Source organism: Ochotona curzoniae, unplaced genomic scaffold (assembly GCF_017591425.1).
Source record: "Ochotona curzoniae isolate NIBS_2020 unplaced genomic scaffold, NIBS_Ocur_1.0 contig_3643, whole genome shotgun sequence".
NCBI classification, from domain to species: Eukaryota; Metazoa; Chordata; class Mammalia; order Lagomorpha; family Ochotonidae; genus Ochotona; species Ochotona curzoniae.
In genome coordinates, this window is record NW_024465933.1 from 6,344,026 (window position 1) to 6,404,973 (window position 60,948).

General features: G+C 50.5%; 2 protein-coding genes across 3 annotated transcripts; one reads left to right on the plus strand and one right to left on the minus strand.

Moving 5' to 3' along the window:
• Window positions 1–27,100: 27,100 nt before the first annotated feature.
• On the plus strand, window positions 27,101–34,871 carry LOC121158175. Of its 2 annotated transcripts, none has more exons than XM_040982799.1 (2): window positions 27,101–27,210; window positions 33,712–34,871. In XM_040982799.1, the coding sequence occupies exon 2, from the start codon at window positions 33,735–33,737 to the stop codon at window positions 34,644–34,646; it is 912 nt and encodes a 303-aa protein (XP_040838733.1). In that variant the 5' UTR covers window positions 27,101–27,210; window positions 33,712–33,734; the 3' UTR covers window positions 34,647–34,871. The 2 variants fall into 2 exon arrangements, with proteins under 2 accessions (XP_040838733.1, XP_040838732.1); XM_040982798.1 differs by lacking the exon at window positions 27,101–27,210 and adding an exon at window positions 32,734–32,791.
• A 5,695-nt stretch (window positions 34,872–40,566) lies between these two features.
• On the minus strand, window positions 40,567–59,300 carry LOC121158199 (sp110 nuclear body protein-like). Its single transcript, XM_040982860.1, has 14 exons — window positions 59,242–59,300; window positions 58,050–58,084; window positions 55,851–56,012; window positions 54,098–54,266; window positions 52,734–52,967; window positions 52,354–52,437; window positions 50,420–50,494; window positions 49,527–49,595; window positions 47,799–47,861; window positions 46,216–46,356; window positions 44,381–44,446; window positions 42,191–42,289; window positions 41,611–41,750; window positions 40,567–40,794 (listed from the first exon to the last, which is right to left on the minus strand). The coding sequence occupies exons 2-14, from the start codon at window positions 58,050–58,052 to the stop codon at window positions 40,678–40,680; spliced, it is 1,422 nt and encodes a 473-aa protein (XP_040838794.1). The 5' UTR covers window positions 58,053–58,084; window positions 59,242–59,300; the 3' UTR covers window positions 40,567–40,677.
• Between the last annotated feature and the right edge of the window lie 1,648 nt (window positions 59,301–60,948).

The following is a 60,948-nucleotide window of genomic DNA, read 5'->3' on the forward strand; positions in this document are numbered from 1 at the left end:
AGACTAAGGCTTGGAGTATGTATCAGTGCCATGCTGGCTTTGACCCAGGTGCCCATCTTGGGGTCAGTCAGCAGCCTGGGATCTGCACATTCTTGCTCATGTGGCCTTTTCATGGCGGACGCCTTAGGCCATCAGACTCCATCTTCCTGGTTCTGCTGATTCCTTCTCTCATGCCTTGCAACAGCTGTCAACACATGCAAATGGTGTACATTTGGACGTTTGTTTTAACCCTGAACTGTTCACATGCACCTGTTTCACTTCCCCCAGCTCTGAAATCTATCTGGTTGGCAGTAACAACCTGTCCCTTTTCAACCCCACTCTCTGCCCCAGCGCCTCCTGTCGTGACTGCCAGTTAGATTTTCTGTAGGGAGCTATTATCTGACACTCTGACAGATGTGGGCATGCACACACACACACACTTCTGTAACACGTGACACATGATGATCTCTCTTGGTTTTGTGGGCTCAATAAAAAATAAGTTCCTGTTGACAGGGGCCTGGCATGGTAGCATAGTAGGCTAAGCTACACACATGGAGCTCTCTTTGAGTCTTGACTGCTCTGCCTCTGATCCAGCCCTCTGCTTATGGCCCAGAAAAGCATTAGAGGGTAGTCCCATGTGTGGCACCCAGAAGACACTCCTTGCTTCCTGCTTCAGGCTGGCTCACTTCACCATCAAAGCTTTTTTGGGGGAATGATCCAGCTGATAAAAGCTCTGTCTCTTTATCTGTAACTTCCAAGTAAAATACTAAATCTCCAAGAAATTAATGACAATCTGAACAAATCAGATGACACAAGCATAATAAAGATTATCTGTCAATATCGTGTCAGATGGGGACAAGTTCAAGGCTTCTCTCTACCATCTGTAACAAGACAGAAGTGTCATGCAAGCATCATCAGGCCTGCTGTGCACCGTGGGGGAATTGGCTGCAATGAGGAAACCAGCCCATTCCAAACATTGTCAAAAATGCCTAACAAGAAAGTTAACCAACAGTCTCAAGATCTGTCCAAAAGAGAATGTAAAATTGAATGCGCAAACTTTAAAGGAATGAATTAAATTTTACCCACAGGTCAGAGGTGGAAAGAGTCAACATTGATAAAATGTCCACACACCTCCTAGCAATGTGCAGACTCTAATTCCTTTCAAAACAGCAATGATGTGTTACACAGAAGTAGAAAAACTGCCACTGAAGTTGTGATAAACTGAAATGACCACACAGCAGTCCATGGGGTCCCTTGGGGAAGACTTGGCCCTGAAGCACCCTCCTCTCCTAACTCAAAGTGGCATCTCCTATCACTGGTGCTGGCCCTGTACAGGTGCTGACTCTGTGTTCCCGGATGAGGACTGTGGCCCAGTGGGAGTGACCTTCAGAGGCCCTTCCTCTGACCAGGAGCACAAAGGGAGCTCCACTGAGGTCCCTGCCCCACACCCAGCACTGCCCCCAACTACAAAGGAGTTTTGCTATGGTGGGCCATTTCACAGAGGAGAGACTGAGGCAGTTGCCTGAGTTATGTCTTCCAGTGCCTGTGGTTGTGGACCCATAGCCTGAGTGGGCAGCACCACCTTGAGGCCCAAGTTCCTCCCCTGCTGACCTGCCAAGCAGGAACAGCTTAGCCTCTCAGCCTTCTTCCTGCGACCAGGTTGTTTAAGATTTATTAATTTTTGAAAAGCAGCTTTATAAAGAGAAGGAGAGACAGAGAGAGAAAGCTTTTCCATCTTCTGGTTCACCCCCACAAATGGCTGGCCAGAGCTGAGCCAACCTGAAACCAGGAGCCAGGAGGTTCTTCCAAGTACACCATATGGGTGCAGGCGCCCAGCCACTTGGACCATCTTCCACTGCTTTCCCAGACCATATGCAGAGATGGATTGAAAGTGAAGCTGGGACACAAAATGGTGCCCATATGGGATGCCAGTGCTTGCAAGCATGGGATCTATTGTACCAGCAGGCTGGATCTCAGCAGTCATTTCCTACAAATGCCTTGGGAGAAATGCATTAGAATGCCAGATAACTGACAGTGGACAGCCAAGGAAACCCATGAAGAAAGGCGGCGGTGGAGCTGCTTCTTACTGCCTGAGTTTTCTCAAGGCCCTGGGTGCTGAGTGGCCATGGAAGTCTCCTACCCTAGCGTGCCATTTCCCAGCACAACTCTTGGCATGCTAGGTGCCCTCTCCCTGGCTCTGGGTTGCAGAAGGTGCAGAAAGGATGGGAGAGGCGGAGGGGTAAGCAAGGGCCCTGGAGTCATGGCAGCCCAGCACAGAGTGCAGACATAACCTGTGTCCTACTCTGTTGTGGTTGCTCCTCTCCCAGCCCTGTCCCTGGCCCTGCAGGGTGCAGGGGACTCTCAGCTATGGACTATAGCATCCTGAGCAGGGCTTGGCTTGGCTTGGGGCTAGGGACTTGGAGCCTCCACGCTCACAAGGAACCAGGGGAAACTCGGTTGTAGCTGGGTATGGGGACATAAAACAGGAGCACACACATTCAAGACAAGCAATTTAATATAGGGTCAGATCAGGGGAAAGGTCTGAGGGGTAAGGGTGAAGGGCTTGCCGGCCAGTGGGGCCTGGTGCAATGCCCTTATGTTGTCTTTGTGTAGGGTGCAACATCCGAATGGCATCAGCACAAGAGTTGGCCCAGGGTGACACCCCTCAAAGAGAGGGGACAGAAACCCCTGAAGGGAGCCCTGTGCAGCATAGAGGCCTTAGGGAAAAACCAGGCAGGCTGTGAGCCCACTCTTCCAGCAGCCTGGAGAGCTGCAGCTGCCCCAGGGAGCAGGTGGCAAAGTGACCACTGGCAGGTAAGGGCACTCAAGCCTGTAGTGCTGGCATGGCAGGTCCCAGGCAGGGAGTGTCCCCATGGTTCAGTGGGTTTTCAGGGACATTCTGCAGGTGTGATGCTTTGAGCTCTACAGCTGGGACTGCCAGTGAATTGAGGGAGAGCAGGTACCAGCTAAGCCAGGGCAGGTGGGGAAGAGGCCCTGAGGCTCTACTGGTTGCCGAGCTCTGGGGACAGGCTCTCTGCACCTCTAACAAGCAGCCTGAAATGGAAGTTTCTGGCTCAGGGGGCAGGCTTCTCCATTTCCCTGCACTCTGGGGTCAGGAAAGTGCTAGGGACACCCACACAATCAGAGGCCCCTCACACAGGAGCCGGGCCCAGCTCTCAGTGTTTCCTTCTGCAAAGCTCCCGGCCTCCTGCTCGGGGATGCTCTTCAAGACCACGTGGAGGGAGAAACTTTCTGGAAGACGAGTCCCCTCTGGGTCCCCTCTCCCTGGGCTGCTCTTGCAAGCTCCCTGGAACCATGCTGGAGTGCTTTGGGAGAAGAACTCACTCCGGAGAAAGATGTGGCAGCCCCAGGCACCAGCTGCAGGATTCATTGGGCTTTGCTGAAAGGAAAAGACAGAGGTTTGTCTCTCCACAGATACCACGTGGCCTGAGGAGGGGTCCCTGAGGACCCTGTCACCTGGTGCGATGCTGATGACATCTTTAGTTTGCTGACCCCAGAGGGAAAAGTGTGTGCAGCCTGGACCAGGGCAGTGTGGGGACGCCGCTGGCTCCTCCTGGACAGCCCCACAGGGGTGCATGGGTCCTGAGCACTCAGCTTCACACTTTATCTACTCATGACCCAAAGTTGCTCCTGGAACCAGACCCCTGTGCCCTAACATGGGAATAGCTTCGCATGAGCATTTGTTTCCCCCTAAATGGCCATGCTAGAACTGAACCCTCAGGTGCTGGTGCTAACAGCTTGGACTGTGGGCCAGAGAGCAGGTCACAAGCAGGGCCCTTGGGGACAAGGGATGTACTTCACAACAGGTGGCAGGGCTGCCCTGAGTGCTCTCCTCTCGAGTCTCTGTCCCCTGATGTCAGAGCACTGGCCCTTAGCTGGGAGGCTCACCATCACTGCCTCTGTGCCCCAAGGAGACAGTGTAGGCACCTACCTGGAAATACAGCTGGGCCTCCCCAGGATCTGCACAGGCCTACCCCTGGGCCTGCCTCTGCCGCCTCTGCAGCTGGGATAACCCATGTACGTTCTGCATAGGTGACCTAGGCTCCGAGAACATTCGTGGCAGCTGCTGCCCTGGACAAGCCAGAGGCCCTCCCCTCTCACTGCACACAGGAGGGTGATGCTCCGGGTCGTGTTGGCCTCTCTGCCCTCAGAGACATGGCTACCAGGCTGGGCCTACAGCCCCACAGTCAGCTGCACTCAGGGTTCTGCCCCAGGGCCCACAGTCCCAGCATCTGCGATGGTGGGAAAATATGATACCCACACATGGAGTCAGGGAACCTGGGCCCACCACGGGATTTCTGGTGGCTGCAGGAATCCAACACCTGCACGCCTTGGCCCTCACTATACAGGGTCAGTCACAACCCTATCTGCTTCCATCCCCGCCCACACCTCTGCCCCATGCCAGCTGCCAGGCCTGGGCTCTCCCACTGCTGCACCCCCAAGGGAGAATCAGGCTGGAGCTCTGTGTAGAGCTCACCTTGGGGAGGCAGGAGACAGAAGAGCTTCCCCAGTTCATGCTTGGAGGTCTGCAGCTGTTTGATGACAATGTCACTGTCCAGGGCCCAGGCTTGCTTCAGGGTCCCCTGAAGGAACTCCTGCAGGTGGTCCTGGGGCATCTTCAGCAGACACCCTAGGCATCAGTGTGGGTGTCAGGCTGGGAGGGGCCCAGAAGCAATGGCTGCTCCAACCCCTATGCAGCTAACTAACTCCAGCCCTTATACAGGGGCTGGATGCCATCTTGGACTCCCATGGGCGTCAAGCCAAGTAGGGAGGGGACTGACCAGGGACCACATTCCTAGGGAACAACACAGCCAAGCCTCCCTGTGGACTCTGCTAGGCTGGAGCTAGGGCAGCTTGGGGGATTCTCAGAGATTACCCCAAGGTGCCTGAGAATCAAGAGACCTTGTCTTCCCTGCTTCATTCCTGCTCATTGTGGACAGGCATGAGGAGTGCGTTCTCATCCCCCAGCACCCTGGCATCTTGGGGCCCTAAGGACTTCTATGAACCTTCAGCGTTGTATAGGCCATGGTGGTGAGCACATGTTCCCCTTCATGGATAAAGATGTCCCAGATCCTCAGTGCCAGGGGGAGTGGTGCCTGGAAAGAGAACAGGTGCAGGAGGACCAGACCATCCCGGCCTGAGCAGGACACACAGCGGGGAGGGGTGATCCTATGAGGCCCCAAATTCTGTTTCAGGGACTCATTTCACTTATGGGTGGGACCGTGGCTACTGGCCACATCCCAGCTCACTGAGGGTCTGCAGTCCAGGGAGAGGAGGGATGAGACCTCAAAAGTACGACAGGACCCAGGGGTCCAGCAAGACCATTCTGTGCCCTTGAAGGCCACTTGGGAGATGCCAGAGGCCCCCGTCACCTGGGTGAGTCAGTGCTCAGAGTCAAGCCCATGCTACCTTCCAGGAGGGAGGCAGCAACCCAGCTGCACCCTGGGGAGGGGAACTGTCCTCGGCCTTGGGGATCTCCTACTTCTTTCTGTAGGATCTGTGTGCTCCTGGGACCTGTCCCTTCCCTGCTGACCCTGTACCTTAGCCTCAGTTTGGGCAACCCCTGCAGGGCAGAGCCAACCTAGGGGGCACAGCTATGTTCCTATTAGTATCTGTTGGTGCTGGGGATGCTCAGCCTTGCTGTGGGCAAATGAACACCAGGGCAGGAGAACCAGGCACTGGGGCAGAAGCTTCCCTGGGTAAGGCATCCCTGGGGGGCACTAACCCCATCTAGAAAACCCTGGGTAAACCAGTGTGCAGTGCAGTCACTGATGCTTACAACCTGCTCCTCCTGAGGAAGAGGCAGAGGGCACAGAGGTCCAAGAGCAGGCTTGGCGCTCCTCCTGGTCGGAGCCCTTGGCAAGGCCCCCAGGAAGCCCATCAACAGGTGCATCTGTACCTCACAGCCACACAGGTTCCTCAAGGGACCTGCCCCTCCATTCCCTCTCCTTTGGGACAGTCTCAGTCTATGCCAGCTCAGGGGACCACATGCCAGAAAGCTAACCAAACGTCCACACTGCCACAGACCTAGGTAACTTGAAAGCCTTGGGAGGAAGTGACCTTCCCATCAAAACATGGGCTCAAGACCCATTTCTTCCCTACCTTCCATGAGAATAGAACCCCTGGGAAGAGCCAAAGAGATGCTTTAGTCACCAGGTATTGCTCAAGAGAGAGGAGTGCACAGTGCGTGATTGCCCCAGATGGTCCTTGAGTATTTTCAGCTTCAGTAGTCCTGGTTTGTAGAGTCCTGAGAAGGATCAGCCCTCACCGTTGAGCTCAGAACCTCTTCCCAGGAAGCCACATGCACAGTGGCAGGTCTGCCTAGGTGCCCAGGGCCAGGGAGGCTCTAAAGGGGCAGCAGGTGTGGACGGATGGCCATGGCAGGGAAACCTCACAATGTGGGTGCATATGGGACTGTGTGGAATCCATTCCAGGCTGCCCTCATGTGACTGCTGGGAACACTACAGTCAGACCATTTGCATGATACCATTGCAATATACCGGGAATGCTGCCTGCTGGGATCCCTGCTGTGCCTCAGTGAGGTGTGTGTGTGTGTGTGTGTATGGGGGGGGGGGCTGGGTAGATCCACGTGAGGCACAGAGAACAGAGGGGACGTGAGTCTCTTGAACACAGATAGGACCCTCTGACCTGTAGGTTCCCACACGTGACAGTTGGGCAATGTTGCAGGCCCTTGGATGATGGAGAGGAGGTGTGTATGGCTCAGTATGGGAGGTCTCTGCCAGCCCTGGCTTCTAAGGAACCTTCCAAAGGAAGATTTCCTCCAAACCCAGGAGCTAGAGAGGAACAAATATCCAGTCACAGGGCTTCATGACAGTGAGTGGACTTGCATGCCATGCTCCCACCATTCCAGTCCACCTACCATAATCTAGTGTTTCCTGTTTTCCATGAGCTGGATCAGAGCCCAAAGCGCAGCCTCTTCACTGAACCACATGAGTAACACTACGAGCCACTATGTGGCTCAGGCCTTGGCCATGGCCTAGGACACCACTGAGTGACCTCTCTGGTTAGGATGATCTCAGGTGGGGTTGGTGACCTCCCTGGGAGGGCTTGGCCACCTGCTAAAGGGAGTAGCAAGATGGAAGAGGGGGTCTCTGAGCCTCTCATGCCCTTGGGGTGCCATGACTTTAAGCACTGGAGTGTGTATCAGGTGTCAGAGTCACTGGAGAGAACTGTGCAGGGCCTGAGGTCAGGCAGTGCCTGGGGAAGACCAGAGATAATGACATGTGTGCCCCAAGATGTCAGGGCAAGGCAGGCTGCTGTGGGAATCCAGACTCTACCCCTGCCATCTCCCCTGGAGCTCTGTGCTCTATGGGTGCCTAGATGGGTACCATTTCAACAGGAGAATGAAGCACCAGGATTAGGTCTGCAAGGAGCAGGACAGAGGTCTGAAAAACCCATGGGTGCTGAACCAGGATACTACTTCTACAGGCACCAGGCTCGGGCTCCTGTTTTTCTCCCCCATCACCTTCTCTCCACTGTTTTTTTTTTTTTTTTAAGTGTTTAATGTGTTAAAAATCAAGACCCTTGGACCCTTTCTTTCTTCTGACAAGAATGAACAGTTTTTAGGATTGTATCCCAGGCTCTCCTAGGAACTCCATCTCCCCTGGGACCTTGCTCCTCCCCATCCTCTGGGACCCCTTGCGTCCTGAGAATTCTCGTCATTCCAAATCATTTTCAGAACATCAGGTGGCTTCAGAATGCCTCTTGCACAGCCCAGGTAATCTGGTGGAATTGCAATGGATATAGACTGGACTGTTCTTCATTGCCTTCAGGGTAGGGCCAAGGGACAGGAACCAGCATCAAGAGCAGGAAAATGCCATCTGCCACACAAGTATCCCACATCCACAGCACAGTTCAGGCTGGCGTGGAGGGTTCCATGCAGGAAGCTCATTTCCCTGTGAATCCTGAGCCTAGGGAGATGCATGGGCTCCCCACCTTGCCTTAGCACCAGCATCACCTCCAGTGCCCAGCAGCCCTGCAGAGAGGAACCTCCAGGGCTCCCTGTGCCAGCATCAGGCCAGGGACTCTGCAGGGTCTCTTTGTGCTCCTCCCTGCTGCCCATAGCATGTCCTAGGAACACCCTTCACCTCAGCGGCCATCAGCCTCAGTTTTTCTTCATGGTGGTTCAGGTCCTGACTGTCCTGTCATGAGTCTCTTGAGCAGCCCTCAGTGCCACCCCTTCAAGTGGAGCTTATCCCCATCACGTCATTGCAAGCCGCCCTTGGCGCTGAGCTCTCCCTAGGAAATGATTAGTCTTCAGGTTCAGTTTCAAGGGGCAACATGAGCATTAAGACTCAGGGGAAGGGCAGGGTTGGCAAAACCACTTGGGCCTTGTTTCCAGGGCAAGGGCAAACATAGACAGTGGTGATGGTGAGATGGATAAGAGCAGGGTCATGTCAGCACAGAGCCTGTTGAGACTTTCCACCACACATGACTGTGATTTGATGCTGAGGAACCCTGGCATCAGCTACTTCTCTGTACCTGCCCCACATCAAGCTGCCCAGGTGTGCCCAACAAGGAGAATGGCAGGGCCCTGGCAAGAAGCACAGAGGTCCATAGCTAATTGCCTCTGAGAATACATGGAGGAGTCCTAGAAGTGGGATCCAGGGAGATGCAGGCAGGATGAGGAGGAGGGTCGGACCACCAAACAGGACTGCTCACCATGGGGGACCCAGCCTCCTGATTAGGCCTGAGCAGGGCAGGTGGCTTGTATGCACAAGGTGGCTTGCTGGGCCTTGTTTGTGTCTACATCCAGTGTCAGCATCCAACTTCCCCGCACCTGGCTGGGGATTCCCCTGAAGCATCTTTGATGGAACTGTAGGATTGAGGAGGCTCAGGTGAGTGGGGCCATGGGCTCTGTGTTGTGTTGGCAGTGGGACATCTGCCTAGGCCTGGCAACCCATGGTGAGAGGAGGGGTGGGGCTGAGGGCCCAAGCTGGCCATGCACTGCCTATTCCCTATGAAGCACAGGGAACCATGTGGGATCTGCATCTGGGGTTTTCCCAGTGGGAACACTGAACTGTACCATGCTAGTCACTTGTGTGTAAGGAGAAGGGGCACAGATGACCCATGTCCTTTAGGGCAGGACAGCTAGCCCTGGGCATCTGAGAGGCAGGTGTACAACCCAACCAAGGGCACTGCCCATTCCGACTCTGCTCAATGTGTTTCCCATGCACCCTCCTTCCATGGTACCTTCTCACTGTCGCAATATTTGTTGCAATTCTTCAACATTTTGACCCACTTTTGGAGTCTCCAAGTTTCCATATGTTTTTGCTGGAAAAGGAGAGAGGATGGCATGAGGGCAGCTGCCAATACCTGAAAATGGCCCCTGGGTACCACTCTGGAGCCCTGTGAAGACCCATAGGAGGAGAAAGGTGTAGGCCCTGAGCCCTGGACCTGCTGCCTGGGGGAGCCCCCATGGCCTGGGCTCTGTCCACAGCGCAGCCTGTCCTCAAGGCTGAGTTCCCCCAGCTACAGTCAAGGGTGTCTCTGTCACACCATTGGGTCAGGGTAGCCACAACTCAGGGACCTCAGAGCTGCAGTTCTGGGACAAGTGAGTGAGTTAGTATCCCCACTCGGGCCTGTCATTTCTGCATGGGGAGAACCTCATGGCGTTCCAAATAACTGCTGTCCACAGCCACAGTCTCCTGTTCTACCCCCAGAAGACAGGCCCATGGTCAAGGACTGGTTCTCACCTGGGGCCTAGGACACCGTCCCGGGGCAGCATCTTCTCACTGGAAGGGAAGAGAGGCAGATGTGAAGGAAGGTCCAAGGCAGACGTTTCTACATCCACATCAGGCCAGGGAAGAACAAGCCTGACCATCTCAGCCCAGGGGACAGAGAAGGGAAGGGAGAAGGCAGCCATCCTGATAGTGCATAACCACGAGGGGCCTTGACCATGAGTACAGGGCATCTCTGCTCAGGCACAGGCCCTCATTGTCAGCAGGGACTCCAAGCCCCACATCAGACTCACACCTGGGAGTGTGGCAGCCCCCTCGGCTGCAGCTGGGATACTGCTCCCCTGCAGAGGGACACCCTGCCCTGGGCTGAGGGGTGCCCACACCTGCCATTTCTAAAAAGTGACCTGAAGACTCAACAAATGTTGCATCTGTCCTGCAGTACTCAGTGAGTGCGCACCTGGCCCAGGGACCTGGCCATCACACCATACCCAGGGTCCCTGTCCCCCTTGTTCACGTTCCTCCCCTGTGCACTGGTCACCCAAATGCCAGCTCCCCTCTATGTCCCTCCCCTTTGGCCACCCACTCTGGACTTTTTCTCCAGATTCTGATATATGGAGGAGCTTAACCTGCCTGCCGAATCCTGGTCTTAAGGTGAGCTGTGGGGACACACTGTAAAACAGCTCAAGGCTCTGCCCCTCCTCGTCACCTGAACCCGTCACTCCAGCTGTGGAGCCTCTGTTGCCCTGGAAATTGGCTAAATAGCCTCAAACTAGGTTCTTCCCCAGACACCACTCTTCCCAGTGGAGCCAGGGCTAGGCCCCCTCATCTGCAAGCCCTCCTACCCTGGTCTGTACTGCTGGATCCTGTGGTGCATCTCTCTGCAGGACCTCAGCCAGACCAGAAAGACTCAGATGAGTATTTACCTACCAGGCTCATACGCTGACCCTGTGTATGCAGCCCTGGAATGCAGATGACCAGGCTATGGTTCCTGAAAAGAGGACTAGACCCTCAGGCTGCCCACTGTCCTCAACACAAACAGCCTCACAGTGTACAGCTCCTGCCCCACATCCAGCTCGGTCCTTGCCTGTGTCCTGAGTCACTCGCTGGGCCACTCTTCTCTGCTCAAATGCTGACCGGCATCTGCATTGTGGGTCCAGGCTGGGACTTGGGGACAGCATGTGTGGCCTCAAGGTAGAGCATGCTGAAATGGCTCCCTGCCCTGGAGGAGCAAGGGTGCGAACCACTCACTGTAGAAATCCAAGCCTGTTTGGGAAGAGGCAGCCATTGTCTTCATCCTCTTCTTCAGGCTTAGATAGTGCCACAGCTTGGCAGCCCTGCAGCCAAGAGGGGACCAGGATGAGAAACCAGGGCACTCAGTGCCCGTGAGAGCCAAACTGCCCTCTTCTGTGTCCCCAGGGGCATTGGGTCCTATAGTCTCAGGCATAACACTTCAAGCAGGAACCCATCTGCACTGCCTAGCACCCTGGCCTGTACCTGCTCATATCTGGTCATCATCGCTGCTCGCTCATGGTCCCATCGGGCCCTCACAGTGAGCATGTCCAGCCTGGAAGACAAACATGCGAACATGACGCTGCACAGAAGAGCACATGGGGGCTGTTGCCTCAGATCTGTCCCCATGATCACACAGAGGGCTGCCCCACAGTCAGGTCCATGGTGGCCAGGACTCAGGACAATGACTTGTTCAGGGCACAAGACAGAGGGAAGATGGGGCAGGGACAACCACCCTCTAGCCTCCTCTGTCCAAAGGAGAAACACTCCTCTTCCATTTAGCCTCCAATTGTCCTCCAGGAAGCGCTGCAACCGGGATCAGGGGTCTCCCTGCCCACTCCCACATCTCTAGGGCTCTCAGAGCAGTGTCCTCACTGCTGACCAGAAGGTTGACTCTTGAGTCCATGTTCCGCACAGACCCACGCCAACACACAGCTCAGCCAAGAGAAGTGACGATTGTAAACACGGCTATTCACAGGGGCTCCACTGAAGGCTCAGGGGTGTCCCCCATGGAGACAGGCAGATGAGACCAGTGCAACCCTCCCTCTCACCTCCCCATCCTGGACAGTCCCAATACCACTCACATCTACTTACCTCTGGTATGAACCCATCTCCATTCTTCAACTGCATCCTCCAGCCCTCACTACCAACAGTTCAGTGGGGGCAGTCAACGCACTACTGGCCACTGACTGCCTCCCAATCCAGTGTGGAATTCTCAGCGACTGTGATGTCATGGAATTCTGACAGCCAAATCACAGGGGGCGTCCTAGGTGGCAAGAGGGTCAGGGTTCTAGGCCTTGGCTTCACTAACCGCAAGTAGAGATGGTGTAAGGAATTATTCGAATATCCCACCCTGGACCCGGTGCCATTTCCTCTTCCTCACAGCTCACGAAATTCGCACCAGTCCGGTTGTCCACCAATCAGACCCCAATCTCCCAACCCCGCCCATTCACCAATCATCCCTAGGCATTCATCTGCAGGCACCAATCCCCTGGGGCCTCGCCCTCAATCCCTCCCAATCCCCGCCCCTACACCTTGCAGGCTCACCTGAGTGACAAAAAGGCCCCCAGGTGCGGCTCTCTCACTCTCTGTCTCTCTCTCTCTCTTTTCCTTCCAGCTTCTCCCCGCCTCCCACTTTCTCCCCTTTTTACCACTGCTCTCCCACCACCCCCATCCTGTTCCTGCCCCGCTGGAATAAACCTCCTAATATATCTCGTTGCGTCTACTGTTTTCGGTTCACGGTAAAGAACCAGGCTGTGGGAATTAGCTGTGTGTAATAATATCATAACAACTAGAACTCTAATTTTTAAAAATAACTAACAGATGGAGCACGTGGCTTCCACAAGGCCAGATGATGAGAGAAGGTTGTGGCTGGGATGCCGTGGACCCTTGGGTGACAGTGCCCGGTGCCACCTGCCTGAAAGATCACACATCCCAGGAAAACCTGCACCTCCTGCTCTTCTTCCTCTGCCATTATGTTACAGAGTAAGTGTGAAGGCATCTTCATTTACATAGTTTTAAAAATGCGTCTATTTGAAAGAAGAGTTCTAGACAGAGACACACAGTAAAGATATTTTCCATCTGTTAGTTACCTCCCCAGATGACTGCCACAGGCATAGTCAGGGCCTGGCTGAGGTCAGCAGCCAGGAACCAGGGGCTTCATCCAAGTTTCCCACAAGGGGTGTAGATTCAAGGCACCTGGGCCGTCTTTCCCAGGCACATTAGCGGGGAGCTGAATCAGAAGTGTGGCAGCTGGGGCTCCAGCCACTGCCCATATGGGATGCAGACTTTTATTTTAATGCCAGTTCAGGCCTGTCCATCTGTGCCTGTCACTGACTGTAGTGTCCTGACCATGGACTCCCAGGGGTTCAATGGGTTGCTCTAGAACAAGTCCCACCATAGCACCTCCAACACCAGCCAGCCCCTTCTGCTTTCTTTGTTCCTGACCCTCCTTCCTGGTGCTTTAGGTGTTGGGCACCAGGGGGTCACCCATGGATGGAGGGGCCCACATAGGACCCCAAGCTGGCCTGGCCCAGACTGTCCACAGTGAGAAGCAGGCTCCTGACCTGGTCCCTGACACGGCTTCAGGGACAAAGCACTGTGAACTGCCAAGCAGCAGCTCCTGATGCAGCCACATCCTGGTGACAACAGGCCGCTGCTGACAAGGGACAGTCCATGGGGTCAGGAGCAGCCACAGGCTCACGCCTGCCCACAGTGCCGACCGCCAGACTGCTCAGCCCTGTGGGATGCAGGTGTCACTGTCAGCAACCGTTCAACCCTCCCAGCAGGTGGACTGGTTGTGCTCACCCTTTGCCCCTCAGAGCCCCGAGACCCCAGGCTTCCTGGTGCTTCCTCAATGCCCCACGCTTCCTGGGAAGGGGAGTGGTCTTCTACCCCGAGGGGCTCCTGTGTTCCTCTATTTGTCATGAGCATCCGCATGTGCCTAGGGTGTGCACACTCCTGGGCTCTCCCCGGCCTGACAGTGCCACGTGTGAGGCACACATGTTCCTCTCTGTGTCCTTGACACCTCATGTACCATCAAGTGGAACCAGGGGTCCATTTGTCCCATCTGCTTTGCTGCACCATTTTGGTGCACTAGATAGGTGTGTAAAGACAGCACAGCCCATGGGGTGGCTCACCCACAGTTGGGGGAGCAAGGTGCTGGAGGTGCAGGTGGGCCCGGCAGGACAGGAATCCACTCACCTTCATGAGTCCCGTCATCCGAGAGCAAGGCTCACCACTGAGCCTGGAATGGTGACTCCGTGCTGAGGGGTTCAAGAGGCCCCAGTACTACCCCTGCTTTGGGTTGCAGGCAGCCAGCTGCACAGCTTCTGCAGGATTGGCTCAGGATTGACGCAGCTCAGGACGGAGGGATAAACTCACTCCTGTGACAGCTGTGCCCCAGTGTCAGGCAGTGGTCCCACCTGTCGGTCTTCTCCACTCCTGCACTCTGCTCTGGCTGTGGAAGTGAATAAGGACTTAGGACATACCTGGCCGAGCCCCTCCATACCCTCCCAAGGCCCCTGCACGGTTGGAGAAAAGCCGGAGCTGAGCAGAGTTGGAGAAGATCACGGCCACTGCCCCCACGTCCCTTCATTCTGTACTTCATTCTCCCCACCCTGCCCTGCCACCCCAATCTCAGGCCCGGACCCTGAAATTCAGAGTCACACTGTTCCAGTCTCTGGACTCCCCAGTCACTTGCTCAGAGAGCATAAGCCCCTTACCGTGGGTGGTGGAAGGTGTGGTCAGAGAGCTGCCCCTCATCCTGGGCTGACTCAATCCCTCAGAGCCGTGAGAATGTGTTCCCAGCGACAGAGCCAACTCTGCATGTTAGGTGGCTGCATTGTCCTAAAGAGTCACCCTGATGGCCTTTGGGAGCTTGTCTTCTGGGGGCATTGACAACCATTTTTGTTAACTTAATGCTCTCAGGGGAGATTCTCTTTCAACTGTAAGTACCTGAATGCAGAGTGATCCTTAGCAGACAGCAAGGCATGGTGACTCCCTAAGGAATAAGTGTGCCAAGAACACAAGATGCTTTTCAGGGTTGGTCCAATGGCTCAATTGGCTAATCCTCCGTCTGTAAGTGCTGGGATCCATTGGGCACTAGTTCATGTCCCAGCTGCTCCATTTCCCTTCTAGCTCCCTGCTTGTGGCCTGGGAAAGCAGTCGAGGACGGCCCAAAGCCTTGGGTACCGTGCAGCCACATGGGAGACCCAGAAGCTCCTGGCTTCAGATTAGTTTATCTTGTGCCATTGCAGCTATTTGGGTGAGTCAGCAAATCTAAGATCTTTTTCTCTGTCTCTCCTTCTCTCTGTAAAGCTGCTTTTCAAATAATAATAATAATAATAAATTATTTTTTAAAAAAACCCTTTCCATGCAAAGAGACATCTGATGTGGGTGGCAACGTGCTGGAACGAAGAGCCCCGGGTTGAAGAAGGTCAAGGCCAGGAGAAGGTGAGTGTGCAGGGAGGGGCATAAGTATAGTGTGGCCCAGACAAGCTAAGCCTGTGTCCTGTCTGCCCGAGGCTGCCATGCTCAGGGTGCCTGACCCTCCCGTGCTCGGGGTGCTTGAGGCTGCCGTGCTCAGGGTGCCCGACCTTCCTGTGCTCAGGGTGCTTGAGGCTGCCATGCTCAGGGTGCCTGAGCTTCCGTGCCCTGCCAGACAGCACTGAGATTTAAAACAACTTTGTGCCCTTGCCTTCTGCAGCTGGTTTCTCTACCTTAGGCAAACAACAATTACCACATATCTCGGTGTCACATGATGCATCCCAAGCTGTCTTCTGGTCCAGTGTCAGTGACAAGGCCAGGTATCCTCTCTCCCCGTGGCTCTGTAGGGTACTAAGATATTGACACATGTCAGTCATGCCACAATATCTCACCTTCTGCCAAGGCTGTGTCTATTCTCATTGGTGTGTGATCTCACCTCACCAGATATAAAGTATTTGGACTATCATTCCTGAAATGTCCAATACTGCTGCATGAAACAGCTGTCATTTTGTGTCATACAATTTAGACATTTAAATGTACTGGATCAATTATCTGCTGCAAACTTAGAGCTTTTGAGGGCTACATTGTGTAAACCTTCTGAAGGGTTGATGGCAGGACCTGACAATCCACAAGAGGGTCGTGTGTTCCCCACAAACACGCTTTATCCCCATGAAAACCTGCACGCCTGCTTGCCTCTGCCTCCCTTTTCCTGTATCAAAGAGAAACAGGATGTGGGAAGGCAGAAAGGCGAATATCACATGGTAGCTGTGCCCAGGCAGACTTGTCCTTTCCCTCTTGGCACAGAGCACCAAGGGACAGCCTGGTCCTCTATAACCAGCCACACAGCAGGGGGCTCTGGGTAGGTGCTAGGGGCTTCTACGGTCGATATCCAGAGCTGCTGAGTGAGGGTGTGAGGCCTCGTTCCCAGTTTGAGAAACATTCCAGGAATGAGAAACAACATAGGACAAACTCGCCTGAGAGGCCACTGGGCTTGATTTCTTGGGGTCTGGCAGTTGACTGAAGGCTACAGATGTCAGGGTTTGCATGGCAGGGCCCGGGCAACGTGTGGCACTGTCTGTAGGGGGTGGCACTTGACCTGACCAGCATGACTTGGAAGAACCTCCTGAGTTAGGGGCAGGATTCCCTCTCAAGTAACTTAGTAGTTAAGGCTCTCTTCTGCCTCAGTTCCTTTACTTTGCTGCAGAGGCACAAATTACTGAATTGTCCATGAACGTTCCTCAGTTAGGTGAAGGTAGTAGATGCAAAGAGTTAAACACCAACAGTCAAACTTCTTCCTTGTTGCCTTGTTCCTTGTTGCCTCTTCTACCTTGGAGAGCCTGTGGGAGTCCGGGACCTGTCTCAGTGGCTCTCAGAGAGCAGGCTGGCCTTATTGGGTAGACAACCCAGGAAATCACAGACTCCAGGGACCAACAGGCTTGGGCTTGTAGCTTGTTCACCGCCGGGATGAGGAAGTCTGCCTTCTGTTTAGGTTTGGCTCTCAGGGGTCTCTGTGACTCAGTTTGGTGAGAAGGATGGTTGAGGCAAGGCACACTCTCCTTACGTTGACTGCTTCTGGAGTGGGGGGAGCCAGTGTGGGAGTAGACGGGTTTGGGCAGGAACAGGGTACCAGGGACTGGCTCTGCCTCCAGCTCACTCGCGTGGATCAGTTTTCAGCTCTCTGTCTGTTCTCTGCACACTGACTTCTTTCCTCACCATGTGCTGGGTCCTGGATCTCAAACTAATACAGGTGATTCCATCAAAACTGCTAAGGGATCCCTGTGGACATCTGTGGTTTTAGCTTGCCGGAGACTCTGAGAATTGGATCCCAGCACATCAGGGGCCGTTAAATTGGGCTGAATCTAGCTTGATGCCTATATTGGGAAGTAAAGTTTTATTGGAATACAATGGTCATTAATTTACAGGCTGAGTGGTCGGAGGAGGAGGCACAGCTGGAAGTAGCTATTATTTATTCCTTTTCCAAGTTCACCAATACCTGATCCAACCTCATTCTGCTGACTTCCCTGCAAGTAATTAATTCTTCTTCTTTTTAAAAAGATCTCTTTATTTATTATTGGAAAGTCACATTTTCAGAGAGAATGACAGACATAAAGATCTTCCATCCGCTGGTTCACTTTCCAGCTGGCAGACAGAGCTGAGTTGATCTGAAACCAGGAGCCAGGAGCTTCTTCTGAATCTCTCACGTGAATACAGGGTCCCAAGGCTTTGGGCCGTCCTCTTCTGCTTTCCCAGGCCCGAGCAGGGAGCTGGAAGGGAAGTGGAGCAGCTGGGATATGAACTGGCACCCATATGGGACATGGGTGTGTACAAGGTGAGGACTTTAGCCACTAGGCTACCACACCGGGCCATTTTTGTCCAATTCTTGAATAGTTTGTGTGACAATCCATTCACTTCCTAATACATATCAGCTCTTTATTGTTGTTGTTCTTTTTCTGGCTTGAGTATCAGCTTCTCTGCTTCTTTTTTTTTTTTCCTTTCAAAAGATTTGTTTATTTAAAGTCAAAGTTACAGAGAGGGAGGAGCCATGCACTGGTTCACTATCCAGACGGCTGAAGCGTCCAGGACTGGGATTGGTTGAAGCCAGGAATTAGGAGTTTACCTAGGTATCTCACACAGGTCACAGCAGCCTAAATATGTGACAGGTGAATTTCAGATTTGCCTCTTAGAAAAAGAGAAATAATTACCCAAGGGGAGAAAAGAGTTTATAATTTCAGGACTTCATTTATGTACTTTTCCTTTTACAAGTGCTGTGTGATAAATCACTTCAAAACACAGCCACTTAAAATAACCATTTATTTTTTCTTACAACTCTGTGGGTCAAAAACTCAGGAAGGGCTCTGCTGGTCAGTCCTGGTTGGGGATTTTCCCATGCACACAGTCAGATGTTATACCCTGCACCTGCAGGATGGCCCACTCCTGAGGCTGGCAACTGGGTGGGGTGAGAACTGGGAAACCTGCCCCAGTCTGTTCAGCATGGAATGTTCTAGAACACAGAGCAAGCATTCATCACAGTCTGATGTAGTGGAGGAGAAATGGACCCCATCTATCTTTGACAGAAATGGCGAGATCACATTGTAGTCCGAGTGGGATGGAAGATATTGTAGGAAAACACAATCTAATACATGCATTGTCACAAAATTGTATTTCCTACTTCTTTAGCAGCTGTGCTCATGACCAAAGTATGTCCCAGGTTGGAGACACTTGGAAGTTTTTCCACTTTGCATTCCTTAGAGCTTCTCATCTCAATGGTTTCCCCTCTCCCCGGTGTAATGGTTGTAATGGTACAAGTGACCTTCTGGCACATCCTGGTTTGATTGGAATATTGATCTAGCATTGGACACCAACGGCAGTGCCATTTGGTGACACTGTACTTTGATACTCAATTTATGACTTTGCACAATCATGTTCTCTAATGCACGTTGGCCTGAGACTTTGTTTTTCTGAGGTTTCCCTCAGAGTTGAATGACAATGCAGGGCAATTCAGCATTTTTGGAAAGTCTTTTGGAAAATTCCCAGGAAGATGAGAAGATTCATTGTTCATCCTCTAAAGAAAATTGTCCCTCTGTCCAGAGAAGGTCATGTGACACTGGGTCTCTGGATGGCATGGCCGTGCCCTGACTCATTACAGTGCTGTGACCCAAGCACCTTCCCCACTTGTCCTCTCTATATTTACACAAATATATGAATCACATTTAAGTATTTTTAGCACGTATCAGTTTCAGTGTTTGGCAAGTATTGTAGGTAAACAGGTAAAAACCTGTGTGTGTGTGTGTGTGTAGGGGGATTATTTACAGATATAGTCAGTATTTACATAAGACTAAACTATTTTGCAATCTAATGCAATTCATATCTATATCTAACGTGAATTGGTGCCCTGACATCCACATTGAAAGATGTGTAATCTTCCAAGCTCCAAGCACCTGGCTTTGGCCTGTCCCATCCCTGGCTTTTGTGGCCATTGGGGAATTGAACTAGTAGGTGGGAGAGACCTCTGTTCCTCTTTGTCTCACTTTCAAATATGACAAAGATGAGTAAACAAGTGTTTTAATAAGAAAAGCTTATTTTGTTGCAAAACTTGAAATCCCCAGTTTTTCATAGCATACCTTTCCTGAGCTCCTGAAGCACCTGGCATGTATTTCCGTAGTTTCTGTGCTCCGCCCCCTGAACAGTCCACATAACTGGTGAGTAATTCCCACCTTCTCACTGAGGATGGCATTGGTGTTGGTGTGCACGCCTGTGCTGCCAGCTGGGCCAACTCTGCATGGTTTTTATCCAATAGTTCATCTTCCCTGGCAGGTGGATGCTAGTCCTTGCCAGTGTTCATGCTATCTAGGCAGTGGGGAGAAGCTGCTGTTTGGGAGCCTGGAATAACCAGTACCTAATATTTCCATGCTAAAGAGTCATTTTCTGATGCTATAAATGCATATTGGGCCCTGCGTTTAGCTTAGACTAGGTCCCAACTCAGAGTGCCTGGATTTGATACCCACCTTAGGTATCTGATTCCAGCTTTTAGGAGGCAGTGGCTCAAGGAATCACATTCCTGCCACCCATGTTGGCGGTCTAGATTGAGTTCTATACTCCCAGCCTCACCCCAGCCCAGTCCTGGTCACTGAAGCCCTACTTTCGCCTCACCCCAGCCCAGTTCCAGTCACTGAAGCCCCACTTTCAGCCTCAGCCCAGCCTAGTCCCGGTCATTGTAGGCAGCTGGGGGAGTGAACCAATGCATGGAGCCTTGTCTGCACCTCTATAACTTTCATCACCATCTTCATCTCTGTCATCTCTACAACTGTTACATCTCTACCTGTCCCTGTCTCTGCTTCTTAAGTAAATGCATATATACATATATAAACATTTTTAAAGACATCTAAACTATTTGAATCCAAATCACTGCACATGTTTGTTAAAACACAGCTTTCTGTGCTCTAAAGATTCTTATTTAGCAGTCTTGGAGTAGGAAAAGGAAAAAACTCATGTTGCTATCATTTTTAATATTTATTTTTCTTAGAAAGACATATTCACAGAAAGAAGGAGAGACAAAGATCTTCCATTTGCTGGTTCACTTCCCAATTGGTCACAATGACCAGAGTTGAATCAGCATGAAGCCAGGAGCCTGGTGCTTCTGGTCTCTTATGTGCATATAGGGTCCCAAGGCTTTGCATCAATCTTCCACTGTTATCCCAGGCCATAAGCAGGGAACTGGGTGGGAAATAGAGCAGTTGGGACACGAACCAGCACCCATATAGGATCCTGGGGTGTGCAAAGTGAGGATTTAACCACTAGATTATGGCGTTGGGTCCATAAGCAGCCATTTATTTTGAATATTTCCCCTCCTCTTCCTAAGTAGTTGTTGTGGCACCTGTAGAGGGATTTGGCAACAAGAACAGCCATTTCAGGGGCTCACCTGGGGAGGTGAGATGAGGTGGAATTCTCCCTCAGGTCTGAGCAGTGAGAAGCTTCATCCATCTTTCATCCAGGGTCAGTAGCATCATCCTCCTGCAGAGCCCAGTGGCCCAGAGCTGTGCTGCTCAGGTGCTCATGTGCCATAAATCAGCTGCAAGCTTGCTAAAAATGCCGAGTCAGATTCAGTTGCTGGTGGGGGTGGGGGCTGGGGGAATCTACATTTCTAATAAGCTCCAGATGGTTGCCAAGCTGCTGGTTCTTGGGCAAGTACTGGCGGGCAGTGGTGAGCAGATGAGGGAGTGACTGAAGACAAGCATCTTATTGGAGGAGAGCGCCATGTGTGCCAGAGAAACCAAGTCCTACCTACTTAGACTGTCTAGCAACAGAGGGCAAGCAGAGTTACACAAGTTGTGCTGTGTGGTTTCCCAGATAGCAGGTAAATGAGGTGGTCACAGACATCATGGTGGGAGAAGCAGAGTGAAGAGGGCTAACGGCAGTCTGGGGGTAAGAGGGCCTACCAGCTTCCTTTGCAGGGCTGATGATGGCCTGAGGGTACTCCTCACCTGGGGACACTTCTCCCAGGTGTGTCTAGTTGTGAGACATGGCAAATAAGACACAGAAGAGCCAGTTCCATTTGCATTTCAGGTGAAACAAATATATTTTAGTGTGAGTATGCCTCAAGTGTGCATGAAGCAATTGTTCTTTGGAACTCAAGCTTAAAGATTCTGCTTTTTAATGGATGCAACCTGGCAACCCTATCCCTGACCCCATATTCTCTCTCCTACTCCTACTGGATTGAGGGCCCATCACTGGAGGAATGTGTATTTGTACCTGTTCTGGCACCCAGGGTACTGCATTGGCAAAGTCCCTGCTTCATTGCATCCCCTAACTCCTTCCTGGGATGCTCGAAGGTGGGGAGAGTGGAATCTCCTTACTGGAGGCTATGGCCAGGTCACCATTGGATTCCCCAGTGCATTAGGCACAGTCAGTGATGTGGCAGGCTTTAATGCCTGATTCTGGTTTCTTCCATTGCCCCACCTTTAACCATGTAGAAAACCATCCTTTAGACCTGGTGGAAAGGCCATTATCACTGACCCAAACCCCCAGTCAGAAAGACTGGAAAGTGGAAGCCTGCACTGGGTTCCAAGGGCAGCCCTGAGGTCAATCTGGACTTGGAGCCAGAGTAGTTTTCAGTGGCTGGGAGGAAAAGCCAGGGATGGTGAGAGGAAGGAGTGGAGGTGGGGGTGAATAGATGGAGCAGGACGGGATCTGTGTGAGATCTGCAGAGAGCTAGCCACAGTCCCGGTGATGCTTCTGTTCCTTCTGTGTAGTGGGTGGAGCTATTTGAGGGAGCTAGCACCAGACAGGCAGCCAAACTCTGTCTGTGGGCTGGAGGAAGCAGAAATAGCCCTTTGAGACTCTGGGCCCCGCAGGCTCTGTGGATCTGCCAGAACACGTGTACTCTTGTGGAAGAAAGGGGTGGGAAGGGGGCCAGATTTCTTAGTGAGGGAGAACTGGGGACACAGGAAGATCCTCTGAAAGCTGCAGGTCTTGATGTTTACCTTCCTCTGCTTGGCTGCTTCACTTCCGACTAGATCCCTGCTGTGCACCTGGGAGAGCAATTGAAGATGGCTAAAGGACTTGAGGCCCTGATACCCATGTGGGAGACCTGAAAGAAGCACCTAGCTTTAGCCTGGCCCAACACTGGTTGTTGAGACCTTTGGGGAAATGAGCTAGTGGGTGCAAGATCTCTCTCTCTCTGTAACTCTTTTCGATAAATCATTTTTTAGAAGGCTCTGATGCTGGCAGTCTCAAGATCAATGTGCAAGTTCAAGACACTAGGACACCCAGTGTCTGGTGAAGGCGTTTTCCTCACTGACAGCTGACTTCTTGCTCTAACCTCTCATGATGGAAGGGACAGTGGAGCTCTCTTGGGCCTCTTTCATGAGAGTACCTGCCCCTTTCCTGAGGGCTCCACTCTTGTGACTAATTACCTCCCAAACTGCCTCCTACACCGTCATCTCAGGGGTTAGAACTTAAGTGTGAGGGGGACGCAGGATTCCTGGAAACAGGAGTCCTGAGGTAGCCTGCCTACTAAACCACATCTTGCCCCTACTCTTCTTGGGTCATTTACTCCTGGTTTGGGAGACAAGGAGGTGGAGGAATCTGTTGTCTTGGGCTGGATCCTGCAGGCGCTCTGGGAGGAAAACTGACTCCTAACTCTTCAAAGTGGGATTGCCAGATGGGCAGCATGGGCTTCACCTGGCAGCTCATTAGGGTCAGAGACCCTCAGACCTGATGCATCAGAATGCATTTGAATTTGACCCCAGCCAGTCCATTGGAGCATTGATGGGTGAGAAGCCTCAGAATAAGCTACACTTAGGAACTGTTGTCAATAGGAGCCAAGGTGCTTACAGGCCTGTATTGCCAAGCATTGGCTAAAGGCTTCCCCAGCATGGAGTGCATTCTTGACAGAGCAGCTGGTTTACCAGGTGCAGCAGGGAATGGACTACATCGCCTGTATCCCTGTTCCAGAGATGAGCAGATGCTGATCGCGGTGAGGGACAGTGCATGATTAGGGGAGTGGAAAGGGCTCTGGGGGAGTTGGGACAGGCACAAAGCCTGCCGCTCGCACTTCTGGGAGCAGCAGATTGGATCCATTTTTATCTCCTCTGCTTCAATCACAACTTCCCACAGCCACTACTGAAGACAGGAGGTGCAAGCACCAAGGGGGAGACTTCTTTCCCCCCGCTGTGGGGCTGCCAGCTTTAGGAACTACATGACTACAGCAGGGGAGACCCTCTCAGTGAGGCTCATGTCTTGGGGAGACCCTCTCAGACAGGCTCCCAGAAAGGCAAGCAGCCAACATGTTGATGTTGGCAAAGCTGTGCTGTGTGGGTGTCTGTCTGAGCTTCACTGTGTTTGGGGAAAGTGAAAGAAGTTCAGTTTCTGAAGAAGTAAGTATACCTGGATTTCCTTCCCTTTTATGGAATTATTCCCAATTTCTGTTAATAATTTTTGGTGGTTTTTTTAAAAAGATTTATTTATCTGCTTGAAAGGCAGATTGAGAGAGATAGAGGGAGAGAGGAAGAAAGAGAGAGATTTTTTTTTCATCCACTGGTTCACTCCCCAAACAGTTGCCTGGGTTAAGCTGAAAACAGGAGCCTGGAGTTACATTCTGCTCTCACACACGGATGATAGAGACCCAAGAACCTGGGCTCTCTTCTGGGCCTTCTCAGGTACTTCAGAGGAGCTGGATCAGAAGTGGAAAAGCCAGGACCTGAAATAGTACTGTATGGAATGCTTGCGTCATAGGCAGTGGCTCAATCAGTTGCACCATAATTCAGGTCCCTACTCTGTGTGTGTTAAAAGGGAATAGATGAATAATCTTGTTCATGTCTTTAAAATTGTATTTATTGAGGTCTGATTTACATGCTGTTAAAAACGCAACCCTTCAGTCGTGGTTGGCTCAAAGCTTTGGGTCCCTGCAGCCAGAAGAGCTGCTGGCTCTTGGCTTCTGATTGGCTCAGTTCCAGCTGTTGTGGTCACTTGGGGTGTGAACCATCAGATGGAAGATCTTCTCTCTGTCTCTCCTTCTCTCTGTATATCCGCCTTTCCTATAAAAATAAATAAATCTGAAAAAACCCCCAAAAACAAAACCACAACCCTTCAGCACATGCAGTTTTCTGCATTTTGACAGATTGTGGCTGGTGGTGTGGTCACCTCCACCACTGCCAGAACCACGGCAGATCCAGAAGGTGCCTGATGGCCCATCCCCAAACCCTAGTCCTGCCAACCATTGTTTTCATGTTTGTTTCTGGAGTTTCAGTTTTTCAGGCTGTTATGACAGTAAAATTACACTGGGATAAAGAGAGTTATTGAGCCATAAGTTTTTTTTTTTAACTTACCATCAACAACTTTTAAAATAAATTACTATTAAACATTCTTCATTATTCATGGGCCTGGCATGATGGCTCAGTGGCTAAACCCTCACCTTGCATGTGCCAGGATCCCATATGGGCACTGGTTCATGTCCTAGCTGCTCCATGTCCCTTCCAGCTTCCTGCTTGTGGGCTGGGAAAGCAGTCAAGGATGGCTCAAAGCCTTGAGACCCTGTATTCACATGGAAGACCCAGAAGAAACTCCTGACTCCTGGCTTCAGATTGGCTTTTGTCCAGCTGTTGTGGCCACTTGGGGAGTGAGCCAGTAGATGGAAGATCTTTCTCTCTGTCTCTCGTTTTGTCTGTAAAAATGGCTTTCTAATAAAAATAAAAACAAATCTTAAAAAATGTTCACTTGCCCCTTGCTGTATCATCTCAATTCCCAGGTTAGTGAGCATAAACACATTTCTATGTGCTTCACCTTTTCTTAGGCTGAGGACTGTTTGTTGGGGGACGGTGACAGGAAGAGAAAGTTGCAGTGGGGCCACCACTTTATAACAGTAACTTAGGATGTACTGAGGTTTAATGCTAACAGGTTCAATTTAAATTTGCATCAACAAATAACTCAGTCTATACAACTAGAAACTCCAGAAGTAAGACAGGTCTTGATGTTAGGTTAAATTAATAGCTTATAAAACCCAATATAGACTTCTTTTCTTCTTAAAGGTCTTTAATCCTTCAATGTCTTTCTATCTTTTTTGCCTTTTGAAGTGCATGTGTTTACAGGAACCAGCTGGGTTAGGTACTTGGCTCACATAGCCTATAAGATAAACCCCACATCTACCCTCCCTTCCTCTGATTGGCCCATCCTGGTCATGTACTTTCCTGGAGAAAACCATGGCTTGATTGGCTTAGGTCTGGCTGAGGGCTGGTCCCTAAAACCACAACAGTTTCAAGAGCAGGTTATGAATGGGATTTGACTTAGAGAAATCAGAACCCAGGCACTAAAGTTGGGAGTTAGGAGTTTCCTCGAGGTCTCCCACATGGGTTCAGAAACCCAAGGACTTGGGCCATCCTCTGCTGTCCTCCTAGGCCACAAGCAGGGAGCTGGATGGAAAGTGAAGCACCTGGGACATAAGCCAGTGCCCATATGAGATCCTGGTGCTTGAAGGTGGAGGATTAGCCTGTTGAGTCAGGCACTGGCCCCTGTACTTTGTGATCTGAATGACAAACATATAGTAGAGGCTTTCAGAGATTTCATGGAAAATGTGTATAAAGGAATTGTGCATGGATTTGTAACTTTTTTCCACCAAATTTAATTTACCTTGGGGATGATCTACTGGTTAAGATGCCCATGTCCCATATGAGTCCTGGGTGTAGGCCTGGCATGTTGACTCAGCAGCTAGCTACTCTACTTCCCATCCAGCTCCCTGTCTGTGGCCTAGGAAGGCAATAGAGGATAGCCCGAAGCCTTGGAACCCTGCATCCACATGGGAGACCCGGAAGAAGCTCCTGGCTTCAGATCAGCTCAGCTCTGGCCATCGCAGCCACTTGGGGAGTGGACCAGCAGATGGCTAACTTTCTTTATCTTTTCTTCTCTATGTAAAACTTTCCAACAACAATAAATAAATAAATTTAATAAAATAAAGAGTTTTGGGTTTGCTGTTGAGCGCCAGCTCCTGGTTCCAACTTCCTGCTCATTCCTGGTTCCAACTTCCTGCTCGTGCAGATCCTGTTAGGCCACAGTGACAGCTCAGAGTTGGGTTCCCACCACTCATGAGAGAGACCGTGGTTGAATTTTTAGATCCCAGCATTGGCCGTAGCCTAGCCTGGAAGGCATCGCCAGCATTTGGAAGGTGGACCTGTGTGTGTGAACTCTTTCTCTGTTTCTCAAATAAATAAAAAATATTTTTAAAGAAACATTTTTAAATTCCATGTTCAAGTACCTTTATGTTAGCTGAAGAACTTCAAAGACAAGTGAAGGTGATACAAGGAAAAGTTGATGTAATTAGCAGATAGGTTAGCAAACAGGAAATACTAATTTCTAGCATGAAAATGACTACCCCTTATGGAAACTTTTACCTGGCTTTGCCTCGCCTGGCCTCTTCTCTGCTGAGTGCGACTGTTCTTGCAGGTGTCATTTGAATCTACACAGGTTGGCCGACCTGACACTCCTCCCTCCAGCCTCAATTCCAGTGTTTTCATTTTGCCCTTGCAGGAGATTTCAAAATGTGCTGGGCAGTTTGCGTCATGTTTTAATTCTATTTGTTTTCCCACAATAATTATGAAGTCTTCCCGTTCCAGGGTGATGATGACCTTTCAGCTTCCTGTCCTGTTGCATCTTTCAACACAGAGAAGTGACCCCCAATACCCAAGAGTGTGCCTCTGTGCAGGGGAACCTCTACTTCCTTCTTCCAAGAAGCTGAGTGTTCTTTCAGGAAGTGATTGCCAGAAGAGTCCTCAGCTCTCTCCACCCCTTGGCAGCTCTCCACCGCCTGAAGCACAAAGAGACCCCTGTGGCAGGGGCTGCAGCAGGGACCCTGGGTCTAAAGGCTCTGTGTCTGGGTGCAGCGTGACTCCCGGCTATCAGAGGCTAGGATTGGAAGTTCCTCCCAGGGCCCTCAAAGAGACTCCAGCTGTTCTTGCATCATCTTTTTGCTGGACAGGAGAGCTCATTGTTGTGCCTGCATTGAAGACCCCACTGGTAGAGCAAGGTAAGGATGTCTCATGTCAGGTTGGCCTCCAGATTCTTAACTTGGGTTTCTGCTTGATATGGACTCTCCAGAAACCTGATTTTTGTCTGATCCTGTCAGGAAGTCACTGTGCTGTGATGATGAACCATAAATTGGCATTTTGGTGTCATGAGGTGATCTCTGGGTAGCAAAAGAAGACAAAAACATTGCAGGTTGAGCCACCAAGGCATTCTGGTCTCAGCAGGACTGCGTGGTCCTAAGGAGCCATCCTGGGTTTCTCTTGGTAATGTGCTCCACATTCCAGCCTCCCCCAGAATGGCCTTGTCCATGGCATCTGAGCAATCAGGTGTAATAAAAACATACACGCTGAATGAATGGATGGAAGTCTGGCTAGAGACAATGTCCTGGAGAGGGTCTTCCATAACATTCCAGGAAGACTGTATTCCTTCTGAGTTTTGATAGCTTCTTTGGTAAAGCCTTTAACTCACAGTGTTGAGGCCATTTGTGTCCATGTCTGTCTTCCTTTGAAAACTGTGCGTCTAGAAGGCAAGGCTTCTGTCCCATCTCCCCCTTTAACTGGGGGTGCTTTGCTAGTGCCTGGCTCATGGTAGGTGCCCACTGAGCAACATAATACTGTGGCAACCTCAGCACAACCTCTCTGCTCATGGTCAGGTGGATTGGGATACCATGTAATCAGGGCTTTCTGTACTTCGTTGTTAGGGATGAATGGATGAGTTCTTGCTCTTTCCTTTCCATGGCTTCTTAAGAGAACACCATCCTTCTCTTTTCATGTTTTTTTTCCCCAGCACCTTCAGTATTTGTTAAATCTCACAATGTGTGGTCTTGGCACATTACGTTTCTGGGGTTAGGATCAGTAAACAGGCATCTTAATCTCACCAGGAAGTGATCTGCTCAGGATCCGGTGTGTTGTTTCCTACAAAAGGATGTCCTACGAGCAGAACATGCTTCTTGGATTATGAGGCCTCTTACAGACCCAGTCGCTACTCCCCTTTGGCCCACTCTGTTCCCGGGTGGACCACACTCCTCCCCACAGCAAGTCATGCTCTCTGGTGGCTGTGCTTGCTTTCTGACCATGGCACACATTCCTGGGGGCCCACTGGGAATTAACAGATTACCACTGTGTAACAGCAAATGGCCTTACATGGTCTCTGCTTCTGGACCATTCAGACGTAACATTCAGTGTTTTAACGGTGACCTGAACAAAGAGACACAGGCTCAGTGTCAAGGACATTTAAAAATCAGGGCAGGCTGAAAATCTGAAGCTAAAGGTAGGTACTCATGTTACGTAACACAAGCAATAATATAAACCAGAGGCAGTAATAAGAATTGGAGTTTTTGGTAGCTTGCTATACCCAAGTATTTCATGGTCTCACTTTTTGTGAATCTGAGTTCGAGGCAGTGAATGGCTTGGACAACCAATGGTGTGATGGAAAGGGAAGCAGGGACTCTAAAATGACTCCTACATATTTCAGAAGCAAATGCAGAGACAAACCAGCAGACCCAAGAAAGTCCTCTATGGTTCTGGGAAATCCTGCTGGCACTGCATGGTGCACTGAGCGGCACACAGGCCTCTGCTCTCCGTGGTTTATTGATGACGCATTGACCTTTGACATCTGGCGAGAGAGGAAGGATGTACGTGTATTGCCTGCCGGGTAACTTACAAGATTCAAGATAGGGATTTGGCAAATACCAATTGCTGGGGTATCCCAGCACTGAAATCCACACCAGGGCACCCAGCAGTCGGAATTCACCAGCTGACTGAATAAAACCTGATTAAAACTGAGTGTGTTGCTGTGGGACTTGGTTAGTCATGTGGCAATGCAGAGAACTCCACCCGAGGGAACCAAATGTCAGTTTTATATTTTTAGCCCATACCCTGTCATTGCTTAGACATTCTGTAGATTTCTAGTAAGAATCATGAAATATGTTATGTATTATCTCTGACATCACTAGAGTTAGTATTGAGCACTTTTTTCCTGAAATCCTGGACAACCCCTATGCTTTATTTTTAATTCATCTTTATATTAATATATGCAAACTTATGTATTAACTTCAGAAAATTCATGGGAAATGGAATGAAAAGATGAATCCACCTTGATGTGAAAAAAAAAAGTGGTGGAATCCGTGTGTACATTTTTTTAATGATATATTTTCCAAGAACTCGCTGGTGGTCTCTCTGAGAGGACGGTGGAATGCGTCATTAAATGGTGTCCCCTTTGTCCACACCAGCATTGCTGTCACTGTGATGTGTTAGAGTCACAGGTGCTTTTCAGCTAAAGTATGAGAGATTTCTCACCACTGTTCTCACCTTCCCAGCGAGACTTTCCTCTTGAGTGTTGGTGTTCTGGGCTTGGCAGCTTTCCCCTGGGCCTCTCCCCAGCAGCATGGTGTCTCATGCTCTTGTACGCAGCGGGAGGTGAGTGCGCCCAGATTTTGAAGATGTCTTCACTGTGGGTGTTTTGGATAAGCACAGCCTTCTGGGAAAGCAGGCTGGTACCTCTACCACTGTCAGGAATCTCGGGAGTCCTGCGAAATGTCTGTGGATCCAAACTGTGGTCAGAATAATGATTTTAAAAAATGGGTACAAAAGCTGGGCAATTTCTCTTGATATGCAAAAGAGGCAGGTCCAGACTCACAAAGTTACCTGCCTGGGAAGTGACTCCCAGGTAAAAAGGTCTCTTTTTGGTCTTCTGCAGGACAGGACAGAGCCCAGGGGTTTCTGCCTCACCCGCTGCTCCCTGTCACCTCTGGGAGCGGTCTCCAGATGGCCAACTATCACAGCTAATATTTAGTAAGTGCTTATTCTAGATGTCAGTCCCTGGCACTAAACAAACACTGCGCTTCCCTTCCCTTCCTTCCTGTCTGGGAGGACAGAGCCTCTGGGACCCGACTGATTTCTCACCTCTCAGGCTAAGTCCTCCGCAGGCAACAGACCCAAAGACAAGGGGCGGGGATCTGTTCTGTGGGAGAGGCTGCTGGGGTTCCTTGTGGAAGCTTCTGCTCCTCCGAGCTGCCCTCCACCAGCAGCTGTGAAGCATACAGAATTCTCTGTTGATGCTGACCGCTCCGGCTGCTGGATTCACGGTGAGTATGCCTCACCGGGAAGGCACCCCTACTCTGAGAGCCCAATTCTCCCCTCCCTCCGAGGTCCCCCCTGCAAGCTCCTGGTCGTCGGGGGGTCTCAGGCTGGGCTGACCCATGGGGAGCCATTCTCAGGCACCTGATGACAAGTGTGGGGCTGGGAGCCGCTGCTACCTGTGGTGTTAGGTACCTGGACAGCTCTGCTGGCAGAGCCATTACCATCACTGCGGCACCGTGTCCACGCTTAACCTCCTCCTTGAGGCAACTTATTGGCTGAAAGGTAAAGTTTAATCCTGAGTATGATCTGAAGCCCTTCAGATCCAGCCCAGACTTTGGTGTCATGAGCGCCCTAACCAAGTCCCTCCTTACAGTCCACCCTGTTCTGCCCTGGCTCTTGTTTCCTCTCCAGGGGGTCTGCACACCTCCTCTCCACTCCACTCTTCCTGCTGATCCTGTTTGCTCTAGTTTTCCTCCGTGAAAGTCCTCAGTGTAGGGCTCACCTCCTCTGTGATGCCTCCTCTGACTAAGCCAGGCCTCTCTGATCTCCTTTCACACCATCCTCTTCCAGCACCACCCGGCCTTCCTACTCCTTTGGTACATGAGTAAAACCACACGTGATAATTTACTCCATCTCCCCAATGGCTGCAACAGCCATAGCTGAGCTGATCTGAAACCAGGAGCCAGGAGTTTCTTCTGGGTCTCCTATGTGGGTGCAGGGACCTAAGCATTTGGGTCATCTTTTATTGCTTTCCCAGGTGCATTAGCAGCGAGTTGGATCAGAAGTGGAGGAACTGGGACTAGAACCTAAGCCCACATGGGATGTCAGTAACACAGGCTGAAGTTTAGCGCCCTATGCCACAGCACTGACCTGATTGTTACATTTTCTGTTCCTCTCTGGGGAAGTGCAGAACTGAGAAAACAGGTGCCTGGAGTTCAAAAAGCATGAGAGTGGCATCAAAAGGTCATCAGAACAGGAAAAATCTTCATCCAGGCTGATGGCACCACACCCAGGAAATAAGAACTGTGTACTTCGGAGGGGTTTCATGAGGTGCTTTGGCAAAGGCCCAACTTCTATATGTCAAAAGTTAGAGGATGAAATGGAATGGAAACCCATTTTAGCTCACATGGATAAGAGGGGATGATTTGGGATTTCAGACTCCATGGACAGAAAATACACCAGGGCTGGAACTGAGGCACAGTGGGTAAAGCCACAGTGTCCAGTGCCAGCATTCCATGTGGATGCCGGCTTGTGTCCCTGCTGCTGCATTTCTGATCCAGCTCCCTGTGAACGCACCTGGGGAAGCAGTGGAGGATGCCTCACGTGTTTGGACACCTGTACCCACATGGGATACCCAAAGGTAGCTCCTGCCTCCTGGCTTTGGGCTAGCCCAGCCTTGCCCATGGCAGCCATTTGGGAGAGTGAGTTAGTGATGAAGTTCTCCCCTCTCTATATTTTTTCTCAGTAATTCTGCCTCTCAACTAGATCGATCCTTTTTCAAAATGCAGAGCATCTCAGTGAGACTGAAAACATGAGAACAAAGTCTATATTGTTTGAGGCCTAAGGCCTTGGTGACTCCCTTACCTCTGTCTCTTTTTCCTATTTGCTCATACCTCCCTTTGGTTGGCAGGCCAATTCTTTTTTAAAAAAATTTTTTGAAAGATTTATTTTTTATTTTATTTTTATTTTTTATTGGAAAGGCGGATATACAGAGAGGAGAGACAGAGAGGAAGATCTTCCGTCCGATGATTCACTCCCCAAGTGAGGGCAACGGCCAATGCTATGCTGATCCGAAGCCAGGAGCCTCTTCCGGGTCTCCCACGTGGGTACAGGGTCCCAAAGCTTTGGGCCGTCCTCGACTGCTTTCCTGGGCCACAGGCAGGGAGCTGGATGGGAAGCGGGGCCGCTGGGATTAGAACCGGCGCCCATATGGGATCCCGGGCGTGCAAGGCGAGGACCTTAATCACTGTGCCATTGCGCTGGGCCCTGACAGGCCAAATCTATGACATCACTCTCAGAACACCTTCATGGGGATGGGGTCAGGATTTTAAGACAGTCTCTGAGGGACTTGTAACATCTACAGAACAATTTCCCGTGTGTTAATGGCAATATTCTTGAACTGGGAGAAGGTGATATTTGGGGTCTTGAGGAAGGAGAGGGGCAGCTAGGGCTCTGGGACCGTCACCTTGGATGGGGTGTAGGTGGGCAGCTACAGGTGGTGTCTCCCAGCAGCAGCCATGCCAGTGTAATTTGGAGATTCTCCAGGGTGCCACAGAGTGTGTCCGTCCTCACCGAGAGAACTTCTACCTGCCAGTTCAGAAGGTTGGATGAGGCCACTCTGTACACCTTGCCATTCTGGGGGCCACATTCTTGGAGTAATCCTGCCATCCTAGCACCTCCCTGGGCGTGCCATTTTCTTGTTCTCTAGACATGGAAAGAATACTTCTCTCATGCAGTCCAGTGCTTTGGGGAAAATGACACTGTTTGAAGAAGTCAGAGAAGGTATTCATTGGACCTTGCATTTGGCATAGGATTCCTGGTGTGCTGGGAGGGGGACTCTGGGATGGGACGGCCCGAATCAGATCCTGGCTCCATAGTGCAAGGACTCCAGTACAAGTGACTCCACCTCCTAAGCCTTACTTTGTCCCTTTGTGAACACTGAGTGAGAACAGGTTTTGATTCCTAGAAGTTCTTGGTGAATGTCCTTGATAAATGCTACCAATACTGCTCAGCCCAAGGACTCGAGTGACCTCAGGGTGGAATCAATGTCTTTGCCTTACTCCACACTGCTCTTTGAGTAGATGTATTTGCAGGTGTGTGGAGGTCAGTTAATGTAATTTTACTTATTGTGTACCTTATTTGAGATGGGGAGAGTGACACAGAGAGAGATCTGTCTTCTGCTTCCCCTGGTATACCCCCATGGCCAGGACTGGACCAGGCTGAGTCCACGAGGCTGGAGATGAATTCAGGTTTCCCACATGGAGTTGTGGGAACTTCACTGCCGGAGTCATCTCCAGCTCCTCTGGAGAGACATGTGGGCAGGAGGCTGGAATCGAGAGAGGAGTCTGGACTTGAACCCAGGCCTCCTTGTACGTGTCAGTTGACTTTCATAGTGCTCTGCTTGGTGCTCTGAACAGTAAAAGTCACCACAATGCAAGGTGTAGAAGGTTGTATGGACAGCTTGGCCGTGGCCTGGTCTGAGCCATTTGCTTAGAATTCGGAGTGCATTTAGCCGCTGTCCTCCCGTGAGGGTTCTCTAAGCCCCTGCCGTGAAATGAAGAGAAGAGGAAACCTCTCTGGTTTCATCCTCCCTAGCAAAGGAGGTGCCTTCCATTCCTGGAAACAACCCAAGGTCAGAGAGCTGGAAGACCACAAGAGAAAGCTTCCACACACTGAACTCTTCCTGCTCTCCTCCCTTCCAGGAGCCACCCCACTCCTGACGACCATGAACTTGTCCGCTGAGCTCTGCAACATATCTGACTGGTTGAGGCTAGAAGCAGCGGTGAAGACCTCTATCTATGTGGTCACCTTCTCCTTTGCCATGTCCATCACCATCATCGTCGTGGCGATCGTGCGGCAGAGTTCGGAGCTGAGGAAACAAGTTCGCTACCTCCTCCTTTGCCATCACCTCCTGTGCATCTCCTCCTACTGTGGCCTGGGGGTTGTTTTCCAGGGCATGCGGGCCCTGCTGGCCCATAGCCCCCTGCTCATATGCTGGGTGGTGTTTGGGGCACAGCTAAGTGTCGGAGAAGGGATTCTCTTCACCTTGGCTTTGATGGCTCTCAATGCTTACCTGGCCATCTGCTGGCCACTGACCACTCTGTCCTTTGTGGAGTCAGTGAAGTATAGGGTTCTGACTGGGGCATGGGCCATCATTGTCTTCAAGAATGTCTGTTTGTTTTTCATAGAGGGTGCTAGTTCCACAGCAGGCGCCGTGTTCAAGTCCGAACCCTTCTGCCCTGTCATCTTGAACGGCACCCCTGCCCGAGCCATTGGCATGATTTTCCTCTTCCTTCTTTTGTCTGTCATTCTGATCAGTTACTCACTGATATATCAAGAAGGGAAAAGGGCTGGCCATTTCAACAGGGCCAACGTCAAGGCCAGGAGAAGGGTCCTTACTCACCTTATACAGATAAGTTTGCATATTATCCCCACACTTCTTTTCATAGGATTGGGAAAGAAGTGTGGGCTTTTCTTCTTTGCTTTGAATTTAGTGCTTTTTGGTGTCTTTGCATTTGCCCAATGTTTTAACCCTCTGGTCTACGGGCTCCAGGATGGAGAACTGCAAAGCAGGTGGCATCGCCAGCTATGCTTCCAGCTGGGCTGCAGTCATGTGACAAGCAGAAGGCCAGTTTAGTCACTAATTTTAGTCCTTATGGACTCTGTCTTTGGCTTGACCTAACACAGGTCCAACACTGAAATTCAGTCACATGGCTGGTTAGAAATGAATTCTAATGGGGAAGTTATGTCCCCATCTAACAGTTGAGATCTAATATTAAGAGGGTTTGTGTACTGGAAAGCAAAATTATGTCAGGCACAATTTTCCCTTCAACCAAATAAAGTGTAAAGTGAGACAATCGCATGTATTCTGATCACAGAGTTTCTGCCTTGTGGGATGGCTCGCAGACCCAGAGTGAGTGCTCAGGAGCCCAGCGAACTTACACTGCATGATGTTGTCAGCTCTGAGAGACCGTGGCATCCACCAGAAGAATACCAAAATGTCTTAAACAGAGGAATCTCCAACACTGTAAACCCAGGCAGGCTGGGGCAGGAGTGGGACATGAGCTTTCACAGACACGGACAAGGCATCTGGCTACAGATGAGTTGGTCAGAATTTGGTTCTAGAAACAGGAAGCAGCACTCCAGGCAATTTCAGCAACCAGGATTTCATCCAGGAGTCTGGGTTGTCTCAGAGGACCCAAGCCAACCCTTCCAAGGATGGCAGCCACATGTGCCCCTTGCAGAAAATCCATCCAATGGGAACAATGCCCTACACTGGGATGGAGTGTGTCCTCTCTTATAATCCTCTCCTATGCTGGCAAGGAAATGTTAGTCTTGGAGACAAGGAAAGAAGGGAGCAATTGCTTTCAAGTCAGTGCCCTAGGCTGGCTCAGAGGGGCCCAGGCTGCTCCGTTGTCACCTCCAACTCATAGAGCTCCTGTCATGGATGCTTGCAAAGACAGTCCAGAAACTACACTTGTTACCTTGGAGAACATAAATAACAAGAGTGATCACTTTAGGGGACCAGCTTAGGGTGGGAGCATGGGGTTGAGCCAAAATCCACATTGTTATTTGTAGAGGAATTAGGGGTATGATGGTTTGATCATGTACCGATAATGTCAGCGCTACTGAGGTCTAATTCTCCCTTTTGAAAGTGTTAGGTTTGTTGAGTTTTGACAAATACATAGTCACATGGCAGCAATGCAGTCAAGACAAAGAACAGAAAGCTCCCTGAGGCAGACCTTGGCAAACAGTCTCTCCTCCACCCCAGTCCCAGATCATCCTCTAGACCTGTAATTTGGTCTCTGTAGTTCTGCTTCCCTATGTGGTCACAGTACTTGATCGCATGAATGGAATCCCTACATGAGCAGCCTTTTGAGTCTGGCTTTTTCCAGCTGGCTGAAGGCTCTATGGGTGGTTCTCTTGCGGCTCGTTGTAGGTGTTTGTTGCTCTCTGTTGCTGAGTGGTATTCACTGTATGGATGCACTGTGTTTATCATTCACTTGATGAAGAATTGGACTATTTTCAGTCTTTGGCTATTACACATGAAGCCTCTATAGCCATCAGTGTATAGATATTTATATGAAACTGCTTTCAGGTTAGAGGGAAGGGTTGCCAGGTCCAATGAAAAGCCTAAATTTAAGTCTAGTTTTTTTTTTTTTTTTTTAAGCCAGAGTTGTGGAGTAAAGGGTAAAGCAGCCATCTGCAAAGCCACTGGCATCCCATATGGGCTCCAGTTCTTGTCCTTCTTGTTTCACTTCCCACCTGGCTCCCTGCTAATGTCCTGCAACAGTAGCAAAAGATGGCCCAAGTGTTTGGATCCCTGCCACCCATGTGGTAGACCTGGCAACTGGCTTTGGACTGGCTCAGCCCTGGCTGGTGCAGCCATCTTGGGAATGAACCAGCAGTTGGAAGTTCTCTCTTACTTCCTGTCTCTGTCTCACACATTGCCCTAACATGTTCCATGTAATTTTGACTTCCAAATAAACGAACCAATAACTCTTAAAAGTGAAACAAACAAAATACCATTCCATATTGCATTATCACCAGCCAATCATGAGATTACCACTTGTGTGGTATTCTTGCCTACTCTTAGTACCGTCAGATTTTAATTTTAGCAATTCTAGTAATAGTTATTTAATGCTGGAACCAAAACTGATTTCTTAATTTCCAGGCTAGACAGTCATATCTCAGCTTCCCTTTCCTACAGATATTTTGAAGTACAATCATATTTGTCATTGTTTTCTCTTTAATGAAAAAGTCATTGTTACAGACCACTTAGGGACTAACAGCACTACTTTTAGACTGTGTGGGTAACTTTCCCACTATCTAGCCACGGTGAGCCCTTCAAGGAAGCTTGGTTGAGAGTAGGCTGGTTAAGGAAGGGTACAAGGTGATGTGGCTTGTGCACATAACCACAAATCTTATTTAAAGTCAAGGGCACCTCCTCTTTCCTTTTCTCATCCTTCCAACTTGCCCCCCATTTCTGGGACAGTAAGAGTTTAGCTAGGATTGTCTCCAGGTTTCTCTTGGGGAGGCTCAAGCAGGACAAGGGGGTGGGGTCAAAGAAAAAAACACCTGGACAAGCCAGGAGCAGAGGGGCAGGTGGCAAAAAAGACAAGGCAGTAGCACAGGGTGTGTCCTTCCAAACCAGGGCAGGAGAAGCCCATCCTTGTGCCCACCAGGGGAAAGCAAACTACCCCGACTTCTTGTTCCAAGTAGGATCAGTGAATTAATGGAACCTGACAAAATATGTCAAACCTCCTGGATCCTGATGCAGAGATTTTCACTAAATCCATGACATAAATGAAAGGAAGACAGCACTAGGAATAGACAAGGATACAGGGCAACCAGAGCTGACTCTCCCAGGAGACCCACACACCTGGACTTGGCCTCAGGTATGGGGTTGGCTTCACCCTTTCTTATCAGGAAGAGACAGCTAGCTGAGTTACCTGGGCATCCAAATTGTTTTGAACTTTTGTGTGTTACACACGTTGCCCCAAGCTTTTCCAGGCCATAAGCAATGAATTGGATGGGAAGTGGAATAGCTGAAACTGAAACCAGCATCTGGTGGGATGCTGGCACTGTAGGCAGAGGATGAGCCTGCAGAATTTACCCGGCTCAATTTAGACTCTTTTTTTTTTTTTTAGATTTATTTATTATTATTACAAAGTCAGATATACAGAGAGGAGGAGAGAGAGAGGAAGATCTTCTGTCCCATGATTCACTCCCCAAGTGACCACAATGGCTGGTGCTGTGCCGATCTGAAGCCGGGAGCCAGGAGCCTCTTTCCGGGATTAGAACTGGTGCCCATATGGGATCTCGGCGCGTTCAAGGCGAGGACTTTAGCCGCTAGGCCACACTGCCGGGCCCAATTTAGACTCTTCTTAAACTTGGAAAGAACAAAAGGCATTTCATGGTAGATCACCACACCCTAAGTGATTTGACGCTAGTCATTAAGAAGCCCACACCTGATATTATTGAACTTATTAATCTTTCCACTTGGCAATCAGTAACTACCCAGCAGGCAGGGACAGGACTGATATGACCTGTTCAGTGCCTGTGTCAGCAGCATCTCAGCTGCCCAAGGGACATGCTATGCCTTTATCTGGCAGCCTTAGGGTACCTCAAAACAGCTCTGCCATCACAGCAGATCCTGGCAGGCGGCTGCTACCCTGCAGCTGGCTTCCTCCAGAAGCACAAGCAGGACACCACATGCTTGGCACCTTTCCCTGAGAAGGTGCAACTGCCTCACTCATTCAAGACATCCAACTACTTACTTGGAGCTGACTAAGGAGGAAGGAGCAATGCTACCTCCCTTCCCACCCCAGGATGAGGACCCGCCTCTGCTGTAAATTCTTGAGCTTTATCCGAGGTTCAGAGAAGCTCTAACCCTGCCAATGCCCAGACCCTTCAACAACAGTGCTGCTACCATAAGCCACCTAACACCTTTTAGGCCTCCTGAGTTCCAGAGGGAGCACGTGCCTTATTTACAATTGCACTTAACATACAGGCAGTCATTTCAGATTCAGTGCATTTGAACAGGACCTCTTCCCACAAGGGGATCCTGAGTCTGCCGAGTGTAACCCAAGTGGCATCCACATCAGTGCCCTCAGACCAGTCCCAGTGGAGGCTTTAGGAACTGCCCCTCACACCTCCCAAAGCCTCTGAACCACCCAACCATGGCCATGGACTTCCAGTGCAAAAAGTAAAGACTTTCTGAGCCCCACGCGGGATGCCATCGGGGCTGCACCTGTTGGGACCTTCTGGATCAGGAGACTCCACACCTGCTTCCACTGCATCTTAGGTCATGGAGGCAGCACCCCGTGGGTACATCACGAGACACACTCTTGGAGGATCAGCGTCAGGTCTGTTTATTGCACACATGCACACAGCTAGACCCTCGTAGAGGCTGGGTGAGCTGCAGCACTAGTTGCGCACTAGGAAAAATAGCTGAGGGAGAGCCTAGCCTCAGCCCGTATCTGATCAGAACTATTCAGTCTGTGTCAGGAGGTGGGACTGAGAGGTGTGATGGGGTGTGCCCCTGGCTGTCACCTGCTACCACGTGGCATTATAAGGATTGGAGACACTAGCATATCTTACATATTAGTGAGTGATCCTTGTTTTCAAGACGTGTAAGTTACAAAAGTAACAGTTGTACTGGGAATTCCAGGTTAGGTGCTTGGATCCCTGGCTCCAGCTTCCTGCCAATGCAGACCCAGGGGAGGCAGTAGCAGTGGCTCAGATAACAGGGTTCCTGCCTTCCACGTGAGAGGACTGGATTGGTTTCTGGCTCCTGGATTTAACAAGGTACAGACCAGGTCACTGGGGGCATTTGGTGGAATGACCAGTGGATAGGAAGTCTCTTTCTGCTTATCTCTCAAAAATTTCCAGTTGTATATAAATCCATAATGCAGAAGATAAGTGTCCCTGCGATTCTCCTCCCAGGATAACAACGGTTGAGTATTTCAGATACTTGTATGGTTTCCGTGGCAGACCTAAACATTCACAAAGCTGGACTCCTCCCTCATACATTACCACCAGCGTCAGCTTTCTGCTGCTGTCCTGACTGTAACAATGTGTGGGGACTTCCCACTGGTGGAAATATGAATCCACATAACTAAGAAACACCATTCTGTGTTGTCAGAGTTGTGATATGCAGGCTAAGCCCCTGCCTGTGATGCAGGTGTCCGTCCAGTAGAGGGGCTGGTTTGAGTGCTGGCTGCTCCACCTACTTCCACTTCTACGATCCAGCTCCCTGCTAATGTGTCCAGGAAAGCACTGAAGGATGGCCCAAGTGCTTGGGCATCTGCACTCACGTGGGAGACCTGGATAAAGCTCCTGGTTCTTGCCTGGCCCCATCCAGGCTATTCCAGCCATTTGGGGAATGAACCAGCAGATGGAAGATTCCCTTTGTTTCTCCTCCTTTTTCAATAACTGTGCTTTTAAAATAAATTTTTAAAAAGTCTTTTTACAAATCCACCATTCTGCAGATGTAACAGGTTTTTCATAGCTGATGGGATTTGTGTTCCTCTCTTAATTTTGTACCATGATTAATGTTACACTGAAGATCCTTGAACTCCTGGATATTTCAAATCAGGTTGGAAAAGCGGTTTATGCAACACATGGTAGAATCCGCAGCTGAAATTGTGAATGAAGCCCTCAGAGGGTCAGACTGGGATCTCGGGAAAGACAGAGAAGTGCTACTGTCTGTGCTGGAAGCTCACCCTAACGACCCTCCCTCGTGAGCAATTGAGACTCATTCCTGGAGAACACAGGCAGGCAAGTGAGGAAAGACAGGGCACATGAGGTCAAACAGGCAACGGACAGCTGCAGAGACCAGCTCGGTTGAGCAAGCATCCTGATGCCACCACCAGCACACACTCTTGGGCAATACTCGTGTCCTGTAGGGATCAGCGGCTTCTCCGCTCCTGTGATTCTCTTCTACTCCAATGCCACGTTTACTTTTCCAACTGTGGTGTTCTAGTTCTGACACCTTCGGTTTGTAGTCATCCCAACAGCCATATTTTAACAAAACACACACATGGACACATCAGTTTGTGTTCTAATTTTTCATTTTGGAAAAACCTGTTCTTAGCCATTTAAGATAAGCTGTGGAATCCTATGCTCAGCAGTCGCAATGATGATGTCCTGCCAGGATGTGGAAGTTACTCGGAGCTGGTAAACTTGGGGACTCTGAGGCCTTCAGACAAATGTGGCAGAAACTCACCTGCCCTTCCCCCTCTCTTGAGACATCTGCCTGGAGGACAGAGCAGCAGTCCTTCCTGAAAGAGAGGAAGCATCAGTGAAGGGGATGAGTCTAGAGCGTCCTTTGTGGACATGCAAGTTCCCGCCTTCCCGCTTACATGCCTGGACTTCACACCAGACCTCAAACTCAGAGTGTCTACCTGCAAAGTAAGCTCCGGTCCCCAGCCAGCTCGTTCCGACTCTCCCTAGTGGGGAAATCAGACTCTTGGGTCACTTAGACCTGAGACCCATGTCCTTTTGCCCCAGTCCCTCATCCATCCCTGCACTCTCCCTTCTCATGTCTTCCTCTCTGGATGAAGATCCTTCCAAGTGCATCCTAGTGGTAACTGCTTATCCCCGGAAAGTTTGTGTGTTAAGGTAGCTAGGGTTGGTCCCCTGTGTGCACCTGACCATGGGCAAGCACAGTTTCTGTGCAAATGCAAAGGAGAGCCTGGCCCCCAACAGTGGCCACAGGTGTTTCATAGAGGGGTCCCGGCAGGTGGGTGCTGAGCAGGCGATGATCCGATGACCCGGTAGAGGAGGGGAAGTTGTCACAGGTACCTATATCTCCCGCTCATTTCTTTCCCACCCTCCCCACCCAACACTGGCAGACCACGTCCCTCCTTCCTTGAACCCCTCGGCCTGCACACTGGAAGCTCTCACATTACTCTCTCTGCCCTTGAAATTTCCCAACACCATCACCCGTCTGCCTCTGTTGCCTGTCACGCTTCTCTGGCTGCACTGAGCTCCACCTCCATCATGCCGGTGAAGCTTAGTGGGAGTTCCTTGGTCTTTCTGCTCCTTGAAATCCTACTCATTCCAACTGCCTCCTGTGAACTTTTGCCCCCACTCACCTCCAGCAGCTCTCTGAGGGACTTTTCTCCACAGCGGATGTCCCGTTTCCAGTTCTTGCCTCCTCGTTTCCCTTCTGCTGCAAATTCACGTGGGGTGAACCAGACGCCTTTTCCATTCTGAATACACTTCTCCAAGGAGCCTGCAAGGGAAGGATGACCCATTTCGGGATCCAGCCCTATCCTCTCCTGCATCCTAAGTCTTTGAACTCCTGCTCAGGGCATCCACCAAGAAAGGCTGGCCCTGTGAGGTGGGGGCCTCGAGCAAGAGGTCCAGGTTCCTTCTCTCCTAACCTAAAGGAAGCCTAGGAATCTGCTTGGGTGGTGAGGGAGTCGACAGAACTTCCATGTTATGTGACACCCACACGCCCCAAAGCGGTCAGCACTGCTGGGTGCATTTGGATTTCCTTGTGGGAGTGGGGCAGTCTGCTGGCCAGACACAACATGGGAAAAGGGCTTTAAATCTCTTCCCCAAACACTTGCTTCCCTGCAGCCATTTCTGGAACAACGACATGTAAGGGCCCTCTCCTCCCTCTGACTCCCCCATGGTAGGATGCGAAGAGCAGGAGACCACAGGCCTCACCTTGTCTCATTTTCTTTTTGTATAAAATCCCCTTAGCCTTTCCACAGGTCACAGGAAGCTTTGGACAGCGAAAGTCCACGGTGTCATCCTCATGGTTTTCTGAAAGTAGAAGTTGACCTTACTCAGTTCTAGCTTCCTCTTCCCCTCCAGGAAACCCAATCAATGGGGATCAGTGGTAATCAATGGTATTGGGAAAGATAGCTTAATTTGCAGGAAGCATTCCACTTTGAGCAGTGGATGAGCTATCTGCCCAGCGTGGTGTGCTGTGCTCCCTACTGATTACAGATGTCTCAAATGGCAGAGCAAAAGGTGGCTTTGTGGGTTACCATGCAGAGTCTCCCCTTTCCTGGGGTAGGTAGGTCACCAAAGCAGGTGGTGTTTTTTGACCTGAAAGCTTTCAAAGCCAAGTCTATTCCTAAGCCCAATTTCCTGGACTGTTCTTGACAGTCCTGCATTTGGCTTATTCATCGTAGCAAATTGCACCCAAGAGAGAGGACCCTGTGGGGAAAGTGCTGGTCGGGGGCGGGGGTGGGCTCTGACATCAGCCAGCCCATGCTCCTAGGTGAGCGTCAATAGGGACTGGTGTGGACCACCACAGTGAGTGAACAGTGACAGCCTGCTGTGAAAAGCCAGCAGTTACAGATGAATGAGTTCATGGAAATGAGAAGCACAGGGAGGAAAGGAAATTAACAGAAAAGCCTGACAGAGTCCAGGAAGTACAAAACGGAAAAGCACCTAATTAACAAGGCCGGCAGAACAACTCCAAGAATTCTTAGAAAACATAAGGGGAAAGAGCCAGGTGAAAATTAGCTGTGGAAAAGGCCTGGGAAAGATCTGGGGGCTGGGAAGCTACACTAGAGGGGATGTGGAGGGACTGGGGAAGCTCAGGGGCCTGGAGGAAAAGCAGCCACGAGAATATACTACCAGTGGCAACGTGGACCATCCTGTGTTGACAGCTGGGGGAGGTGGGGCCGGGCAGGGCTCAGATTCACAGAGAAGGAGTGGTGGTCAGCTCACTGTATGGGGAGGAGTTGGCACTACAAGTGAGACAGGCCAGACTGCAACTGTCACATCAGAGACACCTCAGCAGGCTCCTCAACACGTGATCGGCAGCAGCACAGAAGCCCTGTGTTAGAGCAGGAGGCACGGCCAAGGCCAAGTGCTCAGGAGGGGAAGGACGTGCTCAGTGTCCGCCTGCATCCCGGATCCCCCAGGGTTTTATAACCCACGTGTCTGGGCTCATTTGCCTTTTGGTGCAAAGGACAAAGGGCTCAGATCACCTGGGCTGATTGTGGCTGATGCAAGTGCTTCAACTTTTAATTGAATCTGTAAAATGGGTTGGTAGTACCAGTTACGATGAGGATCTGATGGGCTAACTGCAAAGCAATGTACATATTTGGATTTTTATCAGGGTTTCTGCAAAACGTTGTGTGGATTGTGCAGGGAGCAGTGTTGAATAGGAAGATGCTGGGATTTCACCTCAGAAACACGCTCAACATGTGTGCTTAGCACAATCATCTTCCAGCAGGGAGTAGCAAAGGCCTTGTCTTAAAGAGTCAGCTCTGGGAGAGGAAGGCAGGGGTGGGGAAAGTGGCACTCGGTGTCCAGCTGACCTAGGGTGGGCGTGCCAAGCTGGTGCAGCCTGTGGGGTGTCGGTGCTGGCGAGGTCCTGGCTGTAGACCAGGGGGCCAGGTATGTTATGCTCTTCCCCGCTGTCCACTCCTTCCACTGCACACTTAGAAGGCCAGTGCTGCCCGATGCATCAGCAGCAGAACCAGGGCACTGCCCACCTCTGCTGAGGAATCCAGCAGCTGCCAACACTGCGAGCTAGGCATCCCAGGGCATCCATGAACCCACCGTCCTTGCATTTCTGCCACCAACAGGCTGGAGGCAGCACAGGCTGGGATCTCTCTTTGAGAATCATCTGTAGGACTTACAGTGGGAGCAAGTGACAGAGGGGACAGTCAGCAGCAATGATGCTGAGGAGGGAAGGTGTGGAACACGATGGGGGCAGTGGAGGGCAGGGACACCAAGAGGCCACGTGTCGTGCACAGAGGGGAAGCACAGACGCCAGCCTTACAGAGCTCCTCTCTGCTCTGAACTGACATGGAGGCGGAACCCAGGGCAGTGAGGACAGGGGTGGGAAGACAGTAGGGGACCAATTCCAGGGAGGACCCTGGGTGCACCCACCTCTCTGGAGAATATTTTTCTGGATCCTTTTTGAACGTGCACGAGTGTTCGCTTTCTGTTTCTTTTCTAAAGAAATGAAAACATACCATAAACAAAGATGTATACACCTCATATGATAACAATTTTAATTTTTTGCTGTATTTCTATAAGTTAGGGGGAGAAAGAATATATATATACATATATATATATACATACAGTACAGAAAGAGAGACATGACAGAACACGAATTTTCACAGTAAATGTGTACTTATGTATTTAATATAAACACTCGAAGTGAACAAAAGGGACATGTAGTTTCTAAATATCACACAGAAGGGCTTTAACGGCAGCAGAATGGGGCATGGAGCAGCAGTTCTCAGGGCAGGCGAGTTGGCCTCCTACATCAGCATGTGGCAGGGATGGGAAATCCTGCTGCCACGACCACCGGCACCTCACGGTGAAGGACAGGTGCTTGCTAAGCAGCCCCTACTGCACAGGGCAGTGAACACGTGAGCAATTATCCTTCTGCAAGGCCAACTGTTACATGAACCGCACACTCATACCTGCACACTACAGATACACTCATTTTTCCAAATTAAATTGTCCCCGCAAGCAGAAGCTTCTCACAATAAGTGAAAGGGGTTAATTTTTAACATGAACAGTCATATAAAAATGGGCAAACATAAGCAGGTAGTCTATGAAAGAAGAAGATTCTGATGACAGACTTACAAAACAGGTAAATTAGTAAAGACAGGTTAGACGCTGGTGTACAAGTTCCCAGTGATTCAAGACCAGTATCAGCAACTCCAGCCCGACAGCCTGGCACCTCTTCATGTGAATAAAGACTTAGTGCAGTACGACCCTGCCCACACCCTTGTGGGTGTGTCCCTGGCTGCCAGCACGCTACAGAGACAGAGCTGAGCAGTTGATGCACAGACTGTGGGGCTGCAAAGCCTGCACTATTTATCATCTGAAACTTGGGGTTGTGGGGGAGCTTGCCATGCAGCAACATTTCCCTTCTCCCTCATGCTATTTCTTCATCACAAGGTAGATAAGGCTCAGCCCCACATGACTGACATGCTTGGCTCTAGTGGCTGACAAGCCTCGGTTTAGCACATTGCTGCTTTGGGGCCAGAGAGAAAAGGAACAGGAGCTCTTCAACCTTTGCCCAGAAACTGACCCTGTGTTATAGTCCACCTTTCTCTGGCTGACTTAAGTCACATGGCATCTCTGAGTGCACAGCGTGGGTGTCTGAAACCTTCTCAAGGGACTGGGGACGGGATACTGATGAGCAGTGAGACGTATGCACAGTCTACTGCCGTGTGTGCGCCCACGGCACACAGAAAGTCGGAGGAAAACCGGGGAGAGGCCAGGAGTAAAACCTCATTATTTCTAGTGTTGGTGAAAATAAGGGCTTTTGTTTGCTCATTGGGAGTGCAAACTGTATACAAGATGGGTAATTGAGGAACACTCTACAGAGTCCTTGACCAAGACACTTCACTTCTAGAAATGAACACTGAACAAACAATCCTGAAAATACATCCACCCTGAGGACTGGAGCCACTTGCGATCCTGGCATGAAAGAGTTGATCACACTCAGTGAAGTAGTGGTGCCTCCATTACTGCAAATGGAAATAGCAGACACTGGGGAGCAGTCCAATGAACACACATCCAAGACCAGCTGCACCCTGAGGATGTCCTGCCAACAAGCTCTCTAAGCCCGACTGAGCCTTGTCCTGGCTTCACGTGCCTCTTGGCTGTATGTCTTCCAACAGCTTTACGCTTCCACCTGCTCAGGAGAGACCACGCACACAGAGACAGAGTCCATCAAATGGCGGAGTCCATCCGCAGCTTACCCTCCAGTCTGGACACCCGGGTACAGTTCATTTTTGCCTTCTTGTTCCTTGTCATCACCCCTGAGTTTTGGATTGGATCCCCTTGCCTTCTAGCCACCTGCTCCAGCTTCTTTTGCATTCCATGTCCAGATGAGACAGCGCCTGGGCCAACAGTGATTTGTGATTATTCTACATTTGGGCCTCCAGCAAACCTCTCCGCACCCCGCACCCAATTCGTGACTCCCTCCTTCTCAGTCCAGCCCGACTCTCCCACCCCTTGGAGATCCATGGACTTTGCTTTAGCCTGGTCATTTCTCTATAATTACTTCTTTGTTTTCTGCAGTGTCTTGCTTTCTCCCCTAGACTCACTGTACTTCTTCCAGTTTAGCTTTTCCCCCTTTATGTCCTTCACCCCCAACGTTCCATAAAAGAAGGACTGGCATCTACCTGGCACACTCCTGAGTCCCCATGGCTTGGGCTATAGACCTGACACTTTATGGATGCGCTACAAAACAGCACATTTTTGAAAATACAAAATGTGTATATTTTTCATTACTATAAAGTAGCAGGGTTCACGGCTATGAAATCAACAGGATTCAGGGAAGGGCAGAGGCTGGCCCAGAGCTGAGGAGTCACTGCTCATCCTGGCCATCTGGGAGGCCTCCAACACTGAAGCACAGAATCTCCTGAGTGGTAGGGGATCCCTACATTCCCAGAACCACCTGTCCATACCAAGAAGCGCTTAGAGGCCTGCATGTCAACTTTCCTGGAAGTCATCAGTAGAGGAAAAGCAAATGGCAGAGAGTAGGTTTCCTCCAGCCTAAGGAGGCAATGGGTAGGAAATCAGAAGGTAGAAAAGGAGGGCAGGGGAGGACGAGCAAGCAGAGTCCAGGTCACACCCCGAGACTAGTGGTGCTGGAGCACCCTGAGCCTTTGGAGGTGTCCTCAAAGCAGTCGAGCACCTATCTCGACCATGGTTCGGCAGCTGCAAGGAAAGTTCTTCCAAGAGTCCCTATCCTCCACACGGGCAAGTCATCCCACATCTCCCTGACAAGAACCCCCGAGGCCCTCAGTAAACAGCCAGGAATGGGGAAAAAGAGGATGAGGAAACAGACAGAGTGAAGAGGGACAGAATCTGGGGAAGGAGATGGAGACAGGAGGGCGGCGAAGCAGGCAGTTTCTTCAACACGTTTCCTACGCTGCCAACAGCACAACCTCCATGCACTGAGACGCAGACAGGGCAGGGGAGGGGTTCTGAGAACTAAGTGACTCCAAACGTAACTCCGGCTTGGGATTGGGCGCCTCAGTCCTGCTGCAGCTCCCTGCTCTCCCTGGCTGGGACCCTGCAGTAAACACAGTCTTCACCTCGATGCTCCCTGCTGCCTCCTGCCCCCCACCTCCACCACCAGTCCTTCCTGGGGGCAAGAGACCAGAAGGCCAGGTTTGCGTCACTGTGGTGCCAGGTTCTGTCTTGGTGGGAGGTGTCTGCTGATGGCGTGGCTTGGGCAGAGATGGGCCAGTAAAACTGGGTGACCACACTGGTCGCTCAAGTGACAATCAGAACACTTACAGGAGAGTAGTGACACTTCACTTTTCTTGCTTACCTCCTGGGGTTTTTTTTTCCTCTTGTCTTGAATTTGAGCAGCTAGCTCTCTTTCTTTTTTCCTCTAAAAAAGGGGAAAATAATGTTCTGTCTGCAAATATTGATTATTAAAGGCTATACTGTGAATTTTTTTTCTTAACGTTCAAAAAATGTATTAGACTGTCCACTGGCTGGTTCACTCCCCCACATACCTGCAATGGTCAGGGTTGCACCAGGCTGAAGCTGGAAACTCAGAACCCAACTCAGGTCTCCCCATGGGTGCTAAGCTGGGGTTGGTGCTGCACCCAAGCCCTGCCATGTGGGTGCTGCTGTCTTCTTTTTTCTTTTTTGAAAGCTTTATTTATTTATTTATTTATTTTTATTGGAAATGAGGATTTACAGAGAGGAGAGACAGAAAGATCCTCCATCTGCTGGTTCACTTCCCAAGTGGCTGCAACGACTAGAGCTGAGCTGATCTGAAGCCACGAGACTCTTCTGGGTCTCCCATGCAGGTGCAGGGTCCCAGGGCCTTGGGCTGTCCTCCACTGCTTTCCCAGGACACAAGCAGGGAGCCAGAAGAGAAGCAGGGTAGCTGGAATATGACCCAATGACTACATGGGATCTTGGTGGGTACAAGGCAAAGACATTAGCCACTAGGTTACCACACTGTGCCCGATGCTGCTATCTTCACCACCAGGCTAAAGGCCCACTCCCTCAATGCTTTTTAAACCAAAATTGTCTGTTTTCTCATCACTTTGTGGAGGCTTATGTGATACCAGTGCTTCTCTTTTACCTGGAAATGAGTAAAGATGTAAGAGAGCTATACTAGAAACTCACACTTAGAATATACCAATTTCAAATTAATAACCATTTTTTAAGACTAGAAGAAGAAAGCAGAAAACGATCATCAGAAGCCATGGACATGAAAAGGTTTTCCAAGCTGAAATTCAAGCCTAGGAATCAAAGACTATGAAAATGAAGTGAGAAAAACTGCACAATATGTAACATAACAAGTCATCATCCTTCACAGAGGAAGCAAAAAGCAAGTACTCTGTGTGGGGCAGAGACCAGCATTGTAGCGGGTTAAGCCACTTGGCCCACCACTTCGCACTTCTCTCTTGCATTTCATGGCTGCCCATGGACCAAGAAGTGATCTGTGGACAGTTCTAACTGGGGTCCCCAGGAAACCCCTTCCTCCCCTGCCCGATGACCTTTCTTCCTGAACCCAGGTCCCTCCCTTCAGGAGCTCTTTACACCCCCATGCCTTGCTTTTCTCTCACTATTTCTCCATGAGTATCTCTTTTTGGTTGTATATAGGTTTTCTCCCCTGAGATCATCATCTGCTTTCTCTCTCTGTCCAGGCACCATGAGTGGAAATCCACCATATACAGTTAGGGAAATTTTAGAGAAGCCTTGTCAAGTTACCTGCAAACTTGATCTATAATTAACCCTCTTCTAGAAACCACCCCTCCCATCCCCAATCAGATCCGAATCCAGCCTGTTTATAACACTGCCTGAGTGTCCGTCCTCAAGGCCACGCTGGCTCCACTATGTCCACCTCCACTCCTTCTTAACCCAGCAGCCACTCTGATCTTGTCAACTTTAAAACCAGACCACGTCACTTCACGGATTCCACCTGTCCAGTGGCTTCTCACTGCATTTGAAATGAATTCTAATGCCCACACCTTGGCCGGCCGACCCTGCGTGAGCTCTCTCCAGCTTCCAAGCTCCTCCCCTTGCCTCATCTTACCTCTTGGGAGTCTTTTTTTCTGACGTCGCTTTTTTGGAGTTGACCAGATACTCCTTTTCTTCTTAGTTCCTAAAAAGAAGGGACAGAAGACATCTTTTACATTCACAGGTGTAGATCTTCCGACCTTCAATGTCAATGATGTTCAGCTTCTAAGAAGGAGCAAACTTCAAGGACAGGGGTCGAAAAGGAATTATTGAACATTAGAAATGGAGCTGGGTCTCCATTACAGAGCTTATAAGCTGGCCCTTTGGAGTGACCAGAATGAGTGGCAGAAGAAGCCACCAGACACGGGTAGAGGAAGGATTTGAGATGCCAGAGTGTTGGGTGGGTTGTCTGTTGCCTTTAGCTACTGTCAAAGAACCTAGGATGATGGCAGGACCTACAGTGGGAGAAACACAGCATTTGATGACAGTGGGAGAAACACAGCATTTGTCTCTTGGGGGATGGTGGGGAAGCCGGCAGGCGACAATGATGGAGCGAAGGGACTTTCAGCTGGGTGCTGGAGTCTCCAAAGAGGGACACAGGACCAGGGTCCCAGATTGGAGCATCGGGCAGCAAAAAGCAAACTGCAGCCTGCCTCCCACCAAGCAGCCTCAGCAACAGCAGGGAAGGCCCAGCCATGTCTTAAGAGGAAATGCTGTCTGCTCAGGGGAAACACCCATCCTTTGCAGAGGTCGGTGCAGCTAACTGTCTAGGAAGCTGGCGAACTGGGAGACCAGTGGTGCCAAGGGACGGACATTCAGAATTCCCTCTGGTTTCCCTGTGAGTCTCTTTGAGTGGGAACAATGGAGAAGCTGTGCTGGCCATCCCGAAGCGAGACATGGCAAGCTATGATAAGGGAGAGAGAGCAGCTGTGGGTCCCCTGACACCTGCAGGAGGAAGACAACTCTCACCTTTCCTGGGAGGTGGGCATGGAACCTCCTGGGAATCTTCTGGGTCATCTGGCTCTGGAGAATCCTCTCTTTTCACTGACAAGAGAAATGCACTTTAGGCTCAGAACATCTGGGGGTCGGGGAGGAGGCAGGATGATAAGAAGGTGAACCTGCTGGCACCACACCCCCAGGGGTCCCTGGCTCTGCCTTCATTTTGCCAGCCTGTGATGGTGGTTCCTTGGGTGACTTGTCCCAGTGACCCAAGGGACCCCCCTGCAATATAGTGAAGCCTTAGTCTGACCCATTTAGGGGAATTGCTTCAGTGGATGCGGGAAGACAAGCCCACGAGTTCTTAGTGGCTCTGCTCCAGGGATGCAGCTAAAGGCAGTGGGGAGCAAGATATCAAATTCTGATGGCCAGGTAGAGGGCACCACCTTGGTCTTGTGGGAAATATGGTATTGCTGCGATGTCTACACATGCTGTATCTGTGACTGTCTCACCTTGAGAAACAGTAAAGGAGACTAAGTGCCTTGTATACCATTAAACACAGGACAGCTGAAAAACCAGGAGCCTCTTTCTTTTTCAACAGCAAATGTACTTGGACACAAGGTCCTACTAGTTTCTGGTTGCAAAAGACAGAAGGACTGGAAAGTTCCTCTTACGCAAGGTTGCCATCTTCCTCTTGTTTCCCAATACCACGGACCTGTCTCAAATGCTGGCCTACTTAGGAGCAGGCGAGGGAGGGGACAGGTCACCATTAGATCCCTGAAATGAGGACATCCACTATTAACAGACCCAAGTGACCTGGAAGTAACTAAGGTTCAAAGTCAGGGTGGGTACCAGCAAGGAGGAACAGCACTGCCTCGTCACTATTGGGCCACTCAGGACTTGCTGGCTTTGCTTCTTCACAGTCATCTAATTCCTTGCAATATAAATCTGTTTTCTTTTTGTTTCAAAGGCAGAGAGAAGTAAGTCTTCCATCCTGAAACAGCCAGAGACAAGCCAGGCCCCAACCAGGAGAGAACTCAGTTTCCAGGCCAGCACACAGGGACCAGGGTAAGGAGGAGAGAGAACATCCAATTCCAACTGGTCCCCACGATGGGGCGGCCAGCTGCCAAGGCCTGGCCCATGGTGGGAAGGAATGGGCAAGTCAACAGTCATTTATGTTCCATGAGTCATTACTGTAATAATGCTACTTAGTATCTGACAACTGTGAGGATGGAATCTTCTCCAATGGAATCCAGAGCTCCTGGCATCAGCCCTGTCCATCGTCAGCTGTTGCAGCTTTTGGGGGAATAAACCAGCAGATAGAATGTGTCTCTCTCTCTGTCTCTCTCTCTCTCTCTGTCTCTCTCTGTCTCTCTCTCTCTTTCTAGCATGCTCTCTCTCTGTGTCTTCCACTCTCTGTAACTCTGCATTTCAAATAAATAGATCTTTATTCACAGTGTTCCATTTGGGAACACTGTCCAACAATATCGCACTGCCAGAGTTAATGTGAGCAGATGCTATCATAGTGATGATTTGGGGCAATAAGTGGCATAATTTGGAAGCTCAGTCAAGTTTGAATGCTCTTTCAACATTTAGTAATCTCTCTCCTTTTTAAAAAACAATTCTTCTAATGTTAGTCTTACAAATTAAACCCTACTAAGACAAATCAGGTTGAACCTCAAAGCTCCCCCTAGTTATCCTGGGTCAAGGAACCGAATAAGGCCACCAGCTCAGGAGGTGCACCACTTACCTGACCGTCCAGAACAGTGTGTGCAAGGCTGACTTGCCCTACAGTGGGGGCTGCTCAATCAGCACCTCTGATTCTTTTTCTTACTGGTTTTTTTTTTTTTTTTTGCGATGCCCAGGTGGGTCTCCTGGGGTTTCTGCCACAGCTTCCTGCTTGGCAGGTGCATGCCATCCTACACAGCCACTTGGAGCTAAGCTAAGCCAGTCCCAACCCACATTACCTTGGGCAGTGTCCAAAGGAGGGCTGGGTAGCCTTTGGGGGTCTTCCTGCTCATCTCTTTCAGATATTAAGTTGGCGTTGGTCACTGCATGGAGGAAGGAGACCCTTACAGGTTACAGGGACTGGGTGGGAGAGGAGAGTGTGGCAAGAACACTGGGGCAGACAGAGTGCCAAGAGCTAAGATAGGTGGCTGGTGTCCTCACAGTGGGAAGTGGGTGCTCCAAGCTCTGGACCTCCTGGGACACTGCCCATGCTCACCATCCTTTCTGGACGGGGCTGTGCATGGACAGGCAGGACCATGGCAAGGACCACTCCAATGAAACACAGCCCAGGGTCCCCAGGGTGGGCACACATAAGGATTGGACAGGGTCTGTTTCTCACCTGGCTTGTTCCTTCCTTCCAAGATGTGCACAGGCTGAAGCACAGAAGTGTCCGAAGAGCTGAGCGAGGACACTCCAAGGTCACCAACTCTGCTGGCACTGGGCAGCTGGCCCTGAGGAGGCGGCTGTGGCAGGGGCAGCAGCAGGGTCTGGGGGCAATTCCCTTCAGTGGGGCCGGGTGGGGCTTCCAGCGCGATTGCTGGGCATGGGTGCCACTCTCCATAGGAAGTACAGACTGGGATGGGGAAAGAGCATGTGGGTCACGTGGGGGAGGGGATTTTGCTGAAGGGAGGATAGGGGTGTGCAGTTGTTCACTAGCTTCCTGGGTACAGAGAACAGACTCAAGGTCCTCGGCCCACCCGTGCCCTTTTCTACTGTACTGGATAGGGCCACCCAGTGCTGCAAAGCCCTGATCTAACATGGGTGTGGTTTCATACCCAAAGCTCACTTTGCCTTTCTACACAAGCATTTAAGCTTTTTCATTTCAGTTTCATAGAATTAAATCAATCATGTACATGCAATAATTTTAATAGAAGTCTCTGCTTTTAGAAATAAATACACAGGGCATGCCTCCCTGAGTAAGTACAATACAATAAAAATTCCCTTGCAGGGGAATGAGTCCATTCATATTCTCATGTCTGCAGATTCAGCTCCTGGGCCTCCTGCCGTTCCCTCTCATTGGCTTACACTGCCCCTTCTCTTACTTTACTTCTCCAGGACCCTGAACTTCCTCCCTACTGTTCCCCTGCACGGTTGGTCTTCCCTTGTGATTCTTCCCCATCATTTTTCACAGAAGTAAACTTGTTTCATGCAGTGAACAGGAAAAGGAAAGGAAAGGTGGATTTGGGGAAAGAGCCTGGAACAAAATAAATGAGGTTGAGCCCCATGGGGTCGGGGCTGTTCAGCCATGGGGTTCCTTTGGCTTCAACATGCTTAGCAAAGCTTTGCCTGTCCCGGCTTCTCCTGGCACTGCCCTGATGCTGCCGAGAGAATGGGCTCACCTGCAGGTATACCTGCACCTGTCTGGAGCTCAACCTTCCCCTTGGCTGCCCCCTTCTCTGACACTGTGACTGTTACCTGGTTGCTAGTCTCTTGGGCATCAGCTTTTACTGTGTTCAAACCATGTTCCTCTTATCACCAAAATGCCCAAGTGTTCCTCGTTTCACTATGTTGAACCTTTCTCACCACAAGATCTTGTTTTGCACAAAACTGTTTTTCACTGTTGAAGACTGATGGTTCATGTCACCACTGACAAGAGCAAACTTGGAGAATCCAGATGTTGGGGAGTTAGCTTCTTTACACACCCCCAGTCTCCCATCGGGCTGAACTGACACCCTGACGGCTGGACACGGCTCAGCTCCTCACCTCTCCTGAAGCTCGTGAGAACTGCTGCCAGCCTGGGGTATTCATACAGGTTGATGTGGCTGAACAAGGTGCCCAGCAATGCTGGGGTGAATGTCTGCTCCAGCCTGGTAAGAACGTCGTACACCACTCTGCTTACAGGGACCAAACGACGACACTCCTCCACCGAGTCCTTTCAGAATGGAGCAAAGAATGACAGCCCATGCTTATCCAAGCAGACGGAGAGCAAATCCACTCACACACATGGGGCTCTGTCCATTGTAAGAAAGCTAGTTTACCCTTTCAAAAATTTTAACAGAAAACACATTGCCAAGTCCCCTAAGGTGAAGTTTTGTGAAATTTGATATCATATACACTTGAGGGAAGAGAATCTCTTAAAAACAATCTTATTTGTTTGAATGGCAAAATGATAGAGACAGAGGGACAAGACACAGAAAGAATCTTCTGTTTGCTGGTTCACTCCCCAAATGGCTACAACAGCTGGGGCTAAGGCCAGGCCAAACCAAGAGCCAGGACTGCGTCTAGCTCTCCCACATGGGTCAGGGAACTTGAACTTGAGTCATCCTGTGTTGCCTTCCCAGACACACTAGCAGGGAGCTGGACTGGGAGCAGGGCAGCTGGGACTTGAATAAGTGCTCTGAAATGGGATGCTAGTGTCACAGGTGGAAGCTTAACTTGCTGTTCTACCATGCTGGCTCATGGAAGACAGCATTTTTAAGGAAGTAAAGTAGCATCATGGGATGCTGTCATGTAGTTAATTTTTGAAGGCTTTGGGCTAGAAACTTTTCCTTTCTTGTACTTGAGGTGGTCTAAGTAGCTTCCAGACTCCCTCTTGGTGAGATGAAGTTGAGAGAAACAGAACAGAGAGAACTGATAGCAAACATGCACTGAACCCCTTCTAGGCTCAGGGAGCCTTGGGTATGGCGTTGTGTGTGAGAGCAGCAAGACACGGCCCGTGTTGGAGGTGGGCAGTGTCAGGTAGAGAAGATGAGCCCTGAGCAATTAAACACACGTGAAATGAATTCCCAAGGACGGCTATGCATCATGCTATGAAGGAAAAGTGCACATAGCTATGGGAGAGATTAATGACCAAAGACTTTACAGACGAGGGCTAAAGAGACCTGTGCGGGGCAGTGATGACGGAAGGAAGGAGCTGCAGCAAAGAAGGCCACCCAGGGCAACCGTTCAACACCTGCTAGCACCTACGAGCAATCGCACTCCTCCCGAAGAGAGGCCCATTCAGAATCTTGAATGTGAACTTAACAATGTTGAGATGTGACCATGAAGGATCAGAGTGGGTCCTGAATCCGAGAGTCATCGAAAGAGAAGGAAAGCAGGGCAGACATGGATGACAAAAGGACACGGAGCTGGATGTGTGTGGCCATAGGCAAGGCGCACCAAGCAGCCACAAGACACCACGAGGGAGGCAGGGAGGGGAGTCTCATCGGAGCCTCCAGACAGAATCAACCCCATCAAGTCTGGACTTGGGATTTCCAGCCTCCACACCCATGAGAAGGAGTGAATTTCTGCTGTTCTGAACCAGCTGATTGGAGGTCATCCACTAGGGCTGACGCTGTGGCACCCTGGAAGCTAATGCCCTCTGAGTGACGCACAGACCCTGTCTACGTGAGCATGAGCAGGCCCAGGCTGGACCTGCCAGACCCCAGAAGCCGCAAGGGCTGGGGGTTTGAATCTCTGTGATTGGACAGCCCTGTTGGGGTCTGGGCTGCCAGGAGAAGGGGTGTACCCGACTCACCGCAAGCACTCTGTCGGTGATGAAGGAGTTGTCCCGGAGGCCCTCGAAGAACGGAAACGGCTTGTGGATGGCATAGGCGATCTCCATCTTCTGACACATGAAGTGCTGAAAAAGAGCCTCTTCCAAGGCCGCTGGCACAATGAACATCCTGCCGGGGGCTGCCTGTCAGGCACGGAGAAGCCCAGAGTCAGAGGGGTGTGCCCAGCCGCTCTCGGCATGGCCCAGCCCCTGAAGACGGGCAGGTGATGCCCAAGTCATTCCTCACTGCAATGTCTGCCTGAAACGTGCACGGGCAAAGGAAACAAGGACAATTTCCAGGAACGATGCATGCCAAGAGCAGCTGACATCATGATGCTAAAATTCCAGATGCTGAGGCACATGTGCTTTACAAAGCTATTTATTAAGTGCCTCCTGTTTACCAGACTTTGTTCTAAGGGTTTTTTATGCAGTAATTTATTGGATCTTTTTAAAAAATATTTTATTTATTTGAAAGGAAGAGTTTTATATAGAGAGAGGAAGAGACATACAGAGAGACATCTTGTATCCACTGGCTCACTCCCCATATGATCACAACGTCCAGGATTGGGCCAGGCTGAAGTCAGGAGCTCCTTCCTGGTCTCCCATGTCGGTGCAAGCGTCACGTACTTGGGTCATCCAGGAGAAATAGCAGAGAGCAAGATTGGGAATGGAGCATCCAAGATTTGAACCAGTGCCCAGATGGGATGCCAGCAACTACATACAGGTAGAAGCTTAACCTGCTATGTCACAGTGCCCACCCCACTAACCTGATCTTTACTAAATGTTTGTAGGATGGTTACTATGACTAGACCCATTTATATTGTTGAGGACACTGAGCCATAAAGAGGTTTTTTCTGGTTTGCCTCTAAAATGATTTATTTATGGGGTTAGAACGGTGGCACAGCAAGCTAATTCTATTTGGTGTGGGTATTCCATATGTGTACCAGTTCAGTCCAAACTGCCCCATTACTTTCATTTTTCAATAATAAATTCATTTTATTTTTGATGATGTTTACATATTTGAGAGGGATGCATGCCCATACGGATCACCGATTAGGGTGCAGAGGGTTGAGGCATGGGGAAAGTGGATGAGACAACTGCTTCTAATCTTTTTTTTTTCTGTATCTGTGGAAAGTGGAGAAGGAAGAGGTGAGGGCCACTCCCCACAGCCCAACTGCATCAGTACTCAGGGATTGCTACCCAATGTCATCCCAGGGTCCCCAATGTGGAGCATGTTCTGAGGATACTGCTTAAGTGGTTTTAACAGTTCTGAGATGCTGTTGATTGAGTTGCTCCAGGGATAAGGAATTCCTTCCAAGGTCCATTGGCTGACATAGTCCACTCAGAGTCTCCATTCACCCAGACACTCGCTATCAAAAGCTTGTCTGGGAGAGCTGTTTAATTTGTTCTGCCATCCACGGTACTAGACATCCTCTAGGCCTAAATGAACTGGTTGCCATGTCCCCCGTGAGCAGGTGGGCATGCCGTTCACCACACAGGCCTCAGCAACCATGGAGACCCAGCTCTGACATACGCACCCCAGGGTCAGACCACACATCTGTGATTTTCACTGTGGCTGGAGTTTTGAGTCCATTGATCCAGCTGGGGGCTCCCCGGACCTGACTCCTGTGTGGGTTTGGTTCAGTCTGTCACCCACATCAGCCTACACACACACTGATGGTTTCCGTCATATGGTCGGTTCTGTCTCCAGCCCTATCTCATATGCAAACTAAGGGATGCTGTAGCCAAGGCCAACCTTCATGCACACAGCTGCTCTGCTTCTGATCCAACCATAGGCTAACGGCCTGGGAAAGCAATGGAGAATGACCCAAGGACTTGCACCCCTGCACCTATGTGGGAGATATGGAGGAGTTTCCTGGCTCCTACCTTTGACTCCAATCGGCTCTATCTAGCTGTTGCAGCCATTTGGGGAGTGAACCAGTGGATGTAAAATCTCTCTCTGTCTCTCTCCCTCACTCTCTGTAATTCTGAATTTTAGGTAAAATAAATAATCTTTATTTTAAAAGTTATTTATTTATTTGAAAGGCATAGAGATGGTGAAATCTCCCAGTTACTGGTTCACAAAAATGGCTGCAACCATCACAGCTGGGACAGGTGAATGCTGGGAGCAGGAACGCAACCCAGGTCTCCCAAGAGGGTGGCAGGGATCCAGCCACTTACCATGTATGCTTTTCAGGGTATACATTCACAGGAAACTGGAACCGGAAATGGAGTTTTGACGTCAACGTGGGTATCCTGGTAGGGCCTGCATGTGTCCCAAGTAGCACTTTTACCAAGATGCCCAACACCTGCACCTGTGGACAGGGAGGATGACTCCTGCTCCAGCTTGTGTGGCTTATAGAGAACAGAAGGGAAAGAAGCATGCTGCCCACACTTTACACAAGGGAAGGAGACAGGGGAAGGAGAGATAGCACAGACCTGGGCAGGAGTGCAGGTCAGTATGATCGCTGGCTAAGAAGAGGCGACGGCCCTGCAGCTCCACACAAACAATGCATTACCAACAGTGCGCAGAGCAAGACATCTCATGGTTTCTCCTTCTTACTCTGCTATGAGCCACAGAAAGGTGAAGTCACCAGCTCCAGGCTTTCTTGGTGGCCTAGCAGAACTTATTGACCTTATGGTCCTACTTTTTATCACACAGGACACTGCTGTGCAGACCGGGGGCTCCTTTCATGATAGATGGGATCTGATACATGAATATGCAAAAGGTAAACATCCAAGCAAAGCGGGGAAACACAAAGACACAAACAGGCTATTAATAAAGAGCTAAGTCCAGCACTCAACAGCTGCATGAGAAACACACTGACCACCAGCAGTCAGAAAAGCTCAAAGGAAGACAGTTTGAGAACACATGCACTTGTCAAGTTGGCCAAGCTAGGAAACCCTAGTCCTCATCACTAAATTTAGAAGCTAATTTAATGATCACCCCCAAACGAAGCCCTTTGAACTCCTGTTTCTAGAAACTGAACTCGAAGCAAGAACCATGAACGTGCCTACAGAAAACACAGGGGAACCTTGTGGCAGGCTTCCAACAGTTACTCAACCAATCACTGGAAAGGACTGGGAATGCAGGAGCAGCCTGAGGGCGGGGTCAGCGTTTCAGGGAAGATCCAGGGCACAGGACACACTGCTGCAAACGCCAATTTAGGAGAAAGGCAAGTATGTCAGCTTTGCCTTCCTGTGCCCCCTTTCCCTTTTATGTGCTCTCCAAAGTCCCACCTATCCTTTCCCACCCTTGGGAAAACCTCAGAATCCAAACACTTGCATTTCAAGCCCCCAGTGGTTGCTTCCAGAAAGTTAGTCCAACAGCCCTAGCCACCAGTCACGAAAAGTTAGGGGCCCGAAAACTCACCTGTTGCTGCTGTTGCAACTGCTCCTATGCCCTTCTTGACCCCAGGGAACTGAGGCCCGCAAGTCCTGTGGATGGCTGACCCAGGCAGCCAGGGCCTGCTTCTGAGAAAACGAAAGTGCTCTTAGGAAGTTGTGGGCGGGACCAGTGCTTGGTGCCCAGGCCGGCCTGTGGGCGGGGCCGGGCCGGAAGTGGGGCCTGTGCAGCTGCAGGTTGATGCTGCTCAGCCCCTCAGGGTCAGCCCTCAGAGGGGCTGAAGCGGGTGGGGAGCCAGGGACCCCCTCGGAGTGTTGGGAATAGGAAATCCACCTTTGGGTGTGTCTCACATGTGGCCCAATCTGAAATGGCCTGACTCACCATGGCTTTTGCTGGTGGGTACTGCAGCCTGGCTTGGTCCAGCCTGCCCCTGGGGATTTCACTTTCTTTGGACTGCCTGCTGCTGCCACTGCTGGGAGTGGACCCACTGGCTCAAAGAGTCCACAAAGACTCTTCACACACTTTGGGCAGTGTCTCTTCCCCCAGTCCACCAGAAAGGAGGGCAGTGGCAGACACAGCAACAGGGGGGCTGTTTCCAAGAACCATGCCCTCTGCTTGCCTCGAGTCTAACCTTTCAGGATCCGGGGCAGCTGAACTTTGTGCAGAACAAAGCAGTCTTTGGAAGTCAGCAGAGTCATGGGGAATTCTAAGCTCCTGGCAGCTGGAGGTGGCATGGGAGCAGCTGCTGAGTTGGAGGTGGACCCCAAGTCTTCTCCTTTCCATTCTCATGTGAGCAGCACTGGCGGGCTCAGGGTCAGGGGAGTGACCCTCCCCCTGCAAAGGGAGCACTTCCAAGCCCTGCTTCAATCACACAGACATAACACCAAAGCTTGTTGCTAAAAAAAGAACTCAGCAATCTATATCCATTTCCAAGATCTACATGTCTGGAGAAAGTTCCAGAAGATGGTGTGACTCATGCCTCTGCCTGCACATGCAGATGAGTTCCTTTGCACCAAGCTGCTTTTCAATCCCAGCCTCTTTCCTGGGTGAAATGTGAGTTCTTTGTCTTGAAGACCCACTGCTGTCCCCAGAACCTTGTTTTAGAATGATTCCATAGTTATTAGCATGCATAACTACAGCCAAGCGGGAGTCAAGGCTGCCACATCAATGACACTAAAAGAGGTGCTCGACAGAACCGAGATTTTAATGCAGGGGAGAGAGAGCACCTGCCCTAGCTGTCCCTTGGATACTTTTGTCACCACGTTTGAGAGGCTTCTGGAAATCTTTAGGCACCCACGTGGTTGGATAAGGAGTGGTCTGAGTGCATGGTGGGGTTGGTGCAGGGAATGCAGCTCATGTTGGAGAACCACAGGGCAGCATGCAGCGTCGGTGGCTTTCCCTGCTCCCAGTTCCTTCTCTTTCCATCGAGTCACTCTGCCCCTCACTTCCTGCTGCATCAGGGAAATTGGCTTCCCTCATCCTGTAAGCAGCAGTTTGGGGAGGTCAGGATGCAGGCTCCCTACAGAAAGTGAGAGCGAGTCGGGTGTCCCTGAAACCAGGACCTGAAGCTTTCACACACAGAGAACTTCATCTTAAAGTCATACTGTGCTGCCTGCCCCAGCCGACGGACACTCCAGGGAAAGGGGCCTCATGGCTTCCAAGGACTGTTCCCTATGACATCTGAGTATCCTCCTGCGGACCCCGAACCTCACCATGGCCCCTGACAGCCTGCAG

Coding starts and splice junctions, on each gene's coding strand:
- LOC121158175 (XM_040982798.1), top strand. CDS start 32,740: ATGCAGTCCAGTGCTTTGGGGAAAATGACACTGTTTGAAGAAGTCAGA. Junction 32,792..33,711: donor GTTTGAAGAAGTCAGAGAAG/GTATTCATTGGA, acceptor CCTCCCTTCCAG/GAGCCACCCCACTCCTGACG.
- LOC121158199 (XM_040982860.1), bottom strand. Junction 49,596..50,419: donor ATGCCCACCTCCCAGGAAAG/GTGAGAGTTGTC, acceptor CCTTCTTTTTAG/GAACTAAGAAGAAAAGGAGT. Junction 40,795..41,610: donor CCCTCAGAGAGCTGCTGGAG/GTGAGTGGGGGC, acceptor CCTCTCTTTCAG/GAAGGACTGCTGCTCTGTCC.